We start from the raw sequence: 71450 nt of genomic DNA, 5'->3' as shown, positions 1-71450 counted from the left end.
TGTATACTTAAGATGATCATAATTAAGAGTTATTGACTGAACTACAGAAAAGGAAGCAATTAGTATAAGTTATTCCCTGATCTCTCTCAAAGGGTGAAAAAAGTTGAAGGAATGAATAGCTTAATGAAAATTAGAAATTGAAAACACTTCAGTAACATGACCTAAAGACGTGAAAGGTTTTAAAAAGTGTACTCAGGTTAAATAGACTAATTTCTAGGGTAGACACCTTGTGAGAATTCCCCCTTCCATGTTAGCAAGTCTACTGGGGTCATTGTTCAGGTCTTGTTTAGGCAGCCATGTTGGTGAAATGAGCCATGGTTGTAACCTCTCTGACATTTCTAGGAGACACAGTCTCACAGCAAACTTCCTGTTTCTCTGGCTCTTAAATCTTTCTGCCCCTTCTTCTACACTGAGGCCTCAAACCTAGATAAAAAATTACAGGCAACTAAGGAATTCTGAGGGTCGAAGAAACAGTCCTCTCTAGGAAAGCACCCTGGTTACTCAATATCAAGCGATCAACCCTGAAATTATATACATACAAGTAACACATATATGTATAAATGTATGCATTTATGTATATATATACATAATTGTTATGTGGACTGAGCAGGTTGCATTTTATATTTATATTACATTATACTATGTTATAATATATCTCTTAATATATTATAATATGTATTAAAGGAAATCAGGCAAAAAATTTGAGAGTGAGCAAATGGGTACTTGGAGGGGGTTAGAGGGAGAAAAGGGAAGAGAGAAATGATGCAATTATATTTTAATTTTAAAAAGTAAAAAGTTTAGTAACTGAAAACCTGAAATTAAATATCCTTTAAATCATAAACTACATGCAGTGGCACTTGTCTATAATCCCAGCAATTGGATGGCTGAGTTGGGATGATTTCCATAAGCTCAAAGCAAGACGAGGCTACATAGAAAATTCCGAAAGTTTCAATAAAATAAAATAAAACCATAGATAGCAGACTAGTTTACTGAAGTACCAACTTGGAAAGGAGATGAAGAAATGTACATTTAGCATGCCTAGAAGGGACAAATTTGGGGGAGAAACAAGTAGACAAAAATATAAATTCAAGAAATTGCTAAGTGACATCACCTAATATTTACATGGGTGAATTCTGCATTATCTGTGGCTGGTAAATATTTGGCCACAGATATGAATACCCTTCATATGCTCTCTGTTTCTGATAACTTGCCATTTTATTGTCTCCTTTCACAAAGCAAAAATGAGGTTTATAGACAAGCAATGCATTAATGCCCAAAAGACAAAGATCAAGTCAGAAAAGAACACATATAATATTACCTCTTTGATCCCAAAATACAAAAACATAAAAGGATATTTGAAAAAAAAAACCTGAAAGTCAGAATTCACAGAAGAAAATGCTATAGGCGAGAACACTGACTTTTCTAATATAGAATTTAGGTTTTGCCTGTGAGGGTAAACACTACCAGGATTCCAGTAGGTGGCGCTCTGAACCAATTAATGAGAAACTGGGCTCACACAGTCTTAAAGAATAAAAATGTTCTTTTAGTGACATATGTATTTTGTCCACAAATTCCGGAAATGTGGAACCCAACCCACACCCTGTGCAACACACACACACACACACACACCCCTCTGCACTAAGAATGCAAGTAACATCGCTAAGTTACGAAGACAAGCTGGACGTGACGAAAACGTACATTTACAGGCATGCAAATTGAATGTGTTTCTAATAGCCTATCTCTCTTCTCCTAATGGGCCCTATGTACTAGGACACTGCCTAGTACATAGTCTACTGCTCCGCCGTATGATTCTCTCACGCCAAATAACAGCCTGAATTTCTGCGCTTTCTTCAAGCATTGAACACTTCCGCCTCTCTTCTCTTTGGTCTCACGATCTGCCCACTTTCTATGCAGAAAGGAAGCAGGGATCGGCAAAGGAGCTACCACACCACCACACCCGACGTCAGATGAAATGTTCTCATTTCACCTGAGAATCCACACTCCCCGGATTTCCTCCCAGCTGCAGCCCAAGGAGCTGGCCCGTCAGTTACCGGAAGTTGTGCATTTAATAGCATTCCTCTCTGTTGCGCCCCTGCCACCTTCTCGGGACCTGGGCTGCCGTGTGCTGTCCAGTTTCTCTCCTTGAACATCCAAACTCTACTTCTCAATGATTTTAGCTGTAACGCTTACTGTATACAATATATTCACATTTTTTTCTTACTAACATACAAAGGAAATAGGTGGAGATGTATACACAGCCAGTTTGATTATGACTACATCATTGCAGGAAGTCATTAATGATGAGTTAGAGATGGGGCTCAGGGTCAGAGAGCTTGCCTACCATACTGGGCCTGGGTTCAAACCACAGCTCAGTAATGGTAAATAAGGTTGAAATTCAGAGATGGATACAGTGATATTTCATAATGCTTTTCTAGCCAATGTTATTTATTCAGGGCAAAGTTCCACAATATGCAGTTAAAAACAAGACTTCTCAGACTCCCTACCTCTTTCAGTTCAACTCTTCTAACTCCTAGCCGCCAAGCTTCTGTATGCATGCATGGGCTGTTTCTTCCCTCCAGTTCTGCTGTCCCTTCCAATCTCACTTTTACCTCCCTCTCCACAGCATCTTAATATCAGTCATCACAGACCTCCAAGTCCCATTGGTGGACAGGTTTTCACTATCATTCAGTTGACTTCTCAGTAGCATGTGACTCTCAGCCATATTACATCTTGAGCATTCCTTTTCACTGCTTCAGCAACTGTAATATTCTGTTTCCCCATCGTCTCTTCCCCTTGCCCGTCTCTCTCTCTAACGCCTCTCTACTCAGTCACTCCACACTGCAGTTTCTCCGTTCACTTTTAAGTTCCTTTCATAGAGAAGTGTGACATGTCCCCTTAGCCATCTCAAAACAAAGCAAAACAACAAAAAGCCCAAAAGTAACGTTAATTAATTAAAGCGATCATTTTCTCCCTCGGGTGTCCTTATTTCTTTGTTTATTACATTAGAAAATGGTACACAGATTATAAAACTGGAGCCCTTCTTGTCAACTCCTACCCTTCCCTATCATTTCCAAAACATTAACAGCTCCTGCAATTCCACTTCCAAAATAGCCCTCTGGTCACCTGCATCTCGTTGTATCCATCCTCAGTGAATTTACTCCAATAGAACATTGCTTTTGCAGCTTCTGGTTGGATCGTATACTCTGCTCCAGCATCTATCTTTCCTGGTAGCCTTTTGCCCTGTTGTCTCAGCAACAGCTGGGGAGTGAATTCCGAAGCACAAAACTGCCCCTGCTGTTCTCTGACTACAGTCTCTTCAGTCTCCCCACCACACCCGTTTTTGAGATTAAAGGGCAAAATGTCTTCCAGGGACTGCAGCTGCCTTCAAGGTCTTTCTCTTGTTTCTCTACCCAGCTTCCTATCAATTCTCCTTCTCCCTTATGGCTTACAGTCAAATAAAGCTGTTTTCAGACCTTTACACAGGACATTTCCTTTCCTACCGAAGACCTTAGTATGTGCAGTTGCTCTGCCTAGAAAATTCATTTCTTCATTGCTAGCCTGGTTATTTCCTGTTATCCCTCAGATTCATTCCAGAAGAAGCTTTTGCATAGACTCTGACAAAAGCCCACTCCCCCCACCCCGCCACAACCTCTCTTTCTCCATGGAGACCACCTACAGTCACAGTTCGAATTTTGCATGTATATGTGAGATAACCTCACTTGGTTAGTCACTGGACCTGGCTTGGGTGTTTCACACGTACTGCATACTAAATATTTCTTGGATGAATAAATGAATTGATATTGGTTTATGTGGACTCGCGAGCTTCTTGCCACCAACCTGTATATGGGCTCCTTCCCTTTCAATTCTAAATGGGTGCTCAGGAGCCCCAAACTCATTTTAATATTAACATAACTCATCTGCTCCTGGAAGTGGTAGGAAGCATGCTAGGTGTCACTTTTACACCAAGATTTGAGATCAAATAGTAGCTGTTCTACCTCAAAAGGACAGATAAAAATCAAGGAGAACTTAAATCTGTACTAAATTATCACAAAAGTCTAAGACTTCAGAGAAATGCGCTTGACACAGGTCCCTTTAGGATCTGCTGCCTGAAATCTGGGAGTGAGCAATCACTCTCTGCTTCCATTAGACACACATTTAAGTAAAAAATTAAAAAGCTTCGTTAGAAGTTTGTACATAGCTGGAAAAGGAGGAAAAACCTTTCATGTTTGCTCAAAATAAATTTAACTGGTTCTAAATTGTCTGCTATTTTAGGTGGTACATTTCCTGAAAAGTGGTCTGTAGAGGCAGCCAAAGGAAGACAAGATTATTAGGGGTTGTTAGCAGCTCCCAGCAGATAGGCTACTGAGAGCCAGACTGTGCTGAATCCATGGCAGGGGATTCTCCAGAAAGGTCCCTGGCCAATAATGCAGCAGCCAACTCCAAGACTCCTGCCGGCTCCTCCGACATTTGCTTTCAGCCTAATTCCATCTCTCAAGATCCCTACTCACCTCCTCTTCACAGACATACCTGTCCTCTTACTTCACTCTGAAGCTGTGCCTGACATCCTGAGAATGACTTTCACCCCAAGGCCTAGGAAAGCCAGCTTCCAGAGCCAGCATAAGGAATGCTGAACTGCACCTCTTACATCTCCGCTTTCTCTCCCACCCCACACTTGGAGAGAAAGTCAAGGATTTCACAGTGATTACAGGGGGAAGAGAATGTTCTTGGAATAAAATGACTATTTAAAATATGTTGTACATTTCTTTATGCCTACCTGGACGCCACTAAGCAAAAGCATTTTCAAGAGCCAGACTCCTGATCCTGGCTAAATCCCATAAATCCCTCAATACAAGCAATCTGAAGGCTGGTTGAAAGAACCACTCATAAACAAAAGGAAAATGAATCCGTGTGGACCTTTACAGTGTAACCACGTGTCTGAAACGTTATTCAATTCTACTTCTTGCATGGGTCTTTTGTGTGTGTGTGTGTGTGTGTGTGTGTGTGTGTGTATGTGTATATGAGAGAGAGAGAGAGAGAAAATCAAAGCTCAGAGAGATCTAGTATGTGTCCCTAAGAGAACAGCAAACTTTCAGATTCAGTCCCCTGTCCGTGCTGCTTTTACTATTCTCATGTGTTTCAACTTACCTTATCCTAATACTCCAAGTCTTGTCATTTATTCTTTCAAAAGATTCATCACAGAAAAGGAAGTTCATGTTTTGTTTTGTAACCTAAACAACCTCTAAGGATGACATAGAGAAGTGAAAGTGATTCTTATCCCTGTCCCTTTGCAACTTCATGATGACTGAGGGCATACACAGAAGACTGTTTTACGAAGAAACATCCCTTTGCAAAAACAAGCGAAACAAACACTTTCTGTAGCAGGTGACACCTGTTAGAAGCCATAGTCAGTGCCTTACTCCACTGCCTCTGTAAGACTCTGGGACTGGCAGACCTGTAGACCTGCCTGTATCTCAAACCACATCAATCCTCTATCAAAAGCCAAAATTAACCTTTCAACCTGGCAGCCTGTTCCTCAGCCAACACTCACCAGTGTGGCCCTCACATTATCACCAGCCCACAGGAAAAGCCTAACCAAGAAGCCCTTTGCCGGTACTTCTCCAAGAACTGCTCCTCAGAAATGGTTTGAAAAGTTGGTACTTTCTGTTGCCCTAAAGAAGTGTGCATCAGTGGGGGTGGAGGGAGTAGCCATAGAGAGAAAGGAGACATGGGCATTTTGCTTCTGGCCATGTTCAGGAGCATCTCACGCAAAGCCTTTCTCTTGTGTATTTCTTTTGAAGGACCTATTAAAAGCCGATTGGTTCGTCTCTGAGCCCAGAGCCCAACTTGTCTTTCTACATAAAGACCCTCTTTTCTTCATTGTATGGGGGCGTATTTAACCTGCAGCCCATGGAGCTGCAAGCACCCCAGGATAACTATGAATACAGGCCAACGCAAAAACATAAGCTTATTTAAATCACTAAGAAAGGTTTTGGTTTTGATTGTGTTTTGCAGCTTTAATTTGGAACTCAGGCACATAGTTCTAAAGGTAAACTGTGTGGCCGAGAACATCAAGTTACATTGACAAAAGGTTGAGCATGCCTACCTAGAAACTTGTTAAATTTTCCAAGAATTCATATCACTGTATGCTGTTAACTATGAGGGGGAAAAAAAGTATTTCAATTTGGTAAAAAGCGGTAAGAAAGGGTGTTTATCAGCTTGGAAAATCACCACAGTGCCGAGGATTAGTCTCGCTGTATCTAAGTCAGCCATCAGCATGTCAGCAGTGGTTTGCCTGTGTGGCTCTTGCATTCAAGGAGATTCTTCATGATGAAAAAAAAAAAAAAAAAAAGAACAAAAAAAAAAAAACCTATAACTCTGGCTATCACTTTTAAAACAATATTACAGATGCATTTTCTTTTTATTTCTTATGCTACAATTATTAGGACATTCCATGCATTTGTCTCAGCTACCTGAGTAGGAAGATTATATTACCTCTAAATTATATTTTAACTACATGAATGGGAAGGCTCCCTGTAAATTATATTACGAGGATAGTAGAAGAGATGTGAGAAAATACTGGACTTAACTAGGTAAAGTCCTTTTAGCATCACTCAGTGACACTCTTACACTCCGAGTTCATCCCTCCATCCCACCGCATGGACCTTCGGACGCTCTGCTCCAGCTGGACCTCCCTAGGATGGCTTGTTCTCAGCTGTCTCTCTGGACAAAGTTCCTGCCATCTGAGTCTCCTCTAATCCCTCTTCATTAAATACTCACTCAGAAGCCACTCCCCCCGAGAGGTCCCCCAGAAGCACCACGCTTCTAGCATTCTCTCCCGACTTGTCTCCCTAAAACTCCTTCATAGCACCTATAGCCTTAAGTCCCCCAGTAATATTTACTTACTTATCACAAGAATATGCATCTCATAAGGAATGTGGGGGCTGCTGTGTTGAATGTAATTGCCTGGAATGACGGGAAATGGCATGAAGTATTTGATAAATACTGTAAAGAGAATGAATCAATGCATGAAGGTATTTGCCCATGTTCCTGCTCCCTAGGAGCTAAGAGGAATAACTTTCTTGTTCCTATCTTCATAATTCATAGCCAGTCTAAATCAGCATTAATTCTTTCAAATATATCCATCAAGTGCCCAGCATATTTCAGGCACTGTGAATACAGTAATAAATAAGACAGATCTACCCACATACTTGGCAATTAATAATAAGCTCCAGCAACTCTAAAGCACTTGAGGCCTACAGTGTAGTGACTTCATTTAAAAATCTGTTACTATTTTGTTTTCTTAGAATCTTTGAAATGCAATAGTTATAATATCCATAAATTAGGAATTATTCCTCAAGTAAGAAGAGGAAAATCATTATCATATGCGGGAGAATTTTTAAACAATGTAGAAAGATATTAATAATCCTTCAAGTTCCCCAAACATCACCCCTCAGGGGTGGACACAGAGTCAAAAGCTAAGTGAGACTTTAAATATGTGAAAACTTCTGGATCCTCTTAATGAAATGGCTAGGAAATGTCTCCTTCCAGCTAGCTGAGAAGAACAGTCCTCTTATGTGAGGCACAGAGGGAGCACTGTCCTCCTAAGGACCCTCCTAGCTAGGAACATCCTGACAGTTCTCTATCCTAGGTCTCCCAAATTAGTACCAATGTCAGATGACAGCATAAAAAGGGGATAACTTACACCCTCCCGTGGGGTGCGATCACTCTGTGGCCAGGGAGAGAGAGAAAGAGAGGCAGAGAGAGAGAGAGAGAGAGAGAGAGAGAGAGAGAGAGAGAGAGCACACGAGAACCTGTAAACAAAACCTTCGTATTTGTACAGAGATAGACACTGGAACTTCTCACTGATTTTCAGATTTGTATGAAAAATAATATAACCATGTTTCTATAAATGAGCAAAATGAAGTTCAAAAGTTTGCTGCACCTTTGGCCAAGGACCTCTGATTCCCAGCTAGAAGTTGGCAAGGAAGGCTCAAGTCAGACTTGGGGCACAGAACTTCACTTAAGGAGCTCACCACATCACATCATGATCAAGGATGAAGAAATGCCAAAGAAAAGCCTACTACCTGGGTACAAACACCTCTCTTTTTCATTCTTATCCTTGGTCCTGATGGTTTCATGATACAATTATTAATCTTGTGGATTTTTCTAAACATTAGAAGCTTCAAACGATGCTGAATGAACCGGTGTCCTTGCGCTGACGTTTGACAATGCACATCAAAACACTCCTTCCCCTTTCTGAACTGTTATTTAACCAATGATGTGAGATGGGGAATGAGAAAAACGTATGTGATGTTGAGATTGTGGTTGGAAAATGTGACTCATCTCTTCCCTAAACTCTCTACTTCCTCATATTCCTTTCACCACATACACTAATGTTTTCTTTCAGCTTTGGGTTCAAAGCAAATAAAAAAGAATATGTTAATTTAACAACAAGTAAAATGCTCCATGAGGGGGACCTTTTTTTTTTCTTTTCTTTTTTTTTTTTTTTTTGAGAATTTCTAGTCTCAACTTTAGATCCCAAAGGTCTAATAAATTACATGTGACGGACAACCTCTAAGCAAACTCAGAAAGGTGAGAGATTTGGGCTCTGACTTCAAGAATCTTCAGTCCCTTTAAAATGCTTCTACTGGAGAAAGTGGGCAAAAGTTTCAACTTGCAAAAATATGCACATTTCAGAGGAGAAAGCACCCCCCTCAGTCTTCAGCTGTCATCAGTTCCCCAGCCCTTAACCTGGTTTGGTTATTTCCAAATATGTGCCCTGCCTCCTCCAGCCTCAACTTTCTCAAAGCGCAAGTGACACAAAAGTGAATGTTTGTGTCCTCTGGTCTCCTTTCCAAGAAGTCCCACGTGGGAGAGATGCTGACTGTAGCCAGCAAGCAAGAGAAGGTGTCTTCTCGTATTTCTCAGGATCACCTGAGGTGGAGGTCAGTTCTTGGCAAGGGCAGCTCTTTCCAGATGATCATATATAGCAGCAGCAGTGTGCAAAAGAGGGAGGGAGCCAGGACAGCCCCAAATAGAAACCCCAGCTACAGTCCAGACTGAACAGGCTCCCAAGCTGCTTGAATGTAGCCTGTCAGATGAGACCTGGAAAGGTGGCAGAAATTAATGAGGGATGCCAGGGGGTGAGAAAACAGCTTGTTGGAAATTATAAAAATGACATTCATATATATATATATATATATATATATATATATATATATATATATATATATGAAAAGCACAACAAATTTCACACTGAAGAGCATTTAGGGGAGACCTTTAACTTCCTGAGGATAAGATCAGCCAACTTGCTTCTGGCAATTAGTGGGTTGTTTTTGTAGTTTATTCTACTGAAACAAAGAGCAGAGCAGGTTTGCATTTCACCTTACAGATGGAGATGTGAGTGATGAGCCATCGCTTCCAAAGTGCTGGGAATGCAAAAGGAGAGCTGGCAGAGAGTGTGAGAAATTATCCTCTGGACGAACCCCAGCTGTCCCCTGACCTGAAACGGAGCACAGGTCAAGGTGGGCATTATCTTAGAGAACAATTGCCCATTTCCCCTTTGCATGTGCCTCAATCTGCCCCAGGTATTCTCAGAGGGAAAAGGTAAAAACCACAGTGGTTATAAAAACCTGTGACTGTGACCAGGCATCTTAATAATTTTGTGTCTATTATTTCATTGTGAAACAGAAAATTGTATCAGCTGAGAAGATAGAGCAGACATCCAAGCCTATAACAGATGATGAAAATCAGCGAGGGAGAAGGAGAGAAAGAATGAAGATGGAGGGAGGCGAAGGGGAGAGAAGGTGCAGGATTCCCGAGGAAAGGGCTTCTGTTTCTCTGCTCGGAGCCTCTAGGGATGAATAAATATAATTATCAACCTAACATGACAGCATTCAAAACAAAAGAGGTATATGCCAGGTGATCATCTCTGCCGGGACTCGAACCCGGAACCTCTGGATTAGAAGTCCAGCGCGCTCGTCCATTGCGCCACAGAGACCTCACCACACACACAGCATCAGCACCAGAACTGAAAAAGCACATACCTTCTGCATCACCGAGCCATCTCAGCATCCTGCTCTCTGAGCGGTGGGGGGGACAGGGACAGCTGGAAAATCTGGAGTGGAGATCCACCAGCCGGCTCCATCAGAGATTTTCTCAATATTGTGGGTCTTAGGTTCCTCAGAGGATTGGAAGAATGTAACAGTAGTCATTTTCCAACTCCCAGGAACCCTGAAAAAGCAGGATGGAGCAGGAGCCTTTGCTCTCTATTGCTCTCCATCCTTAAGGGAGGTTAACAGGAAAGTCTCTCCATTCTCATGCTAATGAAGCAGAGTACACCCAGCCAGGCGGAGAAGGCAGGAGCCTTCTCTACTTCCACCCCCATTTCCTCACTGTGGTTTCATCCTGGTCCAGATATTCTCGGGCAAAGGGCTGGGGAAAGCTGAGGAATTCAGGAAAAACCCTGATTCCAGAAACAAAGAATCTGCTGCTATATATATATATATATATGTATATATATGACACCATGAGCAGCGTTAGAGAAAGTCAGAGGAGCCAGGCAGCACGACTGGTCCCTTTCTTGCCCTCAGCTTTAAGAATTGTATCTGTCAAGCCCAGACAGGAGGTTCAGGAGTCTGAAAAGATTCAGGACCCTCATTAGAACGGAGGATGGGTGGAGTCAGAAAAGTATATGTGTATAAGAGTTAAGAGTGTACATCCTTATCTCTCTCTCTCTCTCTCTCTCTCTCTCTCTCTCTCTCTCTCTGTGTGTGTGTGTGTGTGTGTGTATGTGTACAAACAGGAATGGGTGAAGGGTGAAGGTGGCAGTTCTCTGATGAAATACAGGTGGCCATCACGCAGTCCTCCCTGAATACACTTTTGAGGCTGTAAGACTTACCAGTCTCTCCACCCTAATTTAAGCAGAGATGATTTCTCAGCTGTCTGGGCTTGCTTGAGGCATCCTAGTATAATTAAATTGACCAGCCCTGAGTAACCATATGTAAAGACCCAGCTCTGATCCAAGAAAATGTTTCCTATTTTAAAAAGCCTCCTGGAGAAGACAGTTCCAGCGCCACTGCTGCTTATAATTCCTACTGTGCCAGTTCTTTTGAATGTCTAATCCGAGTCCTTTCTACATGAGCTTCTGCTTATTTCCCCAAATTCAGTTCTCAGGTACGTTGAGGAGGGGGTTAGCCTCTGTACTCCCAATGCAATGCGTGACTGGAGACTTGACTCCACATCCATCATCCCACTCAACACACAAAGGGTTACACTAAGATCAGAGGCAGCTTAGAGCCTTCTGCTCTCCTGCACTGTGTGATTCCAAAACCCTGGCTCTGAGCTCTGCCTGCAGACTCCAAACACACACCCGAAGATAACCCCAACCTGTGAGACCAGAGGCTGATAAGGAAAGTAAAAGGCTGCCCAGTTTCAAGGCAGCCTTGAACCTACCTTGGTCTCACTGTCCTCCACCTAGTCCTGTGGGCTAAGAGTGAGCTGGAAGAGAACACAGCCAGGACATTCAGCTGAGCACTGGGGTAAGACCATGCTCCTTCCTCTACCAAAAGGTAGTTCCTCCAGCCACACCTGTCTTCCCTGTAGTGCCTAGAGACAGACACTCAGGCAAGTGCAGCTAACTGTACATCATAAACCTGAAACGGATTGGTGAGAATGGGTCTTTCTTCTATGATCTAGACAGTTTCAAGAATCTGGACCACAAAGCTAGGGAACACTAGCTAGGGAGTATTTACTCTGAGTAAGCTGCCATGGTCAAGTCTATAAGGGAAAGCCTATCCTTACAGGCCAGTGCCATCCACTCTGAAGAAAAGGCAAGGGATGCTTCCAGTTTCTGTGCAATGTGCACACACACACACACACACACACACACACACACAAATATACACACCATATACCCACACATCTATCATCCTCCAGTGTTACCCAATGCTTGCCCAATGCCTTAGATTACATGTTCCCCAAACCCAGCCGTCAACCTCTCCTTAGGAGCCTTATCCTTTGCCTGCAATGTTCTCATCCTGTGCTGGGGTGACAGGGGAAAGATTCTGCTGGCAAATTCCCAAGGAGAAATGACTCTGAAAGATGTATAGGAGGAAAGGAGGAAGCAATCTATTCCCCACAAAACAGGGCCCCGAGTCTTCAAGTCTGCAGGAAGAACATAATCCTAGAAGTACAAAGACCCAGCTTCTGTCCTGGGCTGGGAAGCCTAGTGCTTAGAGCTGCTGAGAAAATCAGCTAGTGTCTTACAAGGTGTTAAGCTCATGCTCCTGGTAAAAAGTCACTGAGGCCTCACAATGCCGACCATCCTGCCATTGCACATCACAATTCTCAGGCCTGTCACCTGGGTCACTTTGTTCCCTTTGAAGACTTCCCTTCAACTCCCCCATGCTGCCCCATAAAAATATCATTTCAGGGAAAATATATACCTGCTGCCTGTGTAGTCTTTGCTGCACTCCTGGTCTGAATCAACAAAAGAGTTCTGGACTTTATTTCTTTGACATCTCTAGCTTTTGTCTTATCATCCATAAATCAGCGTGGCCTAGCCATGTGAATAATCTCATAACGAGGTTTCAATTTAAAAATAAAAAGACTCAAATAAAGATGCAACTTTACAGAGAACAGAACAATGGGGTTAAGCCACTCAAAATGATTGACTACAGTACATCTTTTTTTTTTTTTCTTCTATCAAGCCAGATACATATCATCGGTGTTTATGTAAACCCTTAAGAGGATAAGTGCATTCTCTTTCCAATTAAAACAAAAGTGCACTGATTTAATTCTCCAAAGATCTATGACTCAAACATTACTCATGCTTCTAATTAGGTGCCTCTCTGTGACCCCACAGACAAACTGGGGATGCTCATACATTATTTCATTCATAAAGTGTTGCTGGGATACACAGAATAAATGTTAAAAATTATCTTCCCTTTGATCCAGAAGTAAACCTCACATCCTTCTGACAGCTTTCCTAAAAGTGCCTGTCCTAACTGGTACTTTTATTTTTATTTTTTTTTAATTTTTTTTTGCATGCTAAGGGATACATCAGTGGAATAGCTTTTCGGTTAATAGAATCGAGTTGGTAGGTGTTCTGCTTTCATCTCAGTTGCTATAACTACCCCCTGGTATACTGTTCACGCCCATTGTGGTAGCGCCCTGTAGTAGTGCCTTTCTGCCTGCCATCTTCTCATGCTCGCATCCATCGACAGCCCATTCATACTACCTAAACAAAACAAACAAACAAACAAACACCACCAGCATCAAAAAACAAAACAGATGTTCAGTTTGTAACCCTAGACACATAAAAAAGGCGACCATAGGCAGAGCCTGTTTGCTCTTCTGTTGGTGGTGTTGTTCAGTTCCTGTGGAATTGCCCCATACTTTCACAGTGAAGTGCAAATATCCTCAGCTTCCTTTCTCCCTCTGTTTTTTTGACCTTGGCTACCTATCACTTTTGCCTTCTCCATGCTACATGTTCTTTTTTTTCTGTTTCTTTTTTTTAATTGTTTGTTATTATTAGTTACATTTTATTAACTCTGTATCCCAGCTGTATCCCGCTCCTTTATTCCCTCCCAATTCCACCCTCCCTCCCTCAGCTTCTCCCTGCCCCTTTCCAAGTCCACGGATTGGGGAGGACCTCCTCCCCTTTCATCTGGCCCTGTTTTATCAGGTATCTTCTTCAGGGCTGGCTGCAAAGTCCTCCACTGTGGCCTAGCAGAACTGCTCCTCCCTTGGGGGGTGGGGAGTCAAAGAGCCTGCCATTGAGTTCCTGTCAGAAATAGTCCCTGTTCCCCTTACTATGGGAAACCAATTGGTTACTGAGCTACCACGAGCTTTGTCCAAGTAAAGGTTCTAGGTTATAGCCATACATGGTCCTTGGTTGGAGAAACAGTTTCAGAAAAAACCCCTATGCCCAGATATATTTGGTCCTTGTGGGGCTCCTATCCTTTCCCTGTCATACTAACTTCCCTTCTGCCGAAGGTTTGGTTATGAGTCTTAGTATCTGTTTTGAAATGCTGCTTGATAGGGTCTTTCAGATGCCTTCTGCGGTAGACTCCTGTCATATGTCCAATGCACATCTCATTTGTCTTTCTAAGTGAGGATTTATCATCTTACCTCGTGTCTGCTTTCTTGTTTATCTCCTTTAGGTGTATAGACTTCATTATGTTTATTATATCTTGTAGGTCTATATAAGCGAGTATATACCATGTGTGTCTTTCTCCTTCTGGGACACTTCACTCAGAATGATCTTTTCTAGATCCCACCATTTGCCTGCAAATTTCATGATTTCCTCCTTTTTTATTGCTGAGTAGACAACACATGCTGGAGGGGTTGTGGAGAAAGGGGAACCCTCTTCCACTGCTGGTGGGAATGTCAACTGGTACAACCACTTTGGAAGTCAATCTGGCGCTTACTCAGACAATTAGGAATAGTGCTTCCTCAAGACCCAGCTATACCACTGCTAGGTATATACCCAGAATTTGCTCAAATACACAACCAGGACATTTGCTCAACCATGTTTGTAGCAGCTTTATTTGTAATAGGCAGAACCTGGAAACAACCCAGATGTCCATCATCGGAGGAATGGATTCAGAAATTGTGGTATTTTTACACATCCTACATGTTCTTATCCTCCAGGATAAAATAGGTAATCCAGATAAGAATTAAATTCAGGAATGAAACTACAGAAAGACAAATGGAAAGAAAAAAATACTCATGTAATGGTTCTGTCGGACTTTCGGAGCCATTCTGAGTCTAACTCTGCCCAAGTGACTTTCAGAGACATTTTAGACCTTCCTCAACATAACCCCAGAACCTCTCTATTTTAAAGCTATACTGGGTCTCAAGAGCTACTAAAACTTGGATTAGAATGCACACAACATTCTATTCTAAGTTTGGGCCTGCCCGCCCCCAAACTTAGGCTGAGGAAGCTGGATGGAGAGTCTTCCTTCCTTGGGTACCTTTTCCTTCACTCTGCCAGCCTTCTCCAGGAAACCATCTGGAGACCATTCTAGACTCTTTCCCTAACATATGAAGTACAAGGAAACTGCTTTTTCTTTCAAATCAAAAGGACTATGGCTGTCAAATCCACCAGATTTTTTCTAGAAATTCAGAAGGAAACTTTCTGTTTCACCCACGCCCTCTGACAAATTGGTTAATTCCAGGTGCTCAGTATCCAGTTCAGCTTCTTTTATACAATAACTGGTCATAAAGACAGGTACTCAAAACAGGAATACTATCACCCCTAAAGTCTGTCCTTAAAAATATTTGTTCTTGAACTGAAGATGCGGACATGGGCCAGGATTCTATTGGAGTAATCAACTCATTCCCACAGACTCAGAGTATTTTTTTCAGAATATAAAAGTTCAACACTCAAGTCTCCTTCTCCTCCTCCTCCTCTTCTTCCTTCCCTTCCTCCTTCTCTTCTTCTTCCTTTTCTCCTATTTCTTCTCCATTTTCTCTTTTGATTTTTTGAGACAGGTTTTCGTTGTGTAGCCTTAGCTGTCCTGGACTGATTTTGTAGACCAGGCTGGCCTTGAACCCACAGAGATACACCTGCCTCTGTCTCCTGAGTTCTGGGATTACAGGTGAGTACCATCACACCCAACTGGGTCCCTTCTTCTTAACACCTGCCTTACAACTACAAGAGATAGTATTAATAGTAGTAACAACAATGCTAAGATTATTCCAAATGCTTTATCTTGTTTTGACATCACAACTGTCCTAGATTATGAGAAGAGTATCGTCATGGTCCTTCTACAAAAGAAGCATTCTGATGAAAGACTTCAGTTAATGTGCAACAAGTAGATATTAAAATGGTAGGTTTACGGCCAGCCATGGTTTGTTCTTTATTCACTACATATATGTATTCTATAATATTTGTTACCATATTTATCTGTCATTACATAGATTAATAAACTCAGGCCCACAGAAATTAAATGACTTATTTGATGCTATACAAATAGAATATCTGCTACAGTGCAACTGGAGAACTACAAACTCAGGGAGAACACAGTTTGAATCCCAGCTAGGTGATGTACCTAGCAGCCTTCTCTGAGGGTTGGATTACTTGCTTCATCTTTAAAATTCACACAACTAATAATGTCTGTACTCTTATGTCATTATAAAGAAAAGACAGGGAAATTCTTATCATTGGTGCCTGGCAGCCCCAGTTTTTGCAATAAGCAGGTTTCTATAATAGCGTGTGCTCTCCACTGTCCCTTCCTTCCATCACTTCTCGATTGGCTCCAAGCCAGCTACAGATGAAGCGTCCTCACTGAAGTTACTAATGGCTTCCTAATTGTCAAATTCAATAGTCTCACTTCACCTTCCTGGAGCATTTCACACTTGTGACCACAGCTTCATTCTTAAAAATATCCCTCTGGCTTCTGTGAAATATGTGCTCCCTTTACTGCTGTCTCATTTCTCAGCCCTTTCTTTTCACTCTCCTTCACCAGCCCCTCCTCTTTGTTCTTAACCCTTGCTTTTGCAAAGATCAGTAATATCAGACCACAAGTAGGAATGCTAATAGGATTTCTTATACCTTTAAATAGAAAAGGAAATGAGAGAGTAAGGCAGGCAACACCAGCATAAGTAAAAGAAAATAACAGAAGTCATCAAATACTGTCTAATGACAGGTAAACACACATGTACATATATGTCAAATTTTTGTCACTGTAATAAAGTATCTGAGACAGTTAATAACAGACCTGCTGCTCTGGCCTCTGACTGGAGTGCTGAATTTACTGGCAGGGAGCACATGGCAAAGCAAGACTGCGAACATGATGAGCCAAGGGGAAAAATGGGAAAGGAGAGAATCTGGCATTTGAGTCTGAGTACACAGTCCCCCTCAAGCACCACCACGCACTATGAGCCAAAGACTTCTGTACTAGACATCACCTCTTAGAGCAGTGGTTCTCACCCTTTCTAATGCTGTGACCTTTAATGCAGTTCCTCATGTTGTGATGACCTCTAACCACAAAATTACTTCATTGCTACATCATAATTGTAATTTTGCCACTGCTATGAATCGGAATGTGAGCATCTAATATTCGGGTTATCTGCTGTGCAATCCCTGTTGGGGTCACAACTCACCGGTTGAGAAACACTGTTCTAAAGCCTCTGCATCTTCCTATCCCAGAGGACTGGACCTTCAGCGTGTGTTTGTCTGGACACACCCAATATCTGAGCATCATGTGTGTCCTAAGACATAATAAAAATAAGTTGACATCCAGGTGACATGTGTATTGGGCACATGATACAAATGATAACCAAAAATTACTACCATGAAGTGTCTTGACTCTTTTACATTTTCTCCCTGGATGACCTCAAGTGGAACAACAGCATACATATTGACTAAGAACTAGAAACCTCTCTATCGATCTGAAAGCCAGACAACTCACACGAAACTCAGCCTGGCGAATACAACCGCTTTTGGATAGCTGTCTACCGTGACTCATGGGTATCTCAACTGCAAAATGTATAAACCTGAACTCCATGAATCTGCTCCTCACAATCCATTTAGTCAATGCTAGCAGCATTTCATTCATTAATTACCACCTAATCATTTATTTATTCAATCCACAAATCCATAAATAATTTCTTTCTACCAAGAAATGTGCTGGATTTTGAAGATAGAGTAATAGTGATATCACATGTAGTTTTTTGGATGAAAATTATTTTCATCCAATATATTTTGATCATGTTTCCCCCTCCCAACTCCTTCCACATCCTCCGCTTACCTACCCAACTTAGGTATTCTCTTCCTCTCTCTCCTAAAGGGAGAAAAGACCACAAAAACTAACATTGAAACAAAGAAAGAAACAAAAACCTTTTATGAAGATGTGGAAACAGAAAAGTAGAAAGAATCATAAAAAAGTTCAACTCTACAGATACATCCAATGTTCTACAGAACCAAAATGAGCCAAGTAATCAATTATGATGAGTTTGTAAGTTTTCTAGAGCTAACATCCCTAAGCTGATGTTTAAAACGAGAACAGCTTTTAACCAGTGCGCAAAAAGAAGATGGAGTTGTACTTTTGAAAGTGAGTGTGTGTGTGTGTGTGTGTATACACACCCGAGTATTTGCATATTGTATGTGTGCCTATGCATGTGTGTGAGCATGCGCATAGTCATATGTGTATGTGTGCATGTGTATGCTTGCGTGTGGTGTATGTGTGTGTCCATGTGTATGTGGGTTTGTGCCTAAACCTGAGTGTGTGCGTGCATGTATGTGTGCGTGTGCGTGTATGTGAGCATGTGCATGTTCATGTGTGCCCATGCCTGAGTGTGTGTATGTGTGTGTGTGTGTGCATGTGCCTTGGGTGCAAGCTAAGGAGGAAGGACACTCTGAAACGACAGCACCAACAAAATTACAACCAAGCATCATCTGTACAAGAAACTACAACAAATGAAATATTAACCTCCAGAGAGTCAGGAAGTGACAGTCATTGCCTGCGAAGACTGGGTCATGAGGTCCTTCCAGTGTCACGTGTCAAGATTCTTTTTTTTTCTATTAGTTATATTTTAACTTGTATGGCAGGCATTAACATATCTGTTTACATTGAAATTTTATAATTTAATATTTTTAGCAATACCATGGTCATCTTTATCTTTTTTTTTTCAATGCAGTTTATTCAGGAACCTTGAACAATCATCTGACCCTGGGGAAAGCCAGCCCACAGCTTAAATAGCCTCTGGGTAGCCAACCCCAGCGTGCCATGTGGGCAATGCAGCTAATCCCTCATGAGATGTAGGAGCAGTGAAGGGTTTTCACTACTAGAGAGCTACTCCTTTTGAGATACGGGGTTGCAAAGCAGAGATCATATCCCGAGGGCCCAGTCAGGGTGCTTGTATAGTAATCAAGGTAAGCTATGCTGGAGAGTTAAACACCATTAGTAGGACTGCTGAAGGCTAATTTTACTATTGCCTCAAGAAGAGCTAACAGTAAACTGGGTTTTGCTCATCCTTTCAACCCACACTTTGTGATTATGTACTGCTAAAGTACTCAAGACTCAGTAAAGAAGAAAAAAAAGTAAAAATAAAAGGTTTCTGTTCCATGCTAGCATTCCTTGGTATATGGTGATATTTCCCCTCAAACTGCCCTTCTCTTCTCCCTACCCTACATCTGCCTCAAAAACTGCTCACGGTCCTTGACTCAGCTGAGTCACCTCACTTTCTGTAATATCTTCTCTGACACCCACCACAACCCAAAGCAGATTGGATCACACCCAGCCTCACACCCTTCCTGTACCCTGTGCATATGGCTATTGGAACCCTGAGCACAGTATAGTGCAATTAATTTGTACATGTCTTTTTCCCACCAGATGATGAACAACTTGGATGCTTTCTACCCTTGTCTGTCTGAGCAGTGCCTAGCACATGGTATTGATCAATATATGTTTACTCGGGGAGGGAGGTGAAGCAGTAGGAACAGACTGACTGTTGGAGCACCTGTTCTCTGTCCCTCCTAGACATTTCCCCAGTTGTTCTTGTTAGATGGACACTGGTAAAATGAGACCTGAGGATGCTATGCACACTTCAGAAAATTATTCTAAGTGCTATGGAATGAATCTTTGTGTCCCTGCCCCAAATTACATGTTGTTACCCAGATATATATATATATATATATATATATATATATATATATGTGTGTGTGTGTGTGTGTGTGTGTGTGTGTGTGTGTGTGTGTGTGCCTTTATTAAAAGAGACACAAGATGAAAGATGTTTTTCTTTGCCCTGTAAGAAGGTGGTCATCTCAGCACCTTCTTCTGGATTTCTACTGGAATCTCAGGCATCCAGCTCCCGAACCCAAGAGAAGTAAGTGTTTCGTGTCTTGTCTACCAGTTTCTGGTGTTCTGCTTCAGCAGCCTGAACCAAGACACGTCTTCCATCCCAAAATATTACGCCCCACAAAAAGCTTCTCCTGACTCCAGTATTTCTTTCTACGCTTCAGCATTTTTTCAAGCCACTCAAATACCAGCGCAGAGAATTGTATCTCGTTTCTTTTTCTTTCTTGCTTCTCAAACCACCACCCAACATTCTGTCTGAGGGCCAAGCTAGGGACTGTTTTAGCTCATCCCCAGATTCCAGTAATCATCATTTAACTGAACTTCATTGAATAAGCTGTCAATTTTAAAGACTTTAGTCTTTCAGTATGAAAACACATAATCATTGTACAAGTAGTAAGCATGAGATATAAATAATCCCTTGTGCATTCCCTCTCGCTCTCACAATTAATATAATAAATAATAATTTTCAAGTTTAATACGAATCTGAACAATAAAAACGCTAATCAACTGTGTGCCAGATCCTAAAAAGAATAACACACTAGTATTAATGCCATACAATTCTTAAGCATATGTACAATTACTGTCTCTATTTTATACATAAAAAACTAAAATGTTGAGAAGGCTAAGTACCTTGCTTGAGGTCACACAACCACTAGGAAGCTATTTATGTACTTTAAATATATATTTTGCACATACATGATATTTTATATATACTGTTTTAAACTTTTTGGTTAAAAAGATAATAATCTTTTGTACAAAAAAATGTAATAATGTGTGTATTTCTTTACATTTTAACTGAACAATACATTTTGGGTATTTTCCCATAATGACTCACATAAATTTGCCTCATCCTTTTTAACTGCAATGTGTTATTACAAAGTATGACATAGCCTTATTTATTTTACCAATTCACTATTGATGGATTTGGGGTTGTTTTCCATTTCTCACTACTGGAAAATATGATGAGATGCACACCTTTGTACATGAATCATGGCACTCATGTGTGAATAAATCTATACACAATTTGTAGAAACAGCACCTCTGGTATTTCCATTTTTAATTTTGATGCATCCTGCCAAAATATCTCTCAGAAAGCTTTTCAGATTTACATTTTCACTCATAATATATGAAGGTGCCTATTTCCCTCAACACTTACCAACACTGTGTCTTATCCATCATTTTAATTTTTAACAGTCTGACGGGGCTTTTTGTTGCTCCTTAACATCCTATGGTCCCTTTGGTACTTTAACTTATATTTTTTCAAAATCCAAATGCAGTTGATCATCTTTTCAGATGATTATCAGACAATTGCCCTTTTTTTCTGACAATTTCTATTCATATCATTTGCCCAGTTTTCTATTGGCTCATTTGCCTCTTTATGTTTGCAGGCTGAATATATTACTTATTGTCAACTTGACCACCTAGGTATGTGTTTTCAATATTTTTCCACTTGAAACTTAATTTTAAATTTTGTTATGGTATCTAAAAATGCTAATCATGTCAGAAACACAGCTCAGTTCTGTCGGTCCTTTCCTTTGGAGATTTTGTAGTATTACATCTTAAGAAGGGCTTCTCAGTTTCCAAGAGTAAATGTATTTTTCTACAGTTAAAAAAAATTAATGTATGACAGAGGTGATGATACATTCCTTTAATCCCAGCACTCAAGAGGCAGGCAGATCTCTGAGTTCCAGGTCAGCCCAGTCTACAGAGTGAGTTCCAAGATAGCCAGAGCTACACAGAGAAACTCTGTCTCAAAACAAAACAAAACAAATGAAATTTATTTATTTCTATACAATTTACCAGCATATTCACATGATCTGTATATAGTATAAAGAAAGTGGATCTGCTGCCCTCCCTAACTGACAGATAGCCAGTAATTCTATGATACTCTATAGCCCAATCTTCACACTTACCTTCAAGCACTAAATTCTCACATTGATTTGAAAGCATGCTGTGTCTTTGTGTTTTAATGATTGCAGTTTTTAGTTAGCTTGGGATAGGTAAAGAAAACCTGCTTCCCTTTCATTTTATGTGTTCACCATGATTGCTCTTGACTTCCATTGGCAAGGGAATGCTAGAATCTCCCTGTCAGATTCCAGAAAACATCTTATTGAGATTTAGCACAGTACTGTAACAAATTTACAAATTAAGATTTAAAACATCTTTATCATTCTGAATGTAGGAATAATAAATACTAATTTAGTCACATGACACCCTGCTCTGAAATTATTCCAATCAATGTTGGACTAAAGATGGAACCCTTTGAGGACTAGGGATATTGCTCAGTAGTATAGCACTTGCTTAACATACTTGAAGCTCTGGGTTCACTCCCACCATGGCATAAAACTGAAAGGCTCTTTCAATTTCACCTTCCTAGCTTTGGTTCAAAGCTATCTCTCCAAACTGATTTTCCTATATTCTCATTTGAAAAAATTTCCAAACAAAACTAGTATACATAGTCTAACTAATACTTCACTCCTTGGGCTAAAAATAGAACACAATTAGACAGAGAAAACAGATACAGTCTTTTTCCATATAACTCAGTGTGAAGCAATAACATTTTGTATCTACACAAGATCTACTATTAACCCTTGCCAAGGCAGGAATGAGCATGGTTTCTTTCTAATTTGAGGTCGTTCAATGACCAAATCAACATATTTTGATTACATATATATATATTTTTTTTTTTTTTCAGGATTACTGGGAGAGAGAACCTTATGTGAGATTTGAAATGTGAAGAGACCTTGCTGGGTCCAAATTCAGGTGAGGGGCATGGTAGAAAGGGATGAAGAACGCTAAAGTAACTGAGTTATTAATGCTATCGCCAGAGGCGGAGGCAAATGAAAAGGAACACTGCGCAATGCATAGAAGTTTGAAACTCAGAGTAGCTGAGGCTGGCAACTACTGCATTACAATGGAGCCACCACACTGAGGGGGCAGAGGATCAGGAATAACCAGGGGTCAGGGTGGCCACATGAGGGTAGCAGAGAGCAGGCTAGCTACACTGAGAGCATGCCAGCGGCCTGGATAAAAGCGAAGATGTTGGAACTGCTAACCTAGATCCACGCAGCGCTTCATAGAAGAAAATGAGCGCAAGAGTCCATGCAAGGCAAACAGAAAGAATCAGCCCTTGGACATCTGCTCCAAGGTGAAGGAGTCAGAGAGGGAAGTAATTAGTATGTGCTCCATTCCGTGCTAAGAGCTATACACAAATGCTTTCACTAGTAGCCTTCACAGTGAAGCTGTGAGATTGACAGTAATAGAGCCTAATGTTTAGCAAATGGAAAAGACTGATGACAAATAACAGTAGCACAACATGTGTTTTAATCTCGGCCGAGTTTAACCTCAAACCTATGTTTTTTTCCCTGTGCACACTCTCTTCTCATCAGGTACAATCGTCTCCTAAAGGCTGGAGCAAGGATGCTGAGAGCTTCTTGGGGTAGGAGTCATATTCTCATCTCCATCTGAACAACACACAGAAAACTACCCACGATTTCATATGACTTTAGCAAGAACACTTTAAACACGTACCCTTCCATTTCTGATTTCCCCATAGGAAATCCTGAAGCTAGAAAGTCTGGTGAGAAAGTTTAACAGGCTTCACCTGGCAAAGGGAGGCTGGTCTAGCTGGCCATTGGGGGAAAGGGTTTAAAAATAAGGAATAGCAAAATATGTGCCAGAAAGCCTGGAAGAGCATCTCATGCTCAACTCATAGTCATCAACCATGGCCTTACTAACCTGCAGTGGCCTACTGAACCCAGATATCAAAGAAAAAGGGATTAGAGAAGAGGTGCTGAAGTGATAAAGGAACTGACATGAGGTTATGAATTGGGGCACTTCACATGATGTACAAGAGGCTGTGGGACAATTTAATAACAGTTTAAACCCTCTAGAGGGACATTACATAGTGGTCAGAAAAAGAATGAGATAGCCTCTCCCAGGAACCATAGGGAAGAACTTCAAATGGCAGGCAGAGGTTTGCTTTGGACCCAAGACAAAGGTTCCTGAGTGTAAAATCAGAAGCTTCCTCTGCTGTGACCCATGGATTCCCAGCATATAACACCATGTGCTAGCCATGATGTTACATGCAGCATTCTATAAGTTTTTGGCAATGCAACTTTAATCGAAATTGACAGGGTTTCTTTCCCTTTGGAGCTTATACTTACTCTGAGAAAGAAGATAGATGATAAATAAAGGACAAATTCATCAAAATAATAAGTGATTGCAAGAAAATAAGGCATCTCCAATGAGGCGGTATCTAAAGCTGAGACACAAATGCAAGAATAATAACTCAGCACAGAGCAAAGGAGAAGTGCTCCAGTTTGGAAGAAGGGTTTTGGGTAGACATGAGCTTAATGTCTGTTAAGAATTAAAAAAAAACAAAAACTGGAGGACACAGCCATGAGGGTGTGTGAAGCCAGAAAGGAAGGCATGGGCCATACTGTGCACTCTTTTCAAAGATTTGCAGTCAGTGGATAGGAAATGCTCAGACACTCAATTGTTGAAAGGCAGTAGTGTTTCTTAGTGTGAAACGCTTACACAAAGGCTCTAATGAGGTATTTACATGGTTTCCTTGGGAATCAATGAACTCTGTCAGGAGATGTACCGAATAGTTTCTTAGGGTTGTTAGGGCCTAGGAATCACCCATGAGCAGTTGACACTAGAAACAGGAATTTTCATTATTAACTCATCCTGGGCATCTGTAGTATCTGAGTAAATACTTCCAACTCAGTCTCTCTCTCTTTTTTTTAATCAGGCAAAGAAAGATATACTGGAATGATGGAATGACCAGAGGCTTTCAAGACATTTAAGATTCCTGAGGCTAAGGAAACGTCATAGCAGGTAAAGCGCTTGCCACAAAATCATAAAGACTACAGTTTAGGTCTCTAGCACCCAGGTATTTGCCAGGTGGGTGTGATAACCCTTGCAGTCCCAGTGTGGGAGAGGAAGCAATGGGATTCCTGAAACAAGTTGGCCAGTTAGACTAGCTAAATTGGTGAGCCCTGGGTTCTAATAAGAGACCCTGTCTCAATATATAAAGTGGAGAATAATTGAAAAAGAAACCCAGCATCAACCTTGCGCCTCTATGCATGTCAATGTGAGAATGTAGACACACATACACACAGAGGTTATCACCTCCACTACTTAACATACAATTTATAGGACACTACCAAATTGCTCAAGTCACAAATACTTCATCTATGCAAAGGAAATCATACTGCTTACATGCCATAAGTCTGTGCCCAAAGAATACACAATGTAGAATATGTAACACGCCAGGCATACAGTAAGCATCTCATGAATGCTGAATAAATAAACGTATGTATGACTATATTAAAGTTACAGATGAATGCAAAATATATACATCAACTTTTCACAGCGCCTGTTGTTTGAGCCTGTAATGTTCTTCACCATCGCAGAGAGCCCAAGATCTCAAGGAAGGAATATAGAATCCAGGACTATCAGCCTTTCTCCTCTGTCTCCCACTTGGGTTTTCAACTCTCCTTCCATTCAATTGGCTTAGCTCTCCCACTAGCTCTTTTTGCTGCCACTGTCTCTAAAACAGAAAATAATTCACTTAGTTTCTCCTTGCCTCTCCAGTCTGCCCTTGACCTGACCCTTGGTCTGGGTTATTGGAGCCACTGAGTGCAGACTGCTTCTTCCAGGAACTGAAGCAGTGGCCAAACATCCCAGTTTTAGCAGCAGAGGCATTGTCCATGGCAATCTAGAACAGTCAGTCACACAGCTTAACCTACTCCACAAAACACAGCTTGTTTGAACCAATGTCCGTGTGCAGCAGCCTAGTCCATACCAGGCACTGCGCCCAAGTGCTATAGCGGTGTACTGGGCGTTTTCTCTATCTCACCCATAGGATCTAAGACAAGGCCACACACAGTGGGTCTTATTTAGTGTCGTGGCACTGGGTTTGTGGTACCCAGGAGGGTCAGGCTTCGCAGCTCATATCCATCCATCCAGCACTGCCAGTATTATCGCTCTAAAATGCAAATCTGGCTCTGACATTTCTCTGCTTAAGCCCTTCAATGGCTGCTTGTCTGCCGAATAAAGAACAATCTAGCATACATTCCCTCACAGTCTAGCCACAATTTTGGAGTTTCCTGCTTCACCATTTCTGCATTTGCTCTTTCATGTCTTTCATTCCTTTGACACCTGGCCAATTCCCTGTCTCAACGTTTTTCTCAAGTTTAATTCCCATCTTTTCTCTGCTCCCTCTGTACTTCATGTATATATTTTGCTAGACCATCTTGTGAATGTGTGTTTGCAAGCCTGTCTTCTCTATTGGACTAAGAATTCCTCTAATGTGGTTTTCATGACTTACTCATCTTTTCATTTTGCTTACCAAACCCTGACATTTGGTAACAGCATTTTAAAATTCAGCCTCACTTAAGGATTTTAAGAAGCAACTGATTTCTGTTATAATTGTCTGCTATCAATTATTGGTGTCCCCAAATAGTAACCTATCCTTGACTCTTGTAATATTCCTCGCAGATATAGTTCAAAACTGGAGTGGGGCTTGGATATGGAAATTTAAAAAGTCAATCTACTGAGTATTTTATTCCATAATTTAAAAAAAAAATCTAGCCACCATTACATTCCTGTAATCCTGCCACTTTGGGAGTAGAAGCCGGAAAATCAGGAGTTCAAGGTCATTGTCAGATTCAGAAAAAAAGTTAGACACCAGCCTGGGCCAGCATGAGACACAGTTTCAAAAAAGGATAAATAAAAGCATGATTGTTTATATAATTTCTTAATAGGTTACAACAAAATAACTAACCAGTATTGGTCACCACACAGGAACTCCTCAACAGGCTATGAACAAAAGAAGGAATGATTAGAGTGTCTACATTTACAAATGCAAAAACATGTAACTGTTCAGAAATGTTCTAGACTTTCTTTTTGGTGAGCCCCTAAGGAAGCAACACATAAATCAGTCAATAAGCCACTGACTATTATTTTGCAGCCAGGTCTTAGTTCTTGTAGTGCTAAGAATGAACCACCAATTTATATTCAAAGTGTAGATCGATCCTTAAAAGGTATTTGCACAAATTTCAAATGATGTTCAGAGTATGAATGTTTTCCACAACTACAACAATACAAAAGAAAGTAACATGCAGATAGAGACGTAGCTTAATGGCAGAATGCTAGATTAGCAGGCGCAGACAGACAGATAAACAATAGATAGACAGACAATTGATAGACAGATAGACAGACAGACAGACAAGTGGCATGTTCTAAAGTCAATTATAATACTTATAAAATGTATCCTCTATAAACAGAGTTACGTTGTACATGCATATTAGAATAAGCCACATTATTTTATCAATTGAATAGCTATATAACCTAATGTGTACATACCTGTGTGGAATATGGCAATGAATTATGGTTATATGTATTATGTGCTTATGTGGAAAATGTTTTATTGAGCCTATGTTTACAAATTTGTCATTTGGCTTAATTCAGAGTTAAGTAAAATTACTATTCTCGTAGTTTTTTACACTGCGAGTAATGAGATTCATGAAATATCATTCCTGCCCTCTAAGAGTTCACAGTTAAGAGAAGAAAATTACTGCAAAATCATTGCAACACAGTGAGAGAAGTGTAATAGTGGAGGCATCTATTTTATACAATGGTGGAACCCAGAAAAACAAGATTGCCCTCAGGTGGAGGGCTTTACACAGGTGCTAGCACCTAATCAAAGTTTGGATGGGTAAACACAATTTTCATCAGCTTGATGAGATGGGCAATCCGGGTATAGGAAACAGTATGTGCAAAGACACTGAGGCATGAAACAAGAAAGTGTGTTTGGGAAATTACAGGCAGGTTGATATTGCTGGAACACAGCATCAAGGTGAGCAGTGTGGAAATACTTCACTGGAGAGGCTAGCGATCGCCACGTAACTGAAGACGTGCGTTTTTATTTGCAGTTGATTATACACGTCTACCGTCCTTCTATGATACATCAATCAGCCTGTAGCGGAGCAATGGTGACACACATATTTACCATATGATTTTATTTTTTTGCTTGAATTTATCACAAAACAGTTTCCCCAGTCTCTGCTCATATTTGTGCTATTCCCTTCTGTTCTCTCACCTTTTACTCATTTCCCTCTGCGATCTGCTTATCCAGATCCCTTCCTTCTTACATGGCCTCCCCCCATATCAATCTGAGTCCATCCATCGACAGCCTCATAGGTCATCCTCTTGTCTAATGTCAGGCAACTCCACTTCTCTGACATTAAGAACTAAGCCCACATGACCTTCAGAGCCAAGCCCTGAGAAGCTTTTCCGGCTGAGCACAAAGTTAAGAATGTAGACTTTGAGGCTTGGATGTGTCGCTCCCCATCATGGGGCAGCCAGGCTTCTTCAGGCCCCATTTTCCTCACCTGTAATAGAGAGCTGGCGAATGCTGCACAGAAGATGTGTGAATATTAAAACGTGCAATAAATGCAAGGAATTTAGAGGAGAGTCTGGTCCTTAATAGTTATTGCTAATTATAAATTCAAAGTGGCTAGTGATTGTCATACCTAAGTCACACACGTACACTGGGAGATTTAATTTGGTAGATATTTACCTTGACTTTATCTGCTTGCCTGGATAGCTGTGGGAGGCAGTGCTGCCGCGTTACACAACTCCAATTAGAACGATGCCCCCTGGGGTTGTGCAATATGGCTACTCCGAGAAGGCGAAGGCGAGGAGGCTTTTCTCTGCAGTTAGTTTCTTTCTATAGTCTGAATATTTTAACTTCATCAATAAATTACCTTAATGTCTCAATGCGCCAATAGGATCTGTGAGCAGGGACACGTGGAGAATCTTGTCATTTGCTCAATCTCTAATTTGTACTGTTAAATTGTGTAAAAATAGAAACAAAGTGAGTGATGATATATAGATGTCATCCAGTGTGTAACTACTTGGGGTTTCAGGTGAAGGTTGGTCAGAAGTACTTGTTGGCAGAGGGGATGTGAGCGCAGGATCACAAATCAAGCAGGCCTTGTAGTGGACCCACTAATTACAAATATAGTCATGTTACGCCATGTTTTGCACTGGTAAAGGAACGAATAAAATCAGCCACATTAGGTAGCTTCATGGTACCCACATGAGACACTGTGTACATAAAGCACTCAGCATGACTGCTGGCAAATGGTGCTTCTCAGTTCATGGGACCTGTGACCATCTTTTTTTCATCATGTGCAAGTTGCTTTCTTAGTTGCCAGCTCAAACCTGGTTAGAATGAAGTTGCTGGTTAAAACTGATAATTAAGTTGAGGCTGCTATTAGGACTGGTGGTTAGAATTGTTAATAGATTAGGGTTAGGATTAAAATTAGAATTCAATTAAGGTTAGAATTAAAATCCTTAGTGAGGTTATTATTAAGGGTGGTGTTAATTAAAACTGGATAATAGAAGCAAGGAGTGGTATTGCCAAGTACTGGTTTAGCTGGGTGGAAAATTAAGGAGGTAAAGTGTGGAAACCTGCACATACTTAGTGTTTACTTAGCCACAGGGAGAAGAAGGGTCAGAGTGTGAGGAGGCATCTGTGTGACCTTCGAGTAACCGATGAGTACCATCTTTTCATGATATGTTTTCCCCAATAGGTGCTGCTGATCCCTCCCAGATGAAGACTTAAAACTCACCCTCTGCAAGCTGAGTTCCTTTCCTCTCCCCTTTGAGCAGAAGCTGCGTGGGGAAAGAATGCCCAGGGCCCACACAGCTGTGTCTAGCCCAGCATCGGTGCCAGTATCACATTCCACACCCCCAGATACTCAGGCTGTTGCTGAGTGGACAGGGGCACGCAGGAGGCCAGAGCTTGCCTTCTCTTCACTCCCTTTCTTGGCTTCCCCCAAATCTCACTGTAGCTGCCAGCTCTGCAATCCCACAGACAACCCACCTCAGGCCTTGTGCAAGTCTCTGGGAAACACAAATTGTACGGCAGAGCATTTTCAAGTGGAGAGTAACCATAGAGATCACAATCCAACATAGATACACTCTACCTATTTTTATGATGGGATAATAAGTGTAGGTCAGTAAATTTTTTAAAGCCCTTTTCCTAAGCAAATGGCATGCTTGTAAGATACAGGGGGCAAATGCAGACAGAGAAATAGAAGAGTTACAGGGAATATCTATCGTTTCTTCCAAATGGAATGTACCACCATGTAGGAGAAACTATCATTCTGAGGCAAACAGGAGAAGAGAACTCTTCAAATTAGACATTGCTCCATTCCTGGGTGAGATTCTCCATCCTGCTCTCTGTCCCTCATCCAGTCCTGTCAACCTTTACTAGCTAGCTTGTTGAACACAGGAAGCCACTTGGCTTCTGAGCTCCAAATTTCCTCATCTCTTCAATAAAGACCCCATCTAAAAGGATGATCCTAGCAACTCTAATACATTTTTATTCCATAATTTTAAAAGCCAATGGCAACTTCATATTAACAAGTCCTAGAAGGCGGCCAAACTCATGCTGATGATGCAGTGAAGGGAAGAGGAGCCAGGAGAAAAAATAGCATTCCGGAGTCTCCATTGCTAGTCTTCATACTGTCTTTTCAAAACAGCTCTCTCTCTTCCCTCCCATTCCTGGTACCCATCCAGTCAGTTACAGTAGAGGGTGGGGCCAGAGCAGCAGTCATCAGAGAATTAAGGACAGGCAGAAGGGGATCCAGTGAAGCAGCAGATGGAAAAGATGGCTAATTAGAAGACTTTGGGATTTAATCCCACATCCCGCCTACCCCCACCTAATTCACCTCCACACGCCCCTTACCCTGTCCTATCTAAATCCCACTGAGATGATGTGTTAGGCTAAACTTTCTTCTAGCTGGAATACAATACTCTTCATCCATCAAGAGCTTTTAACTAGAAAAGCCTGATCCTTCCCACCAAGGCTGATTGTTTCATTTCATTTTGTGGTTGGGTTTTGTATTGTTTTGCCACACACTCCTTCCTTTTCTTATCATAATTAACCTCATAGTAACCTTGTCCCACCTCTATCAAATATTGTAATCTTCTGTTGCTCTCCTTGCTCCTGTCCTCTCCAGGTCTTTCTATCTTCCCCTTCTTTTATAAGATTCCCTGCGCTCTGTCCAAAGTTTGGTTAGGAGTGTCAGCATCTGCTTTAATACCTTGCTGGATAGAGTCTTTCAGAGGCCCTCTGTGGTAGGCTCCTGTCCTGTTCCCTGTTTTCTCCCTCTACCAATGTCTATCCTGTTTGCCTTTCTGAATGAGGATTGAGCATCTTACCCAGGGTCCTCCTTCTTACTTAGCTTCTTTAGGTGTACAGATTTTAGTATGATTATCCTATATTATACGTTTAATATCCATTTATAATAATGAAAAAAATCTGGGCCTAGGGTTCTTTTCTGAGACTGATACTCCAAACAAGTACCATTCATGGTGATGACTTAGAACCCCTGCACAGATGTAGCCCTTGGTAGCTCAGTGTCCAAATGGGTACCCTAGTAATGGGATCGGGGGGCTGTCTCTAACATGAACTCAGTGTCTGGCTCTCTGATCACCTGCCCCTGAGGGGTGGGGCAGCCTTACCAGGCCACAGAAGAAGACAATGCAGCCCGTCCTGAGGAGACCTGATAGGCTAGGGTAAGATGGAAGGGGAGGAGGACCTCCTCTATCAGTGGACTGGGGGAGGGGCATGGGAGAAGAGAGAAGACAGGATTGGGAAGTTTTGGGGGAGGGAGCTACAGCTGGGATACAAAGTGAATAAATTGTAATAAATTAAAAAATAAGATTTAAAAAATAAAAAAGGAAAAAGTGTAATCTTCCTACAATTTTGACCTACCTGGTCCAGTCTCCTCCCTCTCTTACATCCCTGTCCATCTCTATGTCCCTGCAATATAGTCACTCCATCTTCATTGGTTGGGTTTCAAGATAGCAGAGATCTCAGGGAGGCAAAATGATTTGGTGTCACCAAACCAGACCTTGTTCAATATTGTCTAGGAAGAAATAACCACCAGACAGTCAAAAAATGTCCAAGAGACAAGCAGATCTCTTCTCTAGAAACTTTAAACTCCAGAAACAGTGAGTGAAAAATATTGGAGCAGACCCAGACCAGCCTGCAGGGGTTCCCTGAACAGTATTTTCTCAGCCCAGGCATCACTGCCTGTCAATTAGATGAGGCTTTACTGGTTATGGAGGATGTTCTGCAGGCTGTCCTCAGGTTCTCAGATGACAGAGACATTAACTCCATCACCATCAAGAGCTGAGAAACCTTGACATAGGGGAGGAAAGATTACCCAACCTTTAAACATTAGCCCAGGAGGACAGCACAGAAAATGGGCTGGAGGTTGTATTACAGAGATACATCCTGCATATACGCTCTTATTCCATGGCCAATGCTGTGTCTTCTGCTTCTAAGTGATCTGCTAATTTCCTCTGGGTTAGATCAGGTATTTTCTAAGAACACTTGACATACTTGAAACTCTACGATTTTTAGGATTCTGAAACTTAGAAATTTATTCTCCAAAGCTAAATTTCAAACTAACCCAGCAAGATCCTCTTCTGAAACACACCAAAACTCTTCCAGAGACAACCTCGAAGAACGGAAAACACTAGGGACGTGGGACTCTCAGGTGTGAGCAAGTACAGTCTTTCTCATCCATCTTCTCTACAGCCTGGGGGGGGGGTGTTTGAATCCTCCCCCCACACACACACACTGTTTCTTGGTCCATAAGAAGGTCTGCGGGTCTGGCTTTACTAGCTAAAAGTTTAGAAGAAGAGCCGCTGTGAAATTGAGAAGAAAGGCTATCAAGGGGCTAGTTGGGAGTCAAAGGGACCCAAGGTAGAGTATCAAAGAGGAAAACACTAAGTTTCTTTGCGGAATGCTTTCTTGGTTTAGTGTCTGGGATAAAGTCTTTGAAGAAGGCTTAAAAGAGATTGGGTCCCGCGGCCTCCTGGGGTCCACTTTGCAAAGGAGGTTGCCTGGAGCTACAAATTGTTGCTGGACAGATAAGTAGAGGGTCTTGAGTAAGAGGAACTAAGGATGCTAATGCTTAGGAAAATGGCTTGAGTAATCCGGTATCCTGGAGATGCACCCTTGGTCACACAGCAGATAGGGGTGCCCTAGCTTTGGGGATCCCGGTTGCCTAAGGAGAAGGCGGGGCTGGAGGATCTCTGGCTAGTGGGCACGCCCTTGCCCAGGCCTGCAGTGGACTCTCTCGCCAGCTGGCCCACCGCCCTGCCCACCTCCCCTCTCTCTCCACCCCAAGCCTAAGAGGGGTGCACGTGGGGTCCCACTGCTGAGCCAGCTCCCTCCCTTTGCTCCACACCCGAGTGATGCCGGAGGAGCTCCCCGGGGAGAAGATGGAAGGCACCACAAAAGCGCGGAGGGGGTGTGGGAGGCAGGGGGGAGTAGGGAATGCGGCATCCAGGCCCCCCCGCCACCGGCCCAGCCCCCCGCCACCCCCCCTCCACCTCCAACCGAATGGTTTGCTCCGAGCGCCCTATTTAATCCCGGCGACTGCAGCAGCGCCGGCTCCCTCCCGGTACCCGCCTCGGCCCCGGGCTCGGAAGCCGCTCCGGGGGCGCCCTTTTGGACAGCGACGCCGTCTACCCAGTGCCCCCGGCCCCAGTCTCTGGAGACCCAGGCTCGCCAGCGCCCAGCCAGGGAGGCTGCCAGGAAGCGCGATGGGGGCCCCTTCCGCCCTGCCCCTGCTCCTGCTCCTCGCCTGCTCCTGGGCGCCCGGCGGGGCCAATCTTTCCCAGGACGGTGAGTGAGGGAGGGGGCGGCGCCAGGGGAGGTGGCCAGTGCCCCGAGGTGGGGGTTCGGATTGGGAGCCCGGACGCAGGGAGCCTGTTGGCTTTGTTTAGAAGCGAGGGTTCAAGACGCCAGCCTCTTGGAATACCCTTGTGTCTGTCTCTGAGCACCGCTGTCTCTGAGGACCGTGGGGTGTGCCGGCGTGAGCACCCTCCTGTGTACACGGCCGACTGTGGGTGTCTACGTGTGCATCAGGGGTCTGGATCTCGGGGGTGGGGGGTTCTGTCTATTTTGAGCAGCCGGGATCTGGATGTGTTGATGTCCGTGTGTGTCTGGGTGTGCGCGTCTATGTTGGTGTCTGGTGCTGTGTTTCTGTGTCAGAGTCTGTGTGTATGTCTGTGTCAGTGTGTGTTGGGGGCGGAGTGAGATTTGTCGCTGTTTCAGTCAGGGCGTGTGTTGGGTGTTTGTGTATGTATGTCTGTAGAGGTTGGGTGGCCAGAACGATCCCCCAAACTGCTGTATGCAAACATTTCTGCTCCCCCGAGCGTCCCCCACCCGCCGCGGAGCTCTGAGTGGGCAAGGAAGGGGGCCTGGGTGAGGCTGTCGAGGGGGGCGTGGGCAAAGGAGAGGGGGCTTCTCCTTGAAGCAAAACAACAACACAGGGCGGAGGAGCCCCCAGTTTGGCTCTAGTCCTAGCGGTGGCAAAAAAGCTAGGAAAGGAAACAGATACTTGGGTGCGGGGCAGCAAAAGCAGAGAGCAAGATATTTGGGGAGAAGGATCTATGGGAAACCCAAAGCTTTCCTGGGCTGAACATCAATTTCTCCGAATTCCGGATTGGGTTGCCTCTTTGCCCCAGTCTGCAACTCAACCCTTCTTGGGTCTGTAAAGGTAAAGAGGTGAAGGAAAGGAGTCAGGGGTGAAGAAAGGAGGCGGGGCCAAGGGAGAGGGGACTTGGGGAAGAGCTCCTCCCGCCCCAGGCCAGGCTATGTAGGTCAGCGCTGTGGGGGCACCTCAGCCTCCTTTAGGGTTGCTGGTGGTTAATGGGATGGCTTGAAGAACTGTGTAGAGATAGGAAGAAGGGTTCCCCAGCTAGGAGCCTCAGGTTCCCGGAGGAGGGAGAACTGGCAGTGGAGGGACTGAAGGAATGCAATCTCCTCCTCTCTCCCTTGGCCTGTCAGAGGTGGGCTGGGTGGGGGAGGGGAAAGGGAACAGGACCTCTGCGGAGCAAGGGGGAAGTGGGGAGAGTAGAGGGAGGGTGGTGGCTATGCCCGGCCAGATGCCAACGAAAAAAAAAAAAAAAAAAAAAACAAAAAAAAACACACACAAAAAAAACCAGAAAGAACCGCAGGGGAGGAGAAAGGGGAGGCGGTTCCTGGGCGATGGACCCAGTGGCCAGCAGGGATGGGCACAGGGCGGGGCGGGATGGAGAGGGGAGGGGTTGGAACTGGGGAGGATGATGTAGAGAATTTCATCTGAGGAAAGCCGGCTGCGAGCCAGGGTGCTGGAGGAATAAAAGCTCCACCTTGCCTGACCTCCTCCCCTTACTCTGTCTCCATCCTGGTAAAGAAGCTTCTTCTGGTGTGGGGACCCTGGGGATCCCCTCTCTACAGTTGGTTGGCTGACTCCTTCTGCTCTCTCTTCCCCAAACTCCCCAAAGGGAGTTCCTACTGTCACCACAGAGATGGCAGTGCCTTCTCTTGTGCATGGAATCCCCCCGCCCCCGTCCCCAGAGGACTGCACTGATGAACCTATTCACAGAGGAGAGGAGCACTCCTGAGGGACAGTGGGCTTAGTGCAAGGCACAGACGGGGTGCCGGCTGTTTGTGCCTCAGTAATGACTCTTCTATAAGGCCTTGACTTTCTGTGTCATCTCTGGCTCCCCCATACTCATAGCTGAATCAAAGAAAGCAAGTGCCCAAGCTACAATCCTTTGGCAATGGGAACTAAGAGTGCCAACCTCTGCCTGAAGGGGAAAAAGAAGAGATCATGTCAGTAAGCTTCAGGCTTTTCACCTCTAGAATGCAAATGGCAGAGGCTAGAGTCAACCCGTTCAGCGACATCTTCCTTCACACAATCCCTTACTCTTTCTTGCTCTTCAGCTTGGGAGTCAAGCCCCTATTTGAGCTTAAAGTCCAGACAGTGAGAATTGCTCTATCCTCATGCTTAGAAATAGTTAGAGCAGAAGCTTAGAGGAAAGAGGAGAGAAGCAGTAAATTTTGTAGGAGGAACTGAAGAGAGTGGGTCAGGAAGAGAGAATAATATTTGGACACCATTTTCAAAGAAAAATCCAACCAAGCTTCCAGAACATCCATGTATAGTGTAAAACTTCAGGATGCCCTGAGGTTTGAGATATACCCACCAGATAGCCTCTATTGAATTAACTTGGCACCTTGATTTCTGAGTCTAAGAAGGTGAGCCCCAGTGATGGGAAGTAAGTGCACAGGTTATTTGTGCTCAGGGATAGCAGTCCTGAAGGCCAATCTGACTAGCACCATGCAGGTGTGTCTAGTACTCTTGAGTTCCCCTGGGGCTCCTGCGCAGGGGGCTAGGTAATGCATAAATCAACTTGTAATGTTTGACCCAAACTAGGAGAGGTATCCTGTGAAGACTTAAGGACAAAGTAATCCAGAAATCTGATGCTTAGATCAAGGGTGCTATGATTGGGAGGCTAATTCCATTTGAGAAGAAGCAAAACAAACTTCATGTGCTTCTGAGGTGTAAAGCTCCCTTGGGTACAGCATAAATGTTTCAGGCTCATAAAGATGAACAGGGATTGAGAAGCTGGAACAAGGCAGGGCCAGCAAATGCTATCTGAACCTGGCCATTAGTGCTATGGCCACAAGCTTAGGAATTTGCCACCTGGCCTCCCTTCTGGTCTTTCTCCACTAGTACTGGCAGAAGCCAGCAGCTCCGGTCTGAGAAACACAAGAACTTAATGCACCCTGTAGTCAGGTCTCTGGTGAGCAGCTTGACATTTGGCCTTGTGACCAGCCTTGGTAGGGTTCTTCATTCCCAGCTTGTTTTCAGTACAGGGGATTAACCCAGCCAATGGACAGTCTTGCTTTGCTTATAACCCAGGGTATAGCAACTCAACCTGGCATTTTTAACTGTCCCACACTTGTATATCTTTTCCTTCCCAATGACCTTCTGTCTACTGCCATGCATTCTGCAGGCCCCTGGCTAAGTGCCCAGTGTGGAGATCATACCCAATGTGCCATAGAAGCACAGCATTCTCTGTAGTGCTGCCCACAGATCTGCTTGGCAGATCTACTCCACTGAGTTTCTGTTCCTCGTTATAGCTGTAAGGGTTCTGTTTTTATTTCTGTTGCCTTCTTAGTTCCAGCTATAAGTCTTGGGAATAACACACTTTCCTTAAGATTTGCACATCATCTGACACAAGGAAGTTGAGGTCACCAGAGAGACACTGGAATGACAAAGTTTAGTTAATTCAATGAGCATCCACTCTGTCTAATGTAGCCTATCAAATGACTACCCAGAAATTATGGCCAAGTATTTTGTCCCAAGTTCTGTCTAGGCCTAAGTGGCACTGTTGGTTTTGATATTTTTTTTTTCTTTCTCCCTCATTAACACACACACACACACACACACACACACACACACACACACACACACTATTGCTGAAATTAAGACCTGTAGCCTTTGCCCCATTGTTAGATTCTCTGTATTCTTTAAGCTACACCTTAGTTTTGTTACAGTCCAAAGCTTCACTGAAAGTCAGCTGAGACAGTAGCCTGCACTTAGGTGTCCTCTCCAACCTCTTCCAAATGAGGAAAGAAGAAAGACCTAGTCTGGTTCCAGGAGTGACATGTTGGATATATTCAGCATCCATTTGAAGAGGGTGAATCACAGTTCTGCAGCCATAAAATTCCACAGATGGCATCTTTTCGGTATTCTGGTCATTTTGAAATAGCAGACGAGACACAGTGCCATTGCTCTGTGAAGCCTTAGATTAGGCTTAGGCGTCTCTTGCTTTTGCTCGCTGTACTTTTCTGTACATAATATGTAGAATGGTGTTTAAAGCTGCTTTTTCTTAAATCATGTGCTCAGGAAAAAAATCTTCACAGTTGTCAGAGAAAGAAAACCCTTGGGGCTGTGCCTAGTCACATTCTTCGCTGTTTCCTACTCCAGTGGAGCTGCCTACTGGCTCCACAATCCCTTTTTTGTCATCTGAGCCTCAGTAAAGGAACGTCATCTAAGGATGGCAGTCTAGGTTCCTGATTCTCCTTGAAGCAGTCAGCTTCTTACTGAATGAAAAATCCAGAGTATTAGAAAAGTGGAGTAATTATATCTTTTTAAATTTTTTTTTCTGTGTAGTTCTGGGAATTTAATCTGTACATTTGTGAATGCTAGACAAGTTCTCCATCATGAATCTCTAGCCCAGCCCAAGATCTTTTCTTTATAATGTTAAAGGCTAGTGCTTACTGTTTAACTATTGGCTATAGGCCAGCATGCTGGGACATTTTGCTTCCTGTGTGGGGTCATGTTCTAGAGGTCCACTCATAGGCTGTGAGAATAGAAATTCACACAGAAATACTTATAAGATAGAGAGAGGGATGGAGGGAGGAAAGAAGATAGGACAGTGGTAAGGAGATGGAAGGAAGGAAGAGAGAGAGGGAGAGAGAGAAAGAGAAGAGTCTGTTAAGCCACTAGGAAAAGATTCAAGTCTCTAAGAACACAGTCAAATTAAGGATAAACACTATATCATTATAAAATGGAGAAGAATATGTCTGCAGAGACCTATCTCTGTTGCCAGAATTAGAAATAGTGATGGTTCTTTATAAGGTGAGAAGCAGCTGATGTTCAGGCTCTTACAACTATGCAGGTAAAACCCCAATCTACTACTGTTGTATGTAACAAGAAGGTCCATCCATTCTAGTAATGAAAAATCAACCTCTCAGGAGTAGAGCACATATAGCTGTTGAGATTTTTTTTCATACGTGGTGGCCCATAAAAGCTATATATTCGTCATTGAGCCAGCAAGTATTAAAAACTAATTTATCATTCGATGAAAATTTCTTTAAGTATAAAAGCCAGTGACTAAGTTACTCCAGTACAATAGAGGGCTTTAAGCCCTTGTGATTCCACTCTTCTTAAAAGGTCTGGTCCCATACCTGTTCTGCTTGTATCACCAAATACTAACTACTTGTAAAAAACTGGGTGCTGCTATCAGAACATTTGGGTATGCCGTATAACTTATCCGATGGTTATGCACGTTTTGGCTTCCTTGTATCCTAGTGTTTCTGGTGGTAGGAGGTCACAGGAACTGTATGTTATTTTCTTCTTTATACAACAATTTAATTATATTTTTAGTAACTTGTAGCAAGTTAAAACGTCTTCCATAACCACTAACACTAATGACCACAAAGGAAATCTGGTGGTGGTCCTCACAATCTTTTGGGTGTATCCAACAGACTCAAACAAAATCCTTCAGAAAAAAACAAACAAACATAATGGATGCAGCATGATCCTAATGGAAGTCTGGCTTTAAGCTCAGTGGGCACTAGAGCTTGCCACCTGAACCTGTGATGCCAAGCCCTCTTTGAAATAAACTACCTGGGCTCTGAGCTCTCCATGGTGCTGGCCTCGCGTGGTGATGCTCCGGGCTCTTCTTGCTGCTCTCCATGGTCCTGCTCTACCTCTTGCTTTATAATTTGTGCTCTCACAGTGCAGTCTTCAGAACTGGATGACCTCCCACAACCTCTGCCCGACCCTGCAGAAACACATATGACCCTGATTTTTTTTAAAAAGGGAGCGCAAGCCCTCATACAGGGATATGGTGAATGCTCATGACCAGTTAACTGTGGGAAGGAGACAGAAAAGTAATTCTCAGGTTATAGATGTTCAGGAAACTGGGGTCTACAGTGTCCTCAAATGGCCTTAAAATAATTGTGTGCTTCATGGTAGATGGAATCGTAGTTTAAATCAGATATATATGTGGTGTTTTAGATTGAGACTGCTTTGCTCCTTTATGATGTGGAGGATAGAATGAGTCTTCCTCAGTCCTAAGCATGCACTCTCAATAACAGCCTGAATCTGGTGCTAGCTCTACCTGTCCTATAATGCTTGCTTTCCTCTGCCTTCTACCTCAACAATGTAAACTTGATATGTAATAAAATGTTTACAAACTAGGTAACAGAGGACCTCAACATATGAGAGGCATCAAAACTAAATATCAGAACCTGTTTAATTTCTTCCACCTTCATAGCCATCTTTTACTGAGGAAAATGGCCTTAAACATCAATTTTCCATTCTCCATTAATGTTCTTAACCAAATCTCAGTATATATATATATATATATATATATATATATATATATATACAGTAAACTCGGCTATCTATCTGCAGTGATCTGAAGGCCTCAAGTGCCACCCAGCCAGTGTATGTGTGTCATGTTACATCAGATCAGGGCAACCTCCCTTCCCCTGAACCTAAACTGTCCCATGTCAATTTCTACACAAGAGTACATATATATGTTTGAGTGACCTAGAGAAGACTCCAGGTGGAGAAGCAGGATGTCAGAATGAATTTTAAGGGTATCTCCTTCATTTGCTCACTTGAAGCTAGAAGAAGCTTTGTTTCTCAAGGGCAGGTAATGGAAGTGATTTATCTCTATGAGAGAGCTTTCTGGAATATAGGGTTGAGGTTACAGCAACAGCTGGAGTATCTTGCATCCACTCATTTTCCTGAGCTGAGCTCGCCGCTCCAGTGAAGAGGAGACCTGTTTCAAGAAGGATTCAAATGCAGAGATTCTAACTCTGTTCAATATGTCCTTCATCCTTCTGGGTGAAATCTTGCATCTGGGAAGGTGTCCAGGAGAATAACAAAGCTATATTTTTATAAGAACTAAAAGATTACATTTGCTAAAGACGTATTTTTCTCTTCCCCAGCTAGACTTGTACTAATTGTATATTGATTGCTCATTATAAGCACCTTTAGCTCATTTACTTCTAGTTCAGGGTCAAGAAGGTCAGGAGTATCACCTTGCCCTGGGGAAAAGAAAATGTGATGGAAGTCTGTGTCCTAGCTATTCATCTATAAGTTGACCACTAACCTTCCCTCCCTTGTTTTCATAATTGTCTCAGACATTAGGACAAGCAGGATGGAGAACTATTACTTTAAATATCAGGGGATATTGAGAATAGGCAGGACCCTGTCTCATATGTCTATTCATTTAGTTTATCTTCTGTGCCTTGGCCCTTTGCTTTCCAGCCAAAGCTTCACCTAGGATGAAAAGCTCCTAACTGTGAATTTGTTTTTGGAGCCTCTGATTTAAATATTTGATACCCTTTAGAAACCCAGAAACACTCTAATGAGTGCATCAGTGACAGGTAACATAGAATGTATCACCATGTCCATCTTTTAAAGAACCTGAGGCCAACTTCTTCCATTATAAAATGAAGGGCCAGTTTTACCATCTGCTCCTAACCATTTGTCACTCTGCAAATGCAAAATTACAGTGGCCCATGGTCTCACTAGTTCTTACACTTCTTAGTAATGAAATATTTCCAAGGACATTGTGTATGTTCCCCCTCCAACTTTCACCCTACAATCTCACACAAATATAAAACACACCACTGCTAAGCCCTGAGCAGTCCATGTTTTCATTTATCCTCGACTGCTGTTTATGCCAAGTCTTTTCTGGTTTCCAAGCCCTGGAGTCCAATGTCAGTGACAGATGGACTGAGCCTCAGCCCTGGGGAGGAGAGGATTCTGGCCCTTTCCTGGGGAGTTTGAGCAGAAGAAAGAGACTAAATTCTGCTTTGGGGGGAAGCTCTGAGCTTAAGCCATATGGTTTTCTGGAAGTAAGGGGTTCTGATTAATATGGGCATGCAAAAGGGGCTCTGTATCTGGGTCATAAAAAAAAGCTGTGTGTCTGTGTCAGAAGAAAATAAAAACAGGCATATGAATAATGAGAATCATAGTGTGTTGAAGGACACACGCTGAAGGAGAGAAAAAGGATGACCACACTGGAAAATGCAAGCATCTCAGGGAGCAAAGAGGAGACATAACCACATGAGAGCCGAGGCACTCAATGGAGGTTTAAAAAGAGGTGAAGAGGGACCTTTCTGTCAAAACAACATTCTTTGCTATTTTGGAGACTGTGAGATTTGTAGACTTGGAAGAATGCGTCTGTCTCGTAGAAGAGTTAAACTCCCAGAAAAGCACAAAATAAGGGTTGCATGTACAATGCAGCACTCTGAAAAGTACAGATTTTCTTTTTTAAGGGATAAGAATGGAGGAGGGGGGTGCTAAATCTCAGTTAGGCTTAGGGGAGTCAGGGAAACCATGGCAGTATGGTGGGTGTGTCAAGCGGAACACATTTTTCTTCGTGTAACACTCCTAACCATTGCCCTGAACCTGTCATTCACACCCTGCCTCTGATCATCCAGTGAAGGGAAACAGTAAAAACAAGTCAGAAATATCAGAACCAGCAGAGATAAATGCTTTCCTGCCTCCCTCATAACAAATTATACTTTACCACAGCGTTATTGCTGTTCCACGCCCTGCTATCATACTGAAAGGTCTAGAGCATCGCCAAAACAACAATGTGTGGTGTGGGACCCTGCAAGAAAGGGAACTTGCGTGTGTGTGTGTGTGTGTGTGTGTGTGTGTGTGTGTGTGTGTGTGTATGTGTGTGCAGACAGATCAGGTGCCCAGGCACCGGGCAGGTATGGTAGGATGGGTGGAACATGCCGAAAGCTGGACTCGAAATCTCTCCCTCAGGGAATCTGACTCTTGCATGTCCCTCCCTGATTTTCCCAGCTTTCTGACTCAGTCTCAATTTCCTATCTCCCCATACCCTGTCAATGAGCTAAATGAATTCCAAGTTCAATTCTGGTATGTTTCCTTTCCCAAACGCTTTTTGAAAGTATGGAGGACTGCATGTTTTCCCAGGCTATCATATGTATGTGAGTGCTTGTATGTGTGCATACATGTGTGTGTTTGTGTGTGTGCACACGTATGTGTGTAAGAAATAACATAAATTTACGGGAAGGGTGTTCACGTTCAGTTTAAGGGAGTACCTGAAACTTCAGACAAAATCAGCCTCTTGGCTATTGTGCCAGAATACACAGCCCATATTAAACCTGGTGTGATTTCTGAAGAAAGTGATCACTGTGGGAAGGCATGGGGAGACAGAGCCTGCGAAAGGCTCTCATTATTCCAGGTACCATCCTATACCTACACAGAGCCTGTTCTCCAGAAGTCAGGGATGCATTCCAGTGCTCTGTTTCCTCCCGCCCTCACAGCCTCCTAGTGCAGAATGCTGGATGTTTGTGTAGAACCCAGCTTCCAGAATGAAGGGGCTAAGGTGAACAAGGAGCTGTTTGGGATCATATGCCCCTCCTTCTTGTCTCCCAACTGAATTTGTCCTCATTACAACTCAATATTGGCTGCAGAGGGGCTTGTTTTGGTTGGGGGCCAGCCCAGGGCTCCCTCTCAGCGCTAATGCACCGAGAACACTGACTCAGTAGCAAATCAAAGCAACAGCTGTCCCCACCTCCTTCTCTGCCACCCACTTCCCAGTCGCTGCTCCTCGGAATCTTAACTAAGTCTGTGAGCACCCACCTCCCCCCAGCCTACCACAAGCCCACTTCTGCCTCCAGATTTCTTTTTTTCTAGCTCAAGAATAGGACATGTTCCTCTGCTCTTTTCCTCCCATCTAGTCTAACCCAGCTCTCTTCCACTTCACACGCAAATGCATGCTCTCCTATGACTGTGAACATAGAGTATGCTCCAGCAGGTAGATTCAGGAACATTCACACGCACTCACACACACTGACGTGCATGTGCGTGCACACACACAGATTCTCCTGCATGCACATGTGCACACACACACACACACACTGCACACAGCCGTGTTCTCGTGGCCACTGCTTTGAGCTCCTAGGGACACAGCAGTGGCTTCTGCCCTTCAAAGTCTTCTTTCCCAGGAACTGAAGTCTGTCAGTAAGGCCTGTCTGTCTGACACGGCTTCAGAGAGCCCTTCTTCATCTCATCCCAACTTCTCCAACCCATCTAATAGTTAGCAGACTTTCTTCCCCTGAGGTCTGGGGTCCTTCCTATATGTGGTATAAGAAGGGGTATAGATATCACCAGATAGAAACATCACACTCAACAGTAACTGAACCTCTGAATTAGCCAGCCCACAAGAACCATGTGATGTGAGAAGAAGTACAAAAGACCAGAGTTATAACTATAGCTCCCATTAACTGTCTGTGGGATTTCTTAAAATTTTTATGCTTCTCGGGATTTCAGTTCCTCATTGTTTAAATAAGCAGCTGGGCTCGGGGGTGTGGTTCAGCAGTTTGCACACTTGCATGCTCACACACACACACATACACACATACACAACGGTATTGGGCTGACTGCCACTTATGACCCTGTCAGCTCTAAAAGTCCAACACTTGTAAGAGTCATGGAAGAGAAATCATTTTGGGTGAATTAATTGTAACAAAAAGAGGAGAAAAATGATTGCACTCTAGTGCTAGGTAAAAGGCAGTCTTCCCCTTCTGTGTCCAGTGATTTTAGGAGCAACCTGCTCTGGCCACAAGGGGTCAGTAGAAAATACTGCTGGAATATGGAATCCGACTGTAAGGCTTAAGAAACACACACACACACACACATACACACACACACACACACACACACACACACACACACACACACAGGTACCCCTTCATGACATCTTAAATTTTGATAGTTTTTCTTAACATTTGCATATGAAAAAACGTTTTTTGAATGACTGGATTTTTATTTACTTTTAATTTCAGTGAGATAAAAGTATAACATCAAGATAAGGCCTTCATTTAACTCCATCCTCAAACCTACCCTAGACAGGCCAGCCAACTATCCTGAAGAGGCTTCTCCTCAGTTAGCCTGGAAAACCTTTTGTTGAGAATGGAACTAAAAGATGTCCGTGAAATGCATTAAAAAGCCTGTTGGAACCCAGACTGCATCTCTCCTAACCTGACTCACAGGATCTTCTCGTGGTGTGAAAATGGCACACCCCTCAACTCTGAGTCTCTGGTCCAGGCTCTATATAGATTACAGGGTTAATTAACATGACAGGAAGTTCCTTGGGGGAGGAGTGGAAATCTACCCTTCCCATATCTGTTTCCGCTTGCATAGATGCCTCTTAGGAGAGTAAAATCAAGCCAGGAGAGAGTAATGATTTTGGGCCCAAGAGGCTGCTTGACAAACAAGACTCCAGGAGGAAAAAAAAACAGACAGCAACAGAAATGATAGAGGGAGTAACCCGAAGGAGTAAGTCTCCTCTCAGCACCTCCGTGACAAAGAGAGTAGCAGGGGGACAGGGAGGTTAAGATCTGGCAGCAGCAGCTAAGGCATGACTGAGCTCCTGGGTTCTGAAGTGACTATGAGCTAAAGCATCCCTGAGTTATGCAAAGGAGAATGTTCATGGGGACTTCCAGATCTTGGTGTGGTTCAGAATCTAACGCCAAAGGAAAGAGAAAGAAACACACCTGAAAAGAGAGAGGGGCCCAGAATCAAAAGTACTCCCCTGTTAAGGCTGGGCCTTCCTTTGACTATGCCTTAAGGACACAAGTATTAGTGAAGAGGGACCTAAGGAAATATAGGCAAAGGAATGCGGAGCAAGAAGAGCATACATCCGTAGCTGTCAGCATTCTGGTTTAGAAACGGGGATGCTTTTAGTCAATGTGGCACAACCGTGGCTGCCAAAGACCAACTGTAGGAAGCTGAGCGTAAAGAGAGCCCTTTGTGATCCGAGTGTTTTGCTCTGAAGTCAAAGTGACTCCTCCAAATCTTGTAGTTATCTTCTAAATCAGGATTCAGATGGAACAGGTCCAGTTTCCTCCAAGTGCACATTCAAACATTTACTCTTAAAGAAAAATATGGCTCTGAGAATAAGAAAAACTCCAGGGGCCAAATTCCAATTCTACTTTTGATTCTAAGCTTGCTATGGTCACTCTCCACTGCCAGTGACCCACATGTGTGTATCACTCCACGAAGGGGCTAAAGTTGGGTAACACTACCAGGTCTGGTATCCTAGCAGTAAGATTTCTAATGGTGGATAGTCCATTTTAAAACAGAGTCATTATTCTGGGCCACAGCCCCCAGTATGTGTTTTTGCTTGGAGATAACACTTCTCCACCCACCTGTCATGGTAGTCGTGAGGAATAACAAGTAGGCTGGGCTGAGCATTATTTTTAACTATGAAGTTAGAGAAATGCTGAGTCATCATCATCATCATCACCATCATCATCAACTCCTACTCAGGGAGTTGTTTTTCTCTAGAGTCAGGGAAGTGGCGCTCCGGACACATGCACTAGAGAAGCCATGCAGCCCAGAGTTCATCTCTTTGTCCCACCATCCCACATATGCACCTATGACACTGTCAATAGCTCTACCAATACATTCTGCATCCTCAGAGCAAACAAAGCAGGGAAGATACATAGCCAAGCAGTCAAGGGTGATGCTGCCATACTTTCATATGCCATACTCTCCCTACCAGTCACTTGAATTGCAGACATAATACATTTTTATTCATCTGAGTAACCCACTTATTTATTCAATAAATATTTATTGAGCCCTTACTATGTGTGAGGTCCTGTGCTTGCAGTGAAAAACTGATTCATTGGTGCCAATGCATGCTTTGAAGAGGCACATTATTAAGTCTGCAATCCCTGCCCCTGCTAACTCCCAATATGAACAATCAGTCAGAAGGAAACCTGTATAGGGAAAGGATTAGTTTGTCCTTTAACATGATGAGAATTCTAAGGATTTCAGAACCTATGAGTAAATAAAACGAGAATGGAGAAGCACCCAAAACAGTCAAAGAGATAACCTTTTTGTTTTTAGCCTAGGTGCTAGAATGTGATAAAAAACAAGGACATTTTGTCAATGGTTTTAAGTAAACACACCTGCTGTTTGGTTAACCAAGGAGTCCCACAATATTAGACGATTAGGGGTAGACAAAATAGACCCTAAAGTATGGAGTGAAGACAGAGTATAAAATCCAGATAAAAAAAAAAAAACATAATTCAGTGGGTGCCAGTCACAGCACCACCACCACTACAAGCACCCACGCTAGCCTGGTATTCTGTGCTTTTTATCATTTTGCAGGTGAGTCTTGTGAACGCTATTTAGGTAAGGCATCCCTAGCTGGCAATGTGAGAAAATCTTCACACCTCCATTCCTAACCCACCACTGCATACACAAAACACGTGCCCCTGCTTCCTGAGGCAGTCAGGACAGTGGAAAGAAGCAGAAAGCTGGGGCCTTGTGGCCAGAGAGACCTGTGATTAAAGCTTGTCCCATCCTAACCCTTACTAGATACATCACATAGTTCCCTAGTGAACTTGTCTGGAGCCAGGCCTATAGACCCCTTAACTTAAATCTTGATGTGAGAGGGTTATAATTTTCAAGCTCTGTCTTACAGATTTCTAGAGTGCCCATATCCAGGTAGTCCATGCTTTCCTTGGCCTACTTCCTGTGTTTTTGGATTTGCTATTTTCTCTGCACTAACAGATTTTTGAGCTCTGTTCTCCCAACAGAAGACTCTCAGCATCTGATTCATTTAATAAATAAATATTTATTAAGCACCTTTTATGTGCAATATGCTGCATTAGGGCCGGTACTGATACGAAGATGAATCAGATATAGACTGTGCTTGCAAGATCTTTATGGTTTAAGAAGGAGCCCACATGGCAAAGCACTGCACCATGTAGGAAGGCAGGGACGGCAATGCAACTCAGAGATATGTGGGCAGAATTTCCATCCGGGACCACCAAAGAGGCGTTCTTGAAAGAAGAACTATAAAAAATAGGCCTAAGGGTTTGAGTTAAGACCCAAGACAGGCAAATAGCATTAGTACCAGGTTATTATAGAAAAGAGAATGGACCCAGGGTGGCAAATATTTTAAATGGCATTCTAAATAGTCCCTGTGTCTAGAATGTGGGATCAGCGCAATGGACACACTTGACAGGTGGGTTGACATCATACTGTACAGGACCCTGAAGGCCAGGCTAACCAATCTGGGTATTGTCTGTAGAAAATGTAAATTCCAATGGAGATAAGGCTCAGTAAAGGACTTGATGGGGTCCTAAATTCAGATTTCTGTTATCCGGCTTCCACACACACACTATGGCATGTAAACGACCCCCCCCAAATATAACTTTAAAAACCAATTAAAATATTAGCTGGCAAATGAGCGAGGAAGAACCTCCAAGTTAGCTTCTGGGATTTATATGCATACCTGTATGCACAGGTAGGTATATACTCATGAACCCATAATCCACATACAACACACGATGGGGGGAGAGTCACAGAAGCTGTGTGAGGAGATAACAATGTGGCTGAAGCTCCCCAACTTTTATTACCGGTAAACCTGGTGCTTCCCTTCATAGCGCTCCCCATATAGGGTGCCAGCAGCTCCTTCCAAGGCCCCTGAGTTGGATCCTTACTAACTCTACTTGAAAGTCCATATGTCCCTTTTAGAATACACCTCAGCTTCTTCCCTTTCCTGTCCAAACATTTTGAGGGAAATCATGGTGATGTCATAAATGACTGGCACAATTTTAATCCAAAGATAGTTCAAGCTTTCCATAAAGCGGCTTATAATTTGTGCTAGTTATCCATGCTCCTGATGATAGCATTATAAGCGCTCACCTGCTCCCATAGGAATGGCCATTTAAAATGTATCACTAGCAGCCTACAATTTTGTAAAACTGGGTAACTTTCAGACACATTAACAGAGTTCCCAAGAGCAGAGATATAAAAGATCATACATACATTTCAGAATTAGGAGATTATGTCATGCATACCCCTTAGAAGGGGGAGCAATGTCCCAGCCACATCTTAAATAGTTTCCTAAAACACTATGAACCAAAATGAATTCTCTGCAAATTTACAGAGGCAATAAATCATGCACGTCCCAAACATGTCATTTATTGAAGGTTATTTGCTGCTTTCTGCCTCTGAACAGTTCAGGTGTGTTTAAATGATGTACATCACCATTTTGCTTATTTATCCTATGCAGGGGTGGGGGGGAAAAGCAACACAGAGAAGTATGAGTGAGGAGGTGCCGGACAACTATGAGCAGGGAAAGAAGCCACTGAGGAAGGTGCAGACAAAAGCCCAAATGAGAGAGTGGAGACCAGAAACAGTCTCTGCCTGATTACCAGTATATACAGCCTGGTGCCAAGGTTGCAAATTACCAGACAAGTTAGATGCACCGGGCTCACTAGAATGAATTGTTAGAAATATGGCTGAAAATGGTAGTGTTTCTGCTCTTAACCAGCTCAGAGTTCAGATGAGGAGCCTGGTAACTAAATAAACACATAACTGAAAAACAGGGGCTGTTGAAAGCTGAGGAGCCCACAAGGGGCAGGAAGGGTTCTTGAGAAGTGTGCTATTTGGGTTCCTTTAGGTGTGCCAAGGAGCCTCTTTGGATGTCAACTTCAGAAGTGGTTATATCTGGCTGCCTATCGCTAGCAATTGTTTTGAGATTAAATGAAATCATGGGTGAAAATCCACTCTGCAAACTCAAAGTCCCACACTAAAGCATGACAAGGCTATTTGCTTGGACCATTTGAATAACAGGCTGTGTATTAGTTCTTAGATTGCCTGCTGGGTACCTATGCTGTATGAGGGGACATCCTGTCCCTTCAGCATCCCTGCCCTTCCAGCATCCTACGCTCTAGTACAACGAATCCTGCTTGATATTGGCACAGCACATATAACATATAACCTGGAAAATAACATGAAACACTCACCAATGTCCAGTTGTCTTCATCCTTGTACACACAAAGCGTCCCCAGAATGAGGGCCCTGTAACCTTTGGACTGCCTCTCTGCTAGAACTGAGAGCCCTGCCCTCTTTTTTTCTCTCATCCTTGTCTCTCTTCCCTGTCTCCATCAATTCTTCTTTTGCCTCCTCCCCCACTCCTCTTTACCTGTTTGAGATGTACCTGGTCTCGCAGTTTTGCCCAGAACGCAGTGAATTCGCAGATCTTCTGGGATACCCAGGTCAGGAGCAGTGGGAAGGGATGCTGTTTACATTGCGGCCTGTCCGCCGCCCCCGCAGTCCCGAAGTTCTCTGTAAGAGGTTTATCTAATGCTGTGGCTCCCTCTCCCTTTCCCCTCTCCCCCTTCCCGGTCCCTTACCCTCTTTCAAAGCTATCCTTTCTTCTCTCTCTTCTCCCCTAACCAGCTTGCTTTCCCTTTTCTTCTGATTCACCCTTGTTTCCCTAGCACTGTACCTTTTCTTCTCCGAGCAGTCCATATCCCACTTCTTTTTCCAGTTTTGACCCACCCACCTACTCTCTCTTAGCCCCACCTCAACCTTCTCACCCCTCCCCCACCCCTTTTCTGTTGCACATGCTGGGGCCACTGACAAACTTCTCCCTGTGCTGCTGTCCCAGGAAGAGAAGCAGTTCCAGCCTCCCACAGCAGCTGATGACCTCACTGAAATTTCGCGATGTGATTGGCTACTCTAGGGCCCTGTGGCGGGAGATCTTGAAAAGATGCTTAGCTGGTTTCTTTGTCCCTCCGCTCTTTCAGTTTGGGTTGGGGCTGTGAACCCCAGACACTATTGTATTTCACAACAGAGTATAAAAGCGATCTAGCTCTGAGAGAGGTGGTGACCATTGCCTGGGTGACAAGGTTTGGTGGCATCAGAGGAAGGCACAGACTCAGTGAGGCAGAGGCCTGGGACCTAGCATGAAAAGTGAAGAGAATCTAAGCACCTCATAGAAGGTTAGACTTTGGAAAGCTATATTTCAATCTCCAGTATCACCTTTGATCTTTCTTCAGTGAGGAGGCTCTCACCTTGGAACAAAGAGCCGCGGATTTGAAGCCAGGCATTTCCTTTCTAGTCTCTACTCAATTTGCACGACTTTGGGCAAGTTATTTCATTCTGCTCCCACTTGGCAAAACAGGAGTGATGACACCACCACTTTTTATAGGTTTAGTGAAAGAAATAAATGGGAAAATATGTTTTAATGCTCAAACTTGCTGTTGTGTTAATAGATAACGTGGTACAACAAAAAAGAACCCTGGATAAGGAGTTTATGGTGTGTTTTGTTTTTTTTGTTTCCTTTTTTTCAGTTTTTCATTTTCCAGTAGTGAGCCCCTCGCGATCTTTTGTGGGAGTCTTTGTCCTTATCTGTGAAGTGGGGAAGCTGGACTGAATGGTCTCCAAGGTCTCTGGCTCTAATACTATGTGATTGACAGATAAAACTTAGCTCCCTCCTTTAAATGGCCTATCGGAGAAAAGTCTTTTCCCTTTTCAGAACTCTTGCTAACGTCTCACTTTCCCTCAGGTATGCTGGCGAAGCCACTTTCCGTAGGGGCCTACCCCTCCCCCCCCACAATGAAAGTGTAGACACGAACTATAGCATTACGCACAGGGTTCATCCTTGATGGAGATTCTCTCCCCAGGCTACTGGCAGGAGCAGGATTTGGAGCTGGGAACTCTGGCTCCACTGGACGAGGCCCTCAGCTCCACAGTCTGGAGCAACCCTGACCTGCTGGCCAGTCAAGGTGAGAAATCAGGCCCTTCATCTCAACGTTCTTCAGATGTCTCACTCATCCTCACACCATCTCCCACTCATGGCACTCCACCCCATGTTCTCGCTCCACTCATCACCACACAGCTTTCTCCTTCTCATCTGACGTTTAGCTCTTAGCTCTGCACCACCACTGCCACCACCACATCCCCATGCACCAACTCCCTCCTTCACTCTGGAACAGAGACCTCTGAAACCCTACACAGTTTTCCAAAAATAAAATGCCTCCAGAGGAGCAGCTTACTCAAAACAGAGAGAGGTCCTGTAGAGGCACTGGCAAAGAAGAATTCTTCAAGCACGACAAGGACAGAGGGTTTAGAGGTTGGAAACTGATATACGTCTGTTTGCAGATGAACAGCCTCAGATGCCTTCCATTGAGAAATCTTGAGAAAATTTCCCTTCCAAATTTGCTCAGTGACTACACGAAAATCTCAAATGCAATCACAGTTCTCCATTCAGAGGATCACTTTAGGAAGAACTCCAGTGAAAACAGCTCTTTGTGGAGGACAGAGCAGAGCTCCAGTGTTGAGAACTAGGGGCTTGATCTTTGGAGTCTGCTCACCTCTGTTGCCTTGTTGCCTGTATCCATGAAATGGGGGAATTGGATTCCTGCTCACAGTTCTAGGTAGTATTAACCATCAGGCTTCACACTCCAATTTGGAGACTGCCACCCTTAAAGGGGTGTCTTGCCTGGCATAATTTCCTGTATGCCTTCCTGCTCTGCTAAGATCATGCAGGGTGTATTTCCTGAAGATGGAGGTCAGCTGACTAGGAAAGTAGGAAATAAGTAGACAGGGAAGGGCAAAGGGAGCATCAGATGTTTTTATAGTGCTTTGTAGAGGTTGTGGTAAGCATGTTTATTTATTTATTTATTTATTTATTTATTTTCCTGGTTTCCTGTTGAGCCATGGGTTGAGGAATTCTGTGACATAGACCAGACTTTTAGATGTTCCTGAATCAGAGCATGGAGATTATTTTACATTAGTTCTGAAGAGGTCATTGCCTTTGGGTCACTAAAAGTGATTTTGAAGATCAGGGAATCAATATTAGGAATCAGAATTCATGCTGTGGGGACTTAGCCCAGTTCCTGGTGGGGAAATCAGATGTCCATATTGGAGAGGTTCACAGCTAGGCTGAGGAGAAGGTTCATTTGGCATTCAATTGGTTTGTATATAAAAATAGAACCTGGATTTTTTCCTTCTTCCCTCCTTCCCTTTCTTCCCCTTCCCTCCTTTATCCATGTCTTCTCTTTCTCTCCCCCCCTTCTCATTTTTGACACAGGGTGTATGCAGTCCAAGTTGGCCTCAAACTCAGTAGCCAAGGACACCCCACAACTTCTGCTCCACCTGTCTCTACTTCCTGAGTAATGGGATAACATATGTTCTCCATCACAGGCAATCATTCTGGTGCTGGGGATCCAATCCGGGTCTTCATGCATGCTAGGCAAGGACTCTCTCACCTGAGCTTGTGTTTTGTTTAATTTCTCTAAGGAGAGAAGAGTTAGAAAACATGTTTCCAGCACATTTGGGTGGGGGAAAATGTCAGTCTTTTCACTCTTTACCAGAAAGAGAATGAACAGCTGGATGCAGTTTTGCATGTTTATAATCCCAGCACTTAGAAAGCAGAGGCAGGAGGACTTTGGCAAATTCAAGGCCATCTTGAATACATAGTAAGTGACAGGCCTGCCAGGACTGCATAATATGACCTTGTCTCAACAGCAGCTACAGCAACTAATAATAATGGGAACATGCGGTGAGAGATTTGATGATTGGATGAAATAATTGCTAGAAAAAAATTAAAATATGTTAAAATGTTTCAATTTTTAATTTTATATTGTCTGCTTTGCTCTTTTTGTAGAGATTAACGTACACACCAAGGACTGGTTCAGGCTTTACCCCATTATAATTTTGATTATTAGTCACAATTGCTTCCACTTTGCTCTTATAATAGGTGGTAACAGAAAGGCAAAATATAGAATGACAGATGTGTATGTGTGTTCTCAATGACGAATGGCAGAACCGTATGTAAAAAGACACATGTGGAGTAGTATGTACAGATCTGGGTGCCTTTATCCTTTCAGTGTTTGTGACCCTGTCCGTTCATCCAACATTCAACAAGGGGTGATGCTTTCTGTGTATCCAAAGCAAGAGAAGATGAGGTCTGTCTTCCTTCCCTGCCACCACCACCTCTGTTCCTTCACTAATGAAGCCTTAAGCCTTGGGTAGCCCGAATTAGATGAGGTGGACTGTGGCGCAGTGATGGGTAAACATCCTCAGGGATCCTCAGGAAACTAACTCTACTCTGCCTCTGCAGATAGCCAGCCCTGGACATCCGATGAGACCGTGGTGGCTGGCGGCACGGTGGTGCTCAAGTGCCAAGTGAAAGACCATGAAGACTCATCCCTGCAGTGGTCTAACCCTGCCCAGCAGACTCTATACTTTGGGGAGAAGAGAGGTAGTGGCTCATGAGTGAACTTTCTCCATGAAACCTTGGGCTAGGGGAAAGGGGCCCAGAGGCTGAGGGAAATCATCTGTGTAGTCCAGAGAAACATGGGGTGTGTTATTTGAACAAAACCAACAAGTTGAGAGCTCCTTAGTTGTTTACAGAGAAGAACGAATCTGTGTATCAGCTGTGACCTCAGCCATGCTTAGTCTTATAGGGTCTGGGAGTAGTTTTACCAGAAAGAAAAACTTACGAGAGCTGACATCAGGTAACACCAGGCCTTTCCTAAGTAATTACACAAGACACAGACTATAATACTAGCTTCTTAAGCTACTATGCCTAGCGACCGAATGATTCTGTCTTAATTCAGAAGTCATTTTTTTGTTTTGTTTGTTTGTTTGTTTGTTTGTTTGTTCTGTTTTTTTGGTCCTCCATCCACACTCCTCCACCTATCCTTTCCCCTTAATGATATTAGCCCAGGAATGGAGGGTAAGTATTCAAGGCACTGGTAGACTCCTGACTCTCAATTCTCCTGATTTTCGCCAGCCCTTCGAGATAACCGGATTCAGCTGGTTAGCTCCACTCCCCATGAGCTCAGTATCAGCATCAGCAACGTGGCCCTGGCAGACGAGGGCGAGTACACATGTTCCATCTTCACTATGCCTGTGCGAACCGCCAAGTCCCTTGTCACTGTGCTCGGTGAGGCTCCCAACCCCCCGTGTCTCCACAGCATGCTGCTTTGCAAACAAACCTCCCTCAGTCGGTCCCCAAAGCTTCCCAGAACCAGGCAGGCCTCCAGTAATATCAGAAAAGTTCTGCACGCTTCCCTTTAAAATACGAGGAAAACAGAGTTCTGTTCTGCAGCGCTTACTATTTGATCTAGAGCAAATCTCGTTCTTTAAGCATAAACTTCATAATTTATAGCAAAGAATGGTCATCCCACATCACTCCCAAAATTATGTGGGGGAAACACGAGCTCTACATGCAATTCCCAATTCTAACTTCGAAGAACACATTGTTTAGTTGTTCGAGTGCACTTCTCTTGATGCTGTATTCTAATTTCTCTCTCTCTTCTCTTATGCCTCTCACAACCTGTGCGGTCATGTCCCCGCACTCTGGGCTATCCAGTCACTATCATCCTTTAAGCATGGCACCCTCATCCCTCTAGCTGTCCTAAGGAAGACTTATCCTCAGGAGACAGATTAAAGGGAATGTTGACTCATTTATACTTCTACCCATTTTATGAACCAAAGTAAACCCCAGATGCCCTGACCCTTATAGAGGACATATCTATAGGGAGAGCTTGAAGTGTGACTTCATGGTGCCTCTCCGTGCTATCCTGGACATCCCCTATGCATGGCAGGAATCCCACAGAAGCCCGTAATCACCGGTTATAAGTCATCGTTGCGGGAAAAGGAGACAGCCACTCTCAACTGTCAGTCTTCCGGGAGCAAACCTGCAGCCCAGCTCACCTGGAGGAAAGGTGACCAAGAGCTCCATGGTGAGTAGCTCCTGCTGTGGGGTTACAGGAAGGTGGTGGTGCAGGGGAGGGGTGGCAGAAGTATATTTAGACATGACATGGAAGAAAGAGTGAAGATGAAGAAAGCGAAAGGCAGATTATGTTGTATATGTGAGTGTCAGGCGCTACATTCTCTTTACACAGCTATATCCATTTGAAAAACTTTTAAGTTTGTCCTAGAAAGGCTCGGAATCCGTAGGGAGCAGACAGTATCTGTATGTTGTGATAGTGTCTATCTGTGTACACTTACAGTGTCTCGTGTGTGTGTGTGTGTGTGTGTGTGTGTGTGTGTGGTGTCTGTCGCTGCATTCCAGGGGAGCAAACACGAGTCCAGGAAGATCCCAACGGGAAGACCTTCACCGTGAGCAGCTCAGTGTCCTTCCAGGTTACCCGGGAGGACGATGGAGCGAACATCGTGTGCTCCGTGAACCACGAATCTCTCAAGGGAGCTGACAGATCCACCTCTCAGCGCATTGAAGTTTTGTGTATGTCATGGGCTTTGGGGTGAGAAGGACCAGCTGTAAGATAGGGAGTGAGGAAGAGAAAAGTGCTTCCAGCTGCACTCGTAGAAGCAGCATGGGCAGTTAAGGCAGCAAGCAAGGCTTCAGGAAAGAGGCCCTGAAGTAAACGCTGCAGGCTTGGAGAGCTGAGGTCTCAGTCTCAGTGTCTGCTTGGGCTGCAGGGGAGCAGCCACAAAGTGTAAACAGCTGGGTCGGGCTAGAGTACAGTAAAACTTTATTTATAAAAGCTAGCAGCTGGCAAGGTTTGGCCCACAGGCAAAGTTTACCAGCCCTTGGGCTACACTGGTGAAACGGCACTAGACTGTAAGCGGTGGGGGTTACAGTCACGGGGCCTTGGGGCCTAGTTACTAGTCTGTACTGCACTCCATGCAGGTTGTGTGGTGTGCAGACAGCTCTCCCCACTGATCTGGGTTGTTCATTTGCAAAATGAGAGAGGTGATGAGGTTGGCCATGATCACGGCCTCTGCTCACTCTAACGTTCTGTGAAGTCAGGACGCGTGGGTCAGAGAGAAGCACAGTCCTCTCAGATGTTGACGCTTTCACCTCCCCGTCATTTCTCTGGGGGTGTCGTGACTCCGCTTGGGGTTCCGATCTAACACGGCCAGTTGCCAGGCTGCTGCTCCGCCCTTTCTCTACACCTCTTCATCCTCTTCAGTAGGGAATGTCTGAAGAGGTTAGAATATTTGTAAACGTCTCATCTGAGGAAATCTGGAAGCTTTTTCAGAGGAACTCTCCTGTGTGGAAAGTAAAAGGAATACTTGACCTGTGCAAGTTTGAAGGCATACATGCAACAATACATCTCTTTTCCTAATTTACCAAAAAATTAGGGGGAAAAAAAACATAGCTAGAGCTTTTAATCTCCTTATGGAAGACACAAGCTGATTAATTTCCTAACCCCGGTGCCATTTAATCAGTAGCTAGACCCTTTATTCAAACTTTAGCATGAGTTAATTTTGGACAGTACCATGGTCCGTTTGGATGACACTCAATCAGCAGGCTGATGACAAGCCTTCTAGCCATACTGATACAGACAAGCTTCATGGCCTTGACCAGAGCATATAATCTCTCTGTGAGCCTGAGTTATGCTGAGAGTAAGTAGAATAATATACACAAAACTACCCTGAGTTATGCTGAGAGTAAATGGAATAATACATACAAAATAACTCTACAAACTTTCAAGCTCTAAATTGCTGTAAAGTGTTTCTGTATTTACCAGTTCCAAGTGTGAGGCACTGAGCCTTGGGCAGTTCCCTTGATTTCTGGTTCCCTGGCCATAACTGAAACATACTTTTATGCCACTGAAGTCCCAAAGGGTCCTCTCTTAGATACCAGGCCATCTGGCGATTACTCTCCAGGGTTCCCTTTGGCTTGTGGTCAGCAATCAGTCAGCCTTCCAGGTACTATGCTAGAGGTCTCTTTAGCTGTGAAGCTCTGGAATACCCATTTGCTCACCTGGCCTGGCTCTTTCTGTCCTGTCTGATTTAACTGAAGCATGTTCATTAACTGCTTGTTAAGGTTGGCTCTGTCCTTGGGGAAAGTGTAGCCTCTTTATCTGTGGTTCCAAACCAGCATCTGGTCACATTGTTCTCAGCCACCATCTGGACCCAGCCTCCAAAGCAGTCTTTTGGCATCAATGACAGATGTCATTATTCCCTCACAGGCCCATGTATATTGTCTCAGGCCTTTTTTTTTTTTTTTTTTTTTTTTTTTTTCAGCCAAAATATGACCCTCACCCCTTACTGTTTCTGTGCTCTCATTCCATGTTTGGACTGACTATTCAAAGCAATGTTTTGTGTTCAAGCGTTGCTTTCACTCCTAAGCCCCCTTGCAGAGCAGACAGAACCGAGAGGTTGTGAACTCAGTCAGTGTCAAGTTCACTTTCTTTGTTCATTTAAAAATATGTATTAGGCCCTGTGTATGTGCCAGGCACTTTCGCTAGGCATGAATAAACCATGGGTTCTCCCCAGCTCTGCCGAGACAGCCTGTAGGCCCTATGGAGGGCAGCCTGCCTGGAATGCAATCACTCAGAGGTTGAGTTGCAGCGGGTTGCTCTCACAGTGGATGGCAGTCATAGTCTGTGTTCACAAGAGCCTCTTGGACTGCTGAGGCTTTGGAGGGCAGAGTCTGTAGCATGTAAAACAGGCGATTCCACGGGTTTAGGGATCTCCCAGGCAGAGTGGGGAGTTTTGTGCTGACCCCTGTGCTTCTCCGCAGACACGCCGACAGCCATGATTAGGCCGGAACCTGCTCATCCTCGTGAAGGCCAGAAGCTGTTGTTACATTGTGAGGGGCGTGGCAATCCAGTGTAAGAAGAGCAGCCTGTGGTCTCTGACATCCCCTCCATACTCTCAGATAGCCATCCTCACCACACAGCTTCCCTCCACCCACCCCCTGCCAAGGCATACCTCCCACTCCCCCAACTGCACAACAGCACCTCTCCCTTATATCTACCGCAAAGCAGCAGAAGCAGGGTTGGAACATTCTCCAGCTCAGCTTCCTTGTTTCCCCTAAGGAACAAGGTCACAGTAAGATACGGATCAGAACATCTCTACCTTCTCCAAACTATACCCAGGACTGATACTCCCCCCCCACTCCCACCAATACCCACCCTTTGGCTCATATAGCATCTTAAATGCAGCTTAGCATCATCATACACCTCCTGACTATCTTGTTACCCGTTCATCTTAATTCCTCTGGTCCAGGCTATCCCAAGAACATCTCATCTTTTTTTTTCTATCTTGATAGCCCCCAGCAGTACCTGTGGGTTAAGGAAGGCAGCGAGCCACCACTGAAGATGACCCAAGAAAGCGCTCTCATCTTCCCCTTCCTGAACAAGAGTGACAGTGGCACCTATGGGTGCACAGCCACAAGCAACATGGGCAGCTACACAGCCTACTTCACCCTTAATGTCAATGGTGAGTCTCCTTGGCTCCTCTCTTCCCATGACTTCCTTCTCTGCCCATCTCCTGCTCTCCTGGTGGCAAAACTCTACCCTGTGTGGTAGTGGGGTAGATGGAAAATGCCCACTACTGGAAAGCATGGAACTGTCGTTATCAACTGATGGAGAAAGTATCAACTCCATTTACGGGCCCTTCCTGAGAGCATGCGTGCTTGCTGAATAACTCCACCTCCCAGGATTATATATGGCACCTATGCTGCTGCCTACAGGTTCTTTACTAAGGACCCTTTCTGTACATTACAGTTTGGCCAAGAAGAAAAAGAAGCAAGCACTATCCTGAGAGTTGGTCTACTATGCTTCTCTAATGCTACGCCTCCCAAAGGGAAGGGGATTGCCTCTTCCCAAAATTCTTCTCAAAAACTGGAACCATCAGATACTTAGAAAGTTAGGTTCCTTAGTAAATAACTTCCCAGTTGGAGTAAAACAAGAATAGGAGTGGTAACTCACACTTGTAATTGCTGCGTAGGGAGGCAGAGATGGCTTATTTCACTTGGTCAGCTCTCAGGTATTGAGAGATGACCCTACTCAAGAAATCAGGTAGATGACATTCCTTTGGCCTGTACAGTTAATGCATGCACAGGCATGTAAATTAGCACAGGCATGTGCATATCCATACAAACAGAAAAGATTCAAGGGACATGACAGGCTAGAAAAGAGGTAGCTTTAGAAGAAGTTAGTAGGGATTTTCTTTTCTTTTCTTTTCTTTTCTTTTCTTTTCTTTTCTTTTCTTTTCTTTTCTTTTCTTTTCTTTTCTTTTCTTTTCTTTTCTTTTCTTATTTTGAAGAGATCAATGGCATTGAAGCCCTTCCAGAAAGTCTTCAAGCCTCTCAGCAGAGTAGAGGAAATACTGAAGAAACTTCACAGTCTTTCCTCATTTGAAATACCCAGTAAGGCAGGTAGTGGGGTCCCTAAGATTCAGGCTTCCAGGGATCAGAAAGAGGCCTGAGTGCCTGGGACCGGAAAGTATACATTGGTGATTATGACTCCCAAGACAACCTCTCAGCCCATGGGAACTCCTCAACATAACAACCGACCGGGCTAGTGCAAGATTCCGAGTGCTACAGCAAGACACTGGGACCTAGGCTCAGTCCCCAGATACTTCCAGAGCAGTTGTGATGGTGACTGGCAGTAAAGAAAGTTTATGTGTAGTTGGTATCTTCCTGATCTTTCTGCCCTGGGCTAACAAGCTAAGCCGGAGTAGGTTGAAGGTTTGCTGAAAGTGCTGACGCCTGGTGGCAGAAGGAGTTACTGCAGCCACTTCAGGAATCCCCTGTGTGAAAACTTGCCAGGAATAAAAGGAAAAGTACATACACCTGAAGACAGGAGCTGGCTGTTGACAATCCCAGAGGTCACTTTGTCAGTGGAAGACTGTGTTTTTTGAAGAAATTTTTACTTCTGTAGCGTCCAAAGAGAATATCCAGGATTGATTTTCACAGTGGGCTACAGTTCATGCTTCATCGCTCATCTTCCCTTAAATCACATCATTACACCAGCTCCATCATGGAACAACTGGCCACCCTCGCCCTCTCTCCCAAGCCAAACATTAGGAAAAAAAAGCATAAGTGTTTTCTTTTCAAATAAGGCATAGAAAGTCAAGGAACTAAAAGACTGGACCAGTCAAGCCTGAGGAAACATAAGGTAGAGAAGAAAAAAAAATATGGAAGTCAATGAGGCTGAAAGACTCAAGCTGATTCCAAGGAAAAGCAGCAGCTCTCCTTTGTGTGGGCAAGTTATAGCTGCAACTAATGTAACTATAGCGACATCAGAACTGTCCTAGGTTTCTGAACACAGTTGGAGCTTTCCTTGATACTCTTGGTACAGGTTGTCCTATGAGATCAGTCCACACCTGTCATGGATGGTGACTTTTGTATAGCTAATGGAAGGAACACTAGTAATCATGGGAGAAATTGAATCAGTCCTTGTGTACAAAGGTTTGGATGATGTCAAAGTAGAGATGAACTCCTGGGCCTCCTTCCTTGGATAGGTCAGAAGATTGGATTTTCCTGGATCACTAATCTTCCTTGCCAAGAAGGAATTACTGAAGAAAAAGACTAGATATATTCAAGAGAGTATAGGCTGGGGAGTTACAGGAAGAAAGAATGAATACCAGGAGCAGAGATGTCAAATTCTTTGGGATAAAGCCCAGGTCACAGCCCTGACTGGGATAAGGATGTTGGGGCAGAGACTGATGTCCTGGGCTCATCCTAGAAAAGGGGATGCTTTCCTAAGTCATATCAGGTTATAACTTTGTTCTCTAGGGAAACTTACAAGTCTTGTATAATGGTGGTATGGTCTAGCATTCTTTTTTGCAAGGTGTTGTCCAACTGCTTAATTCTTGGATCCATCAGCTTTCACTGTTTCTTCCCCATCTGATCTTCAGTCTATGCACAAGTGGCAAAGAATTCCCAAAAGGGGCTAGTGCAGAATACCAGACAAGATATGCAAAGACATGGGAGATAGTCATGGAAGAGGAAAACACAGGTGTGTGTGTATGTGAGAAAGAGAGAGAGAGAAGGAAGAGGAGGCTGGGGTAGAGAAGAGGGAGGAAGAGAATTTTGATATTGGTCATAGGCATTAAAGTAATGATCTCTAAGGTCAAGCTTTGATGCCAAGAAAGCAACTTGTTGAGTGAAAGCTGATTTGTTTATTGCCTGGTGAATACATTAATTTTCTTTAACAATTGCTATGGTGATATCCACTTGAGTACTAACTAAGGCATGTACCCTGTTCTTGTATACAGCTCCTGGGTTCTCCTGATGTTGGTGTCTATTCTCTTCCGTGAGATCAACACCAGGCCAAATCAGCAAGTGAGTTAAAAGTCCTCCTCAGCTCTAATTGTATGTCTGTCTTCCCTGCAGACCCCAGTCCGGTGCCCTCATCCTCCAGTACCTACCACGCCATCATCGGAGGGATCGTGGCTTTCATTGTATTCCTGCTGCTCATTCTGCTCATTTTCCTTGGACATTATTTGATCCGGCACAAAGGTCAGAGGCCTTAGGAGGACTTGGGTGGGTGGTGTCAGGGAAGGACAGACAGCAAGAGGGCTTCAGAAATGTCCCTGTAAACTCACTCAGCCCCCTTGGGTGTCTTGAGAAAGAAATGCAGCCAACCCCTGCGATCATGGGGCAACCCCACAGTCAAGCCTGATCACTTGGTAATCATCCAAGTACAATCAAACCTACCCACTCAGCCAGCTGCTCCTCAGCTGCTCCTCAGTGCTCTGCCTTCAGGGCTCTTCTAACCAGTCTTTAGCTCCTTCCTTCTTGCCCTGTCTTCTTTTCCATCTGTTTAGCTTCTTTTCCCTTTACTCTTCCTCCTCTCCCATATCTTTTCTTTGCTCTGTTTTACTTTCCCTCCTATTCTGTTACTACTTCCAACCAGCAGCCTAGCTGCCTAGATTGGTCATGTCTAAATCATACATTCAGTCCACATATACATACACACACACACACACACACACACACACACACGCACGCACGCACGCACACACGCATGCATGCACACGCGCGCGCGGTCGCACGCACACACACACACACACACCCATGCACGCACATAGGCACGCAAATATCTCTTATATGCCTTGCTTACATTATAGATGAGATTTTGGTTAGGGGTAGGATTCATTATTCATGGGGGTGTGGTCAGGTGAGGGTTGCTGGCAGCAAAATGCAAATTACCGAACACGGGGTGGAAGAAAGCTCCAGGCAAGAGAAAGATGAGATGAGCAATGTGTGAGTGGGCGGGTAGGGAAGTGGGCAGGGTGGACTTTCAGAGGCTGAGAAGCTTCTGAAAAGGGGAGCTTCTGTCTCCACACAGGAACCTACCTGACACACGAAGCGAAGGGCTCCGACGACGCCCCAGATGCGGATACAGCCATCATCAACGCAGAAGGCGGGCAGTCAGGAGGGGACGACAAGAAGGAGTATTTCATCTAGGGGCACCCACACACCTTCTGCGCCCCCCAGGGGCCCCGTGGGGACTGCTGGGCTGTCACCAACCTGGACTTGTACAGAGCGACCCCAGGGCCGCCCCTCCCGCTTGCTCCCTGGCCCACCCAGCCCCCTGTACAGAATGTCTGCTTTGGGTGCGGTTTTGTACTCGGTTTGGAATGGGGGGGGAGGAGGGCGGGGGGGAGGGGTGGGTTGCCCTCAGCCCTTTCCGTGGCTTCTCTGCGTTTGGGTTATTATTATTTTTGTAACAATCCCAAATCAAATCCGTGTCCAAGGCTGGAGAGGCAGGGGCCATGGGGCTGAGGAGAGCAACAAACGGGCAAGGTTCAGAGAAGGAAGTTGGAGGGATTAGAAATGAATGAGGAGTAGCGCTGGTTTGGAGGGTGGGGATCTTAACACAGCCCTCCTTCCTTCCATTTTCGCAACAAAATCAGCCTCCCGGGTAGCTCCAAGGAACCTGGGAACGGAAGTAGGAGCTTGTGGCGGCTCTTCCTCTGCCAGCCATGTACTACAGACAGGGAAACAGGTATTATTGGAGTGACAAACCTCTTCCATTACGTAAGAAAGGACTGAGTAGGAGAGTCTTCAAGAAGATGTGACCTGAAGACAGCATGCAGCCACACAGGGATCCTGGGCTTCAACATGTCCCTCCCAGAGAGAGTAGATTTCAAGGGAGAGAGGATTGTGGAAATGGCCCTGTCCACCCATTACCCTGACGTGATAAACCAAGCTAGGCTCTTTTAACAGAGTCTGCCCCTGGGGGACAGTATAGCTCAGCTTTCTCTCCTAGCTCCAGCAGCTGTGGAAAGAGGCAGCGGTGAGCCTGAACAAGTGTCTGCTGCCCCCACCATGGAGGGGCCCCTCACTCTTACCCGAGACCCTGGACTGTTGCACGGCAACCGCATTGCTCGGCAACTCCTCCTCCTCCGCCCTGTGTCACCCTGTGCCCTTTCCTGTTCCCTGTGCCAGCCCTCAGTCCCTCCTCCCTCAGCAGCCAGGCAGACATGACAACAAAATTACTAAAAGGAGCTTCACTGCAGTGAGCTGTTTCCTGCCCAAACCGAGGGAATAATGTGAACTCTGTGCGTGTGTGCATGTGTGTGAGTGTGTGTGTATGTGTTTGTGTGTGTAAGTGTGCATGGCTGTGTGTAGATGTGTGTTTATGTGAACAAGAAGCAAAGAGATTGAGAGGAAGGACAGGGGTCCTGGGTGTGTGCAGACGGCATGGGACAAGTGAGGTGGGCTTTGGGAGTGGATGGTTTCCAGTCAGGGTTTGTCTACGGCGGGGGGCTGCTCCATCCAAGTCATTCCCAAACCACTCTAGATGTCTATCTGAGAAAGAGAGGGGTCCCAGTATGTGGTTTGCCCTGCTGTGCATTTGCCCCTCTCTGAAATACCACACTTTCACCACCCTTCCCTGGACCTCCTGTCTCTGAGCCACGGAGCCGGGCCCACAGCCTCCGCTATGCACCCTCAAGTCTCTCCCTGGCACTGACCCTGGATTCCCATCCTCTCTGACTAGGGAACTGAGTCCCCCTCACAGCTTTTAGTTTACCGTCTTCCTTCTTATGGCCAAGCTGGTTGCTGCGGAGATGAGATTGCTCACCCTCTCCATCCTGGCTGGCCTGTCCCTTAGACCTAGGATGCTCTTGGCATCCCTCTCCCCACCCTCCAGCATGTCCTCCCTGCTCTGACAACAGGTGTGCAAAATGGGGCAGCTGCAATCCAGCAGGCCTGCCCATTCCTTCAGTTCAGGTAATACCTTCATAAATCTTCCAGCCCTTGGTTAGGGTCCTGGGTGCCCCAGGCAGCTCCTTGCTTAAGGCAGGACTTCTCCTCTTATAGCAGCAAGGGAGCCCTGGGCCTCCATGCTGGGCTCCTTTTTAGGCTCCTTGTCTCCCAGCACCTGCTTTTGGGAAAGCAACTTTTCCTCTTTGAGCTGAACCACTCTGTCCATATTACACAGAAGCCATATTTGTACCAGGCGGGGCGGGGAGGGGAGGGAGAGGGGGCCGTTGTGTTGTGTGTGTCTGTCTGTGGGCAGGGGTGGGGGAAGGGAGCAGGGAAGGGATCGTGTATCTTTATAATCTTTCTAACTCTCCTGTGCTAATCTCAGAGGGACCACCCTCAATATATCTGGATTATCCATGTGGTCAGGCTGCCTCCTTTCTGCTACTCTCACTGCTGGCTGGGCTGCATGCAAATGAGGACTGTCCTCATGTCCCTGGCACCTGGCACTCAAAGGGTACTGCCTCTTTGCCATGCCACTCTCTGGAGCACCTATGAGTGGGGTCAAAGGAGAGTGTCTGAGTATTTTGCTTTCCGAAGTACATTTGCATTTAAAGCGTGTCATCCAACTGCTACCCTGTTACCCTCTGTCCAGCAAGGCTGACCAACACAGGGGTGGAGGTGAAGACTCCACCAACACCATCCAGGAAGTAGAGCTTCACTTTTTTTTTTTTTTTTTTTTTTTTTTTTTTTTTTACCAACTCCCTTTCTAGCTCCCTCCTGTTAAATCTGAAAATTGACCTTAGTAGTCAATTCTTCTGAAGCTCAGTCTGAGCGGCTTAATGGGAAGCCACATACCACATACGGGAACATGTACCCTGTATTTCTCCTGGCCAGAGAAACACCAATTTTACCTCCCATCAGAAACTTTACGTATTGCTAAGATGCCAAGCCAATGAAGTATTCTCACAGCCTGTGTGTCTCACAACAGAATATGAATAGAGATTACCCAGTGGGCTATAGTCTCACATTAAAGTATGTTATCCCGTGATCCCCCTGAGACTATTTTGCTGTGTCAGACCATGTGTTCTGCCTGGTGTGAGAGATGCATTCATTGAGTCCATAGGTGGTGAGGCAAATGCTCAATTGCTCCCTGAAGGAGAGTCCTTAAAGATCCTTGACAGGCCTCCAGTCTTCTGTCCCTCTTACCTCTAGATAAGAATGCACACACCCAGGCACCACCCAGTTCCTAGGACTCAGATGGGAGCACAATGATACCCAACACAGGCATACAGATAAATAGGTGTGTTCCTCTGCCACACACACAAGGCCTTCAGTTAAATGCATATTCTCAGTCTGGACAGAGCCAACAGCAAATACCATTATCAGGACTTCCCCCAAACAAGGGAACTTTTGAACTTTTTCCTTGGATGTAATTCAAAGGAATTGAGAACACAGAGAGTCATCAGATTCCTGGTCACTCCAACTTCCCAGCACTTCTCTCTCTTATCTCTGCTTCACAAGTCACCCCTGGCCCCTCGTCCTTCCCTTTCTGGAAAAAGCCTTGATTTCTACCTTGCCTCCTTTGGGGAAATTCTCCCCTTTGTGGACCTCACCATGTTCTTTTCCTGAGGCCATTCTGACCAGCCAGATCCAACTTCAAAACAGGAAGCTCTGTGACAGAGTGCTATATGAACCCAAGTAGGAAATAGGTGTGACCCCACACACACACCCAGGCACTGCCCAGGACTTGAGAGCATTCGTTAGCCCTGGGTACTTATCTTGGAGCCACTGCTGCTGACAGAGAGTCCGGGCCCTGTACTCTGCCTTCCCTGAACCTGCAGTGCCATGGGGAACTGTCTGCACCCAGAGCAGGTGAGTGTGGGGCCATGCCTCTGTCCCATTGCCCCTTTTACTTATTTACTTCTCTGTGCTTTATGCCCTTCCCTTTTCTCATCATCCTTTACCCCTGTGTTTTCTTGGTCTCTGGTTCAAAAGTCTTTCCCCTTTCTTTCCTGTTCCCACCCTATTTCTTCTCTCTCCACCTTTCAGCCAGTCCCAGCAGATTTCTTCTCATCTTCCCTCCATCCTTCTGTTCTTCTAAGTCTCTCTACGGCTCCAATGGGGCTTCTCCCTGGCTCTGACCGTTCAGGTTCCTTAGCTTCCCCCTTCATCACAGTCACTGCACCCAACTCCTTCAGGCAGATCCTCTGTCTTCCAAACCCAAGCCCCCCAACCCCGTCCATCCCTGAGTGTACCCTCTTTATTGAGGTGCTAGATACCCTGACTCTCCCTTCTGGGTATACCCTGTAGGTGGACACAAGTGAACTTCAATTTATTTTGGACAACTGGAATTTAACGGATGAGGATAACATCTCCTACGAAAATCTGGATTACTACAGCGTGGAGGCAGCTGCTCCCTGCCACTCCTGCAACCTGCTTGAGAAGTTTTCACTGCCCTTCTTCATCCTCGCCGGTGTCTTAGGCATGCTGGCAAGCAGTGTGGTCCTCTTCGCAATTCTCAGACCCCTCTTTCACTGGCAGATCTGCCACAGCCGGGCCATTCTGGCACAGTTGGCAGTAGGCAGTGCCCTCTTCAGTAATGCGGTGCTCATCCTGACACCAGGCTTAAATACTGCCCGGAGCACAGCCCTGTGTGGCCTGGGCTCCTGGGTCTGGTATACTTCAGCTTTTGCCCAGGCTCTGCTGATTGGATGCTATGCATGCCTGAACCCCAATCTGAGTATGGGTCAAATTCGTGGCCTTACCTTGGGACTTACTGTGGGACTTTGGGGAACAGCTGGTCTCTTAGGGATACCAGTCACCCTGGCCAGTGATGTTTACAATGGTGTCTGCACCCTTCCGTCCAGTAGGGACCTGGAAGCTTTAAAGTACACACACTCCGCGATCTGCTTTATCATCTTCAATGTATTGCCTCTGGCCCTTTTGACAGCCAAGGGGCTGAAGAAGTCACTGAACAAGGGTCTAGGCCCCTGGGTTAGTGTCCTGTGGGTCTGGTTCATTTTCTGGTGGCCTCATGGCATTGTTCTCATATTCGATACTTTGGTGAGGTCCAAAATCATACTTTTGCAATCGTGTCCATCCCAGCAGATTCTTGATGTAATTTCGGACCTGGCAGAAGCACTGTCTGTATTACACTGCGTGGCTACACCCCTGCTCCTGGCCCTGCTCTGCTACCAGACCACCCGTAAATCTTTGCCCTCTCTGTCTCTCCCCACAAGACAGTCTTCTCATGTGGAGGTCTCTGTATGCAAATCCTAGTTCCTTATCCACATGTCAACTTAAATTAAAGTCTACACTGCTTTTATGAAGTGGGTGCTCTCTTATTTTGTCTGGAGTTAAAGAGAAGGAAACACACCTTGAAGAGAAAGGAGGCTGATGCATGCCTGGCTATCCTGCTTCTAGAGCTGTCCTGGAAGGAAGAGAATAGTGGATAAGCATCCTCAGGAAGTACACATGTTCTCTTGAGGTGAGTGATTGCTGTCTTCTTGCGGGAACAGAGAAGAGAAGCAATAGCGTGAGTGGAGAAGATGAACTTTTAAGACTACACGTCAAGGCTTAACCAGCAAAAGAAATAGAAGCCATTGCAGAAAACAAGTGGAGTAGGTATAGAAACCAAAGGAGGGTGGGGCAGAGGTGAGTGGCAGGCAGCAAAGCCCTAAGAAATAGCACTGCTACCCTGTCTGACCCTCTCAGGCATTTCTTATTTTCTTTGTCCTCTCTGGCTTTGTTTGGAGGTCAGAGAGGTGTAAATGAAAGAAGGATGCTCAGGGACACTGGGGAGCAGTTGCCCTGTTAGGGCTGCCAGTCACCTTGGCCAGTGATGGTTCCCATGGCCTAGTCCAGGGCATAAAACAAGATCGCGTAAAATGCTGCTTCTTAGGTGCTGTCTTTTGAAAATTAATTCTTCATCATGACCTAGAAAATACCCCATCTTCTTGCTTCCCTCCTCTCTTTCTGTCTCTTCCCTCCTTTCCTCCCTCTCTCCTTCCTTTCCTTCCCCCTCTCTCTGCATGCACATATGCACTCTTGAAGGTTTCTTTCATTACCATGTCCTTGATTCCTCTGTATGTTTCTCTCTCTCTCTCTTTCTCTCTCTCCCCCCCCCTTCTCTCTCTCTCTCTCTCTCTCTCTCTGTGTGTGTGTGTGTGTGTGTGTGTGTGTGAATCCATATGTGCTTGGGCAAATGTGAATTTGTATATTAGTCTGAGTGTCCCTGTCCATGTGTCCATGTGTCTCTGTGTGTGTGTTCTTGCAGGTTTATTCTTCTTCATGACTCTTTTCTCCCTCCTGTGTGTGTGTGTGTGTGTGTGTGTGTGTGTGTGTGTGTGTGTGATGCATGTACATCTGTCTCTCAATCTGTGAAGAACCATATCCCTGCTAGAATAGCTGCCTGAATGCAGGAAAACGTGTCTATGCATGAGCTTACATCTCAGTCAGTATCTGCAGTACACATACTTGTGTGTGCACAAGCCTCTTGCAGAGCCCCCTTCCCAACTTAATTCTCTGCCGCATCTATTCAGGCTACGAGAACAGAAATCCTTATTCAATAAGTTCATTCACCTTGGTGTTTATGTCCAGCCTTTCTGCGTGTGGTGAACAGAAGGAAGAGATCCTGATGTTACAAATGGTGAAGCCTCTAAAAGGAAGACAACCTGTCCCAATTCATCTTCTGACTGGAATTGCTCAAGTTTCCCTTTCAAAGCCCAGCTCTCAAAAGGAGCCTTTACTCTACACCAGTCATTTTTTTTTTATCTCCACCTCTTATGCACCCACTATCCTTTACCCTATACCAGGCTTTTTTTTTTTTTTCATCTCTTATACACCCCACTAGCCTAGGAAATCTGTCCCGTACACATGCCCGATTCTCTGTCTGCTTGTGACTTTGTAGGGCTTTCTCCATGCTTTACTTAGCAAGGCTTGGGTAGTCATTAGGAGGACAGCAAGCAAAACCCTCTTCATACGGAGCACTCTTAATGCAAGCAAACTCACCCTTGTACCTAGAAAAGCCAAAAAAGGAGCTTCTTCCTGCAGCCCACCTCAAGCCCACCCAGGAAAACTTGAGCAGGTATTTACATCAGTCTGAATCCACTTAACAGGCTTTCCATACTTTCAAAGATGCTCTCTACTGTTCTCTTTCCTACAGTATCTGTGCATGACTTTCTGGGCTTAAGGATTGAGAGTAAAGTGTACAAAGGGGGCAGAAGTGACTTAAAACATCCTAGGCTGGAGGGTGCAGAAGGATCAGGGAATTTTCCTGGGTGGGTGCCTTGACAAAGCCTCTAAATCTCCCTCTTCTGGTCTCTTAGCAACCACCAGGTTTAGTTCCTGATTGGTGCATCATAAATTGAAAGGCGGGATTGTGGGACCGATTGAGACGCGGGAGACATTCTGAAACATAAAGGAAGATAAAGAAAAGGAAGGAAAAGAAAATAATTTGCAGACCTGAATTATGTCCAGGTCTCCAACCACAGTGATAGTGAATGTGTCCTAGTGTTTTCTTTTTTTCTGTTTACTTTCTAGTTGCCATTTACGTGCACACAAATACACACACACACACACACACACACACACACACACAGTCTCTAACTGCTCTCTCAATCTTTCCAGATGTTCCTTTCCTCTCTTACAAGGGGTTAGATTTAGAGGCTGACCTAATTGAAGGGGTGGTAAGGCTGCTCTGACTCCCAGATTTTTCCAATGTTCAGGGGAGACTTGGCCTAACACAGCTAGCACTGTCTATTCTGCCATGATCCCATAGTCCCAGATGGATGCCCCTCCTCAGTAAGTCTGGGTTGAGAGAGTCCTACTGATAGCTGACAGCTATCACATCTCTTGCAAAGGGAAGGCAGAAACAGAAGCCAGCAGCTGATAAGAGGTCACAGTGGGTTGGAAGCAAGAATGCTTAGCGTTATCTCCTCATTGCCCTCCCCCACTTCTCTGCCTTGCTCAGGGCCCTTTGGGACTGCCCTTTTCCTGCCACTTTGTATACTGCAGATGGCTAGTTCATCCTTATGTCTGACTCTGACTTCAACCAGCCCCAGAAGCTTTCCTCTGGGACTTGCTATCCAGACACACTTAACCCAAAATGGGGTACCACTCTAAATTGGCTTGGAACTTGGCATCTTTCGTGCAGCCCTTCAGGAATACAAATCCTGTTTCCTTAGAATTTAATCTAATGGTTGGCAGGGATTTTAGCTGTATATGAGTTATTTGGCCTCCTGGCTAAGAAAAAAAAATAAAAACACTCCTCTCAGAAAGATGAGAGTCAGGGAAACAAGCTCTGGGGAATATATAAAGCCCTAGGGAGGGTCAATTTACATTAAGGAGAAAGACTTTTTTCTTTAGGAAAGTTTGAATATCACATTGATGCTTATAATTCATTTATTTCTGGCGGAGCCCCACACCCTAGAGGATTTAAGAAACAAATGCATGTTTCCTAAATTCTTTCATCTACCACCATATCTCTACCCTCCTTCTCTATCTCCCAACACCTTTCTTCTGCAGCCTCCGAGGAATTCTCACTGAGAACTTCTGTGGGATTTCAAACCCAATTCATCGCCAACTCTAATTGCCAGGAATTTGCATGAAAACTATCCTATGCTATCTAATTATTCTGACAACAGCAGTCCGCCGTCTGGGCACGAAGAGAATCGCAGTTTTAATTAACAATAATGCACCTTGCAGATGAATGTGACTGTTTAGGTTAATTAACAAGTCCAAGTGTCTCCAAATCATCTTCTAGACATCTAGGGGATTTGGGTGGGAGAGGTACGGAGCACACAGTGGGTGGGGTATTTAAAAAAATTCAGTTCAGGAAAACATTCGTGTTGGTTTTTATCTCTTCTACAACTATTGGATGAAGGGGAAGAGGGAATCACAAGGAGAAGCTCCCAGACACTTGGGATAGAGGGTTTGGGGACAGCACACTGTTGCAAGAGATCAGGAATCCTTTGTGCCACCTTTATGTTTAGAACACGCTTTATATATATATATTAATACATGCCAGGATTAAGTCCTTATAATTTTTGGATATCTCTAATTCATTGTACAGTTTTTATTTTTTGTTTTTTTTATTTTTTTCATTTGATTTCCAGCATGAGAGTGCTGACTTCCCCATGGCTGCCATAGTTGCTGTTCTCCTCTGGGCATCCCTAGCATAGCTGGGGCCCCTAAAGTTGTTTACCCCAAAGACATCCCTCACAGTGTCCCATGTCA

General features: G+C 44.3%; 2 protein-coding genes and 1 non-coding gene across 4 annotated transcripts; 2 read left to right on the top strand and 1 right to left on the bottom strand.

The window, feature by feature from the left end:
* Positions 1-9926: 9926 nt before the first annotated feature.
* On the bottom strand, positions 9927-10000 carry Trnar-ucu (transfer RNA arginine (anticodon UCU)). Its single transcript has one exon. It is a non-coding gene; the product is annotated as a tRNA-Arg (tRNA).
* A 23270-nt stretch (positions 10001-33270) lies between these two features.
* On the top strand, positions 33271-65262 carry Cadm3 (cell adhesion molecule 3). Of its 2 annotated transcripts, XM_060364713.1 has the most exons (10): positions 33271-33534; positions 50965-51066; positions 53406-53546; positions 54081-54233; positions 54898-55035; positions 55368-55538; positions 57789-57879; positions 58320-58489; positions 61392-61517; positions 62350-65262. In XM_060364713.1, the coding sequence occupies exons 1-10, from the start codon at positions 33453-33455 to the stop codon at positions 62466-62468; spliced, it is 1293 nt and encodes a 430-aa protein (XP_060220696.1). In that variant the 5' UTR covers positions 33271-33452; the 3' UTR covers positions 62469-65262. The 2 variants fall into 2 exon arrangements, with proteins under 2 accessions (XP_060220696.1, XP_060220697.1); XM_060364714.1 differs by lacking the exon at positions 50965-51066 and having other exon boundaries at positions 33274-33534.
* Positions 65263-65406: 144 nt separating this feature from the next.
* Ackr1 (atypical chemokine receptor 1 (Duffy blood group)) lies at positions 65407-67543 on the top strand. The gene is made up of 2 exons (XM_021663026.2): positions 65407-66086; positions 66525-67543. Exons 1-2 carry the CDS (start codon positions 66060-66062, stop codon positions 67491-67493), a joined length of 996 nt encoding a protein of 331 aa, XP_021518701.1. The 5' UTR covers positions 65407-66059; the 3' UTR covers positions 67494-67543.
* The last annotated feature ends 3907 nt before the right edge of the window (positions 67544-71450 follow it).

This window comes from Meriones unguiculatus, chromosome 11 (assembly GCF_030254825.1).
Source record: "Meriones unguiculatus strain TT.TT164.6M chromosome 11, Bangor_MerUng_6.1, whole genome shotgun sequence".
NCBI classification, from domain to species: Eukaryota; Metazoa; Chordata; class Mammalia; order Rodentia; family Muridae; genus Meriones; species Meriones unguiculatus.
The sequence above is the reverse complement of the archived record's forward strand: the minus strand, read 5'-3'. Positions and strand labels throughout refer to the sequence as shown.

Excerpts from the sequence above, each read along its gene's own strand:
- Cadm3 (XM_060364713.1), top strand. The coding sequence starts at position 33,453 with ATGGGGGCCCCTTCCGCCCTGCCCCTGCTCCTGCTCCTCGCCTGCTCC. Across the intron at positions 55,539-57,788 it reads TCAGCGCATTGAAGTTTTGT|ACACGCCGACAGCCATGATT; the intron begins GTATGTCATGGG and ends GCTTCTCCGCAG. Across the intron at positions 61,518-62,349 it reads TTATTTGATCCGGCACAAAG|GAACCTACCTGACACACGAA; the intron begins GTCAGAGGCCTT and ends GTCTCCACACAG.
- Ackr1 (XM_021663026.2), top strand. The coding sequence starts at position 66,060 with ATGGGGAACTGTCTGCACCCAGAGCAG. Across the intron at positions 66,087-66,524 it reads ACTGTCTGCACCCAGAGCAG|GTGGACACAAGTGAACTTCA; the intron begins GTGAGTGTGGGG and ends TATACCCTGTAG.